Here is a 72,089-nt window from a genome sequence, read left to right on the forward strand (position 1 = left end):
TGTTTAAAATGGCAGACCTCTGCTCCAATTCATTTGTCCTGAAGCTTTGTGTTGAGCGTTGGCGTTTTGTCGATACACTGGTGAGGCTTCTTTCTTTGTGTTGTTCTTTCATCAAGCCACACAGAATGCTATCTGTCCATCTTCAATCAGTCCAAAACACTGGCTCTACTTTCGTGAAGGATTACTGGCAGAGTCTATAAGACCATCAGTACCTGCAAACATCTTTCTGCAGAGGCATTTTCAAGGTTGATGCTGCAAACTGCAAAAGCAACACTCTCACTGCATGTGCATAAATCAAACGGTGCTGGGGAGTAAACAACTAAAAGTAGCGCTGCGATTAATTTAGAAACATTGTCAGGACCTCGACAGCGGTGTAGTGTGACAAAATGTTACATCATTGCTTTTATGCTATTGCATTGAGCACAAATGAGCTGAAGCAATAAGAAAACACTCTCCATAAATGTCCTCGCTCGACGTTGGGATGTTATTTTAGTGAATCAATTTGTTCAAATGGTCAATTTCAATTTGTTAGCTTGATTTGTTAGGCACTTTTGTATTTGTAAACTGTAGCGCAGCTTTTCGAAACAAGCATTGAGTGTTTCAGAGTGAAATTGGATATTCAACGGAGTACAACTTTAGAAATTACTTAAGAATTGACTGGATTGTGAAAAGTGGCTTTTTCTAACTATAACGGCACCATGTAGGAGAATATGCTCTCTTGTAACCATTCCAACGCGATATTTAGCTGAATAATTTAAACAGAAAATAATATAAAATATCTACATTCACTACTGAACTTGGTTGAAAATGAAACTGAAGCTCAGCAAGGTAAACAACTTTTGGCAAACTTTGGGCTTTAAAATGTATTTTATAGATTTATTATCCATTAGAGATACACTGATTTGCACTGAACTGCAAGCGGTCAAATAACAAATAAATTAGAAAATTACATCTTGTGCTTGTCTGTATGCTCAAACCAAAATTTATTCAGACACCTTCAACATTTCTCACATTATCGGAGTTTTTTTCGCTACAGTTTAGAAAATGGTAATAAAATATGGCAAAAACTGGGTCAGAACAAATTCATCTTGATAATCACAAATAAATTACAGTCAAACCAAAACTTAATCAGCCACCTTTAATATGTCTTACACTATCATAGTTTATTTGCTGTAGTTTAGAAAATGGTAATAAAATATGACAAGAATTCAAGAGTTAAACTGTGTCAGAACAAATTCATCTTGACAATGTCAGATAACTTTGATAGTGTCAAATCAAATTTTTGGTCCCAAATTTGTATCAATTTTACTGGTAGTCCACTGTATGAATAATTTTTGGGTATAATGTGTCACAGTTTACTTTATTTTGCTATCCTCACTTACATAAATGAACTATAGTGTCCTGCACCCACTAGTAAAAAAAAAAAATATCAAAAATTATATCTGCTGTCTGAATAATTTTTGGTTTGACTGTATGGATTAAGCCCAATAATTCACTTTACTTTATCACACTCATCTGCTTCCTATTTTTTTTTTTTTTTTTTTTTCATATTTCAGGTATATTTGAATCTGATTGAGAAAATTAGTCAAATTCAAGCATTTCTACATGCTAAATTCTTTCCTATTGATCAGACTATTTCAAGTACACACCATCATTTCCAATTCAATCGAAATTTATTTTGGATTGACTAATGAGTTTGCAATAAGGTTTTTTATACATCAGTTCGATTACTAATGAATTATTTGGTTGCATGAAAACATAGCTGTTGAAGAGCAATAAAAGAGGTCCTGTTATGCCCTTCTACAAAGTCTCGATTTTGTTTTTATTGTGTTCTAGAATAGGTTTTCATGTTTGATTGTTCAAAAAATGCATTAATTTGTACATATTTCACATTATTGCAGCACGTAACTTCCCAGTCAGTCTCATACACCCTGTTTAGCTACTATTTCAGTGAAACCCTGTTATTTTTGTTTTCTTTTTGCACAAAAAAGCTTAATTAAATTAAGGTGGGAACCACTGAGGTCACATGGACTATTTTAACAATGTCCCTACCTTTCTGGGCCTTAAATGTGGTTGTTGCATTACTGTCTATGGAGGGTCAGGAAGCTCTCGGATTTCATCAAAAATATCTTCATTTGTGTTTAGATGATGAACAATGGTCTTACTGGTTTGGAACTAGATGAGGGTGAGTAATTAATGACAGAATTTTTGGGTGTACTATCTCTTTAACAATGGTGTCTCTGTAACAATGTTTGACATAACAGTTTGAGCCTGACTCAGACAGAATTTTTATGGACAATGTTATGAAACAACGATTGTGCAGAACCTTTCTAACAGATTTTACAGAACTTTTCATAGTGGTATATATTTTTTCCCAGTCTATGGTCTCTAGTGCAGCTCAACTAGGGCCTATACTCTTTTTTTTTGGGGGGGGGGGGGGGTATTATTTTCAATGACACTGTGACCACCACTGTAATCCAAATAAGTTTGTTGTAGTTCTTGAAAAGTGTTTTCTGTTTCAATAACTAAAGTTGAAAAAGTAAAAAAGTATAATAGGACCCCTTTAAACAGTCAAAAAAGAAGTATGGTATGCATCCTCTGTGAACAGCCCACATGGGATTGTATTTTGATGAAAGATGTCAAACTTTTGCCAAACTTGGAACAATAAAGCCAGGTGTGTGCATTAAAAAAGTAAATTTGGATTTCATGCTGACTTTAAATTATGTATATCCTTTAGCTTGGCAATCAACGGAAAATTGATTTTCCAACAGTGGAACCAAATCATTAACGAAAAAAAACGTATTCCAATATTTAAAAGATCCCACAGACGCTTCCCTTTCTTGTTTGGGAGGTTTCTGATGAGAGGAGAGATGTATTAAGAAAAGGTCTGAGCCACAAACCAAATCAATGAGAGGAAAGATTTTGGTTGGATCTCATGAAATATTAAAGTGTTTACAAAAGCACTTGTGCAGCAGGAGCTCTCATCTCTGCAGGCCTGCCACCTTTTATCTGGCCAAATGTTATTCGATGGTTTATTGTTTGCGTTCTGAATTCAGCTTTAAATTTTTGCATTGTTATGTGTGCAATACAGAGAGCATTGCTATCATTGCTGATGCTCATCTTCAAACACTTGTAATTTCACTAAGTGCTTTGAAATTGAGTGAGATATGAAATCAGTTCGCTGTGTCAAACGTCATTTGAAGTGGAGAGTCCAAAGGGTTCTTCATAGTGGAATGTGTCTTAGAAAAGCTGGCATTTCCTCTGAATAACCCAAGCTGGCATTCTGAATATGGGTACAACGTGTTTTTGAAGGACCCCCTCTAGGATGAATCACATTCCCCTGATCACTGCTCTCTTCCCAGACAGACACAGTGGGACCATAGACATCTGTCTCTTAACGTCCTTCTGCTTAGCATCTAAAACCGGAGCAAATAAAAATCACTGATACCCACTCAAACATGCACCTGCTCTACTGCACATACAGTGCAGATACACAATTTATTTGCTTTTGATTCTCTTTATTCTGCTTTTATGTGAATGAATAAAAAAAACTTATGGGCTCTTTTGAAAATACCACGAAAAACACAGCAACAACCAATTTAATTGATTTTAAAGCAAGATACCTGTTTCAGGAGCTCAGTAATATTGATACTTTCATCACAATGTGCTATACATCACTTTACAAGGTAATTCACATCATATATTCAACCGAGTGCACAGATGTAGTCCAGAATGCAATCTGAAATCCACTTGACATTTTTATGGAAATACATAAATGACAACATGCCAAGGACGGCAGGTATACATTATTTCTTATTATATAAGGAAAAATGTTCTAATATATATATATATATATATATATATATATTATTCATACCCCTGGCAAATTCTGACTTAAAGTTACTTTTACAAGAGGCATCATTGTGGAAAAAAAAATATTTCTCAGCTTTTATTTACATTTGAACAAAAAGTGGCATGTCCAAAATTATTTATACCTTTTGCAAACTGTCACAGTCAATGGAAAAATCCAAAGTTCTATACCATTCCAAATAGTCCAAGCTGTTCTAAAGCATCCTAATTACCCTGATTCATTGGGAACAGCTGTTTTAATCAACTCAACAGGTGAAAAACAGAAGCTCTCTGCTGTTGGTTTGTGGACAGTCATGGCTAAGACAAAGGCGCTCACTGAGGACCTGCGGCTGCGCATTGTGGCTGCTCACAAGTCAGGAAAGGGCTATAAGACCATATCTAAATGTTTTGAAGTTCCAGTGGCTACAGTGCAAAGTATTATTAATAAATACAAGACGAGTGAGAGATGTAAAAAAGAATCCAAGGATCACCACCAAGGCCATCCTGATGAATCTGGGCTCTGCTGGTGGTCTGCAAGGCAGGTTCCACTGATGCAGACCAAGGAGGACACCACTTCTCCAGATAAGGCACACAAAAGCCTGCTTGGCCTTTGCAAATGCTCATCTGGACACAACTTCTGGTTTTCTGTTTTATGGTCAGATGAAACAAAAATTGTTTGGCCACAATGATGTAGCCTTCATTTGGCGTAAAAAAAGCCTTCAACCCTAAGAACACCATCCCCACTGTCAAATATGGTGGTGGGAACCTAATGTTTTGGGGGGTTTTTTCAGCCGGTGGACCAGGGAACCTAATCACAGTAAACGGCACCATGAAAAAGGAGCAATATATCAAAATTCTCAACAACAACATCAGGCAGTCTGCAGAGAAACTTGGCCTTGGGCACCAGTGGACATTTCAGCACGACAACGACCCAAAACACACAGCAAAAGTGGTAAAGAAATGGTTAGCAGACAAAAACATTAACGTTTTGCAGTGCCCCAACCATAGTCTTGACTTAAATCCAATTGAGAATCTGTGGAGGGAGCTAAAGATCAGGGTGATGGCAGGGAGACCCTCCAACCTGAAAGAGTTGGAGCTCATTGCTAAAGATAAATGGGCAAAAATACCAGTGGAGACATGAAAAAGCTGGTCAGCAATTATAGAAAGCGTTTGATTGCTGTAATAGCCAATAAAGGCTTTTCTATTGATTACTGAAAAGGGTATGAATAATTCTGGACATGCCACTTTTTGTTCAAATGTAAAAATAAAAAAATAAAAATAATAATTTTTTCCACAATGATGCCTATATATATAATTTTTTTTTTCAATATTTACAATATTTGTTCAAAGATAATACTCCTAATTAATATGTAATAGTATATTTTTCCACTTACTAACTGTAAAAGACCTCATGCACACAATTCTTTCATCAAGATCTTCAGAAACACAATATAGAACACACTACTCTCTCTCTCACACACACACACACACACACACACACACAACGTGATGCTCTCGACAACACGAGCATCTGAGTACATCTCTCAAGAGCCGTTCTTATTCACGAAGATTACCCATAATGCACTACAGAACGTACCACAGCGCTACAGCTTCTCTTTGTACACTTTATTTGAAATCCCTCGTACCTACGCTAAAGTCCATTCCTGAAAAGAGCGTGTGATGGATGGAGGACAGAGAAGAGAGGCTTGGATGGAGTGATGCAGAGAGTTTTAATAGAAGCACTGCCACTCAACATCCCAAAGATATCGGCCCCATCTCATTAGCTGCCACTTAGAGGACCATAACAACCCCAAGCTGCTCGTCCTCCTGCTTATTCCTGCAGACCTGCTTCTCATCTTCAATCCTTTCTAATCTACCTGCCTTGTACCCCATCCTTTCACATGCCCTTGTGAAAAAAAATGTGTGCGTAATTGTCCTGAATGTGCAGATATAGAGTACATCAAATATTTTTTTTAAAAACACTATGCACTTAAAGAGAATACACTTTCAAGACTATACATTTCTTAATACACTTTTAAAAAGTGCTTTATAATAATGTCCAAATTAAAGAGGTACACTTATTTTGATGTAAAGCAATTTAATAATTTTAACTAATGTGTTATTTGACATTACATTTAAAGTTAATATATGTGACCATGGACTAAAAAATTAGTCATAAGGATACATTTGTTTGAAATTAAGATATATGCATCATCTGAAAGCTAAATAAATTGAATAAAAAAGCTTTCCATTGATGTATGGTTTAAGATATATATCATTAAACCATACATATATCTTAATATTTGGCCAAGATACAAGTACTTGAAAATCTGGAATACTGAGAAAATCGCCGTTAAATTTGTCCAAATAGAATTCTTAGCAATGCATATTACTAATCAAAAATTACGTTTTGATATATTTACTGCTGGAAATTTACAAAATATCTTCATGGAACATGATCTTCACTTAATATCATAATTATTGTTGGCATAAAAGAAAGATTGATCATTTAGACCATACAGCACATTGTATTTTTGCCTATTGCTACAAATATACCCGTGCAACTTAAGACTGGTTTTGTGGTCCAGGGTCACATATTTTAAATATATTAAATTGCATCTTGCATAAGTCCAAATGTGTGATTACAAATGTATTTTAAAAAGTGCATTTTTTTTTTTTGCCATCAGTACATCTGGCATTACTGTAAACTAATTTCAAGACAACAAAATTATGAAATTACATTGAGAAATGTAGGCCAAAAAGCATTCTTAAGTCCAAATAAATGTATTTAATAAACGTTTTAAATACATTTTCATTTCATTATAATTAACATGCAGTTAAGTGTGTGAAAACATTCCATTCCGTTTGGAACTATATTCTAAAATATATTATTTCTGTAATAAGTACTCTTTTCAAAAGTATGCTAAAGTGTATTTGTTTTTCACAAGGGTGAATATAGCACACTTCAGAAGTAATGCTTTTTTATAAACAGAAATAATTAAAGCTAAATAAATTAAAGACTAAAATAAAACTCAAGTAAATGAGCTTTTCTAAAATAGTCTGACCTGTTTTGTCTGTGTGGGAGAAGTTCAGCCAGTAGATTTTGCCAATTTGAAGATGTCTTTAACACTGCTGAGTTGAGGCGGCTCTGTCAAGATGCAACACTGTCATCTTTTTTTGTCATCTAAACTACAGATACATTGCTGTGTTTCTTCTTATTTTAGATGTGAATTACTTTGTAAATGTTCTGTTGATTCCTAAACTGATTTCTTTGACTATAATTAGTAAAACTGAAATTAAAATACATAAAAACAAAATAAACATGTGTTTATGACATTAAAAAACAACAAAAGCATTGCTGAAGTGAACAAACACTAACCTAACATGAAAAGTACATTTGAAAGTAGTATTAAAATTAAAATAAATGTTAAATGCCAAACTATAATAACCTTCCTTCACTCTAAAGCAGCCAATTTAGTTTCGTACCTCCACTCCACGCCCATCTAAGAGATACCTGGCATGAAGATGCCATTTGCGTGTGTGAGTGTGTGCATGTGTGTGTCTGCGCTGGCTAATTGACAAGATGGACGTTTGTCATAAATAGTGCCTCAGTCCACCGGGTGCCATTATATAGTCATTTCCTGGTTTAATGTGTATGGAGAGTGTTCATTATTTGTGACAGATGGACTCTTCTCTTCCTCTTTGAATTCCTGCTCTCAGAGAGCCGAATTAGAATCTACTAATCGGACAGGACCTTTATAGTCATTTCAATTTCAGCTATTGAGCACACACACAAACACACACACACACACACACACATATAAAAAGCAGGTCAAAATTAGCCACTAGACTCTACTAAGCTAGACTTTTTGTTGTTGTTTTATTATTACTTATTTCCCTGCAGTCCTCTTATATTTTTATACATCATAAACAGACATAATTTTACTTTTCATGACCATCTTTCTGACTGCATCTTAACCAAGCACAATGTAACAAGCTCCCATCGACACTAGATACATAACTGATGTGTGATGTCACACAATCACAGCCAGTCAGAATGTATCTGATACAGATACAAAAATAAGGAGCAGCAATTTGGACCAATGACATTCAAAGGTAGGTGGGGATACCTAGTGCAATACAGCATAAATAGAGACCAACAGGTTAGGAAATAAAAAATAAATAAATCCGTAAGTGACTTTACCATCTTTAGGACACCCATAATCAATTTTGAACTTCAATATATGTGCTTTTTAAAATAACTTGTTCGTATGTGAAGGCATATAGGAGCTTGTGTGTGTTTGCAGAATACTGTATGCTGTTAGTCAATCATTACATATGCTCTTAAGTGAGTACTACTGGCATAGCACACACATGACCTCTTTTGGCACTGTGCAGCATTACAGTGCTTCATTCCATTAGGAGCTCACTGCTTGTGTCAATGCAAAAATGATCTGTGTAGCATATATACAAGGAAAACGAGACATTCGTCATACTTCATTAGGTTCATTGCTATCCTAGAAGACTTGACTCAAAACAATGTGCAGCTAAAATGCATGGACCATGTGGATAAAGATGAGACCTGACAGGATTACGGAAATGCCTCTATAAATAACATACAACTGGTGCAAATTTAAGCTTAGGAATTAAGCGGATTCTTTAAGGCGAGACACTGCAGGTAAATAGGTTAAAAAACAACAACTAATAGTTATCACTTTACTTACCCAGTTAATTGATTACATTGATAATTGCAAATATTTTTTGTATTACAAGTTTTTTGAAATGTTAGGTTTAAATATACAAATGAGGCATTGTTTAATGAAATGTGTGCTAATTTGCATACATTTCTAGTACAAAAAAATCTGGATGAAAACACTGGATGAAGTCAGTTTCAAAATTCTTGTTTAATTTTTTGACATATTAGAGTCAAATATTTTTACAGAGGGGATTTTGGATATCTCATATTGTCACACCATAATTCAGAAAAAATTAGGAAAGACCATTTTAGGGGGAATAAAATGTTTTATAAAATCAAGCAAATTATATATGAACAACTGAAAACTGTTTTTGCCTGCAGTGTCTCCCCTAAATGTACCTGACTGTTTCATTTAAACTGTAAAAAAATACTATACTGAAGTGTGATGTCACACAATCACAGCCAATACTAATATATCTAATGTTTAACTTACAGAAATGAGGAGCAGCAATTTGGACCAATGAGGTTCAAAGATGAGCAGGGATACCAGCATAAATAGAGACCAACAGGTTAGGGAACAAAAAAATAAATAAAAATCCTCTTGTGACTTTACCTTCTTTAGGACAGCCATAATCAATTTGAATTCCAATATATGTGCTCTTTAAAATGACTTGTTTGTATGTGAAAGAGTATAGGAGCTTGTGTGTGTTTGCTGTATACTGTATGCTAAACAATGTGGACAAAGATGAGACCTGACAGGATTACGGAAATGCCTCTTTAAATAACATAAACCTGGGGTTCAAAAGACTGAGGTATTCAAATGCAAATTTAAGTTTAGGAATTAAGCTTATTATTTAATTTACCTGAGTGTAAAAAAATAAATACTGATAATATATATTTGCAATGAAAACAACTCCTAAATAGAAGCATGTGTACTTTTGAACCCTAGTGTGCATATGAAATTTGTGATGGTTTGACTCACTGAGCTCTGGCTTCAACAGAAATATATTTTATCTCTACAGCAGCTGTTGATGACAAGAATGCATGAATTATTCTTTTGTGTCACAATGAGGGCATGCCAGTCTGTGTCATGCCCTCTGTCATTCCGTCATCCAGCCAGCTGGTGAAATCAGAGGAAACTGCCACCGCATCTTTCCTCTTATCTTGCATCCTGTACTTTATGTTCTTTTGCTCCAGATGACATAGTACACAAATGAACTGATAAAAACGCAAGCGCTGACATCCTAAACTACAGAAACCCTTCTCCCATCTCAGACTGTCTACAGCATCACTGCAGCGTCATGCATACTCAAACACACAAGACTCCAGATGTTTCACCACAGCTGCAAACGCAATATGGCAACAGGTACCAAGAGCTTTAAACGAGCCATACTTCATTTAATACATGGTTACTTTGTTATAGCCATTCAAACATAGCTAAAACGATTACACAGTCTAACAACATCAGGCAGCCATATGGTTCTGTACACTTGTAGGTTAAAATGACTAAATAAACCTCTTGAAAACAATGTAACAGAGTCGTTTTTTGTTTGTTTGACTAATTGAAATACAGGAACTAAAGTGCTTTTTGAAAAGTTCTTTCCTATAATTCCCTGTCACTCACTATCTAAGAAAATAAAAATACTCAGAAATAGATCATTTACAGATAATTTACTCACCCCCTTGTCATCCAAGATGTTCATGTCTTTCTTTCTTCGGTCGTAAAGAAATTTAGTTTTTTGAGGAAAACATTTTAGGATTTCTCTCCTTATAGTGGACTTCTATGGTGCCTGTAAGTTTGAACTTCCAAAATGTAGTTTAAATGCAGCTTCAAATGGCTCTAAACAATCCCAGCCAAGGAAGAAGGGTCTTATCTAATGAAACGATTGGTTATTTTCTCAAATAAAATGACAATTTATATACTTTTTAACCTCAGATGCTTGTCTTGTCCAGCTCTGAACTCTGTGTGTTCCGGTTCAAGACAGTTAGGGTAGGTCGAAAAACCCCCATCTCATTTTCTCCTCCAACTTAAAAATCATCCTACATAGCTGCAGAAGTACCGACCCAGTGTTTACAAAGTGAACGTGCAAAGAAGATCAAACACTCTTTACAAAAAAAAAAAAGGCAAAACAGTGATGTAGGATGATTTTGAAGTTGGAGGAGAAAATGAGATTGGGGTTTTTCAACATACCCTAACTATCTTGAACCGGATTGCACAGAGTACACACAGAGCTAGACAAGACGAGAATTTGAGGTTAAACGTATATAAATTATAATTTATTTTAAGCAAGTAACCAATCGTTTTGCTGGATGAAACTCTTTTTCACTTCTAGGTGGTTCCAAAATGCTGTTTTTGCAGTGATGCCATAGAAGAACCATTTTTGGTTCCCAAAGAACCTTTCAGTGAACAGTTCTTAAAATAACCATTTTGAAGAACATTTTAAAAATCTAAAGAACCTTTTCCGCTTTTGAAAGGTTCCATGGATGTTCAACATTCTTCATAGAACCATAGATGCCAATAAATAACCTATATTTTTAGAGTGTTCTTCGGCTGGGATTATTTAGAGCCCTTTGAGGCTGCCATTTAAACTGCATTTTGGATTTTTGGAACTCATGGACAGCATAGAAGTCCACTATATGGAGAGAAATCCTGAGATGTTTTCCTTAAAAAGCATAATTTCTTTATGACTGAAGAAAGAAAGACATGAACATCTTGGATGACAAGGGAGTGAGTAAATTATCTGTAAATTTTTGTTTTGTTAGTGAACTTCTCCTTTAATGGCTCATAAACAGCATGTGCATACAAGAGAGTGACACTGATTACTCCTTTTACAAATCTAGTTAATCATATTATCTTCCTGTCATAATATCTTAATTTACAGATAAACAGTGAGAACAGAAAGAGTTTGTTAATTGCATTTGAATGATTTGGTTTTGTTTCTGCATTATTCTTAAATCCAGCACTGCGTGGAAATCAGAATTATTTTCACTGTTTGCAAACTAGTCCTTTTCTTCCACTGCAGACACATTTTCATTGAAAGGAAGCTGTAATTTAGCACTCCTTTACACACTTTACTAAAAATAAAACAGCCTTAGTGTGGTAGGTAATCATCTCAACATTCAGATATCATATTGCAAAGAGTCTTTTATGAGGCACTTTCGCCAGCTTGAAAGCAAAGTAAAAATCATCGTTCATCATCTAACGATACCTAATAAAACATTCAGCTGATGACCTCATAGCACTATTAAGGATGAGTTTTTTATGCCATCACTACCTGTATGAGATGAATTTATTTGACAGTTTTGGCAGTTTAAGAATCGTTTCACTTTAACTAAAATGGCACGATCGTGTCTAACAATTCACAACCCAGCTTTGATGCACTGGGCCTTGTGTATCTAAATTAAGTCATCTGCATTTTTCAGCACAAGCACAACTGTATAAATTAGAGTTACTGTAGATAGTGCCGTATGAGGGAATGTTAAACAAGAAAATATTATTTTAGTCTTTTTACTTTAAAATTTCACACTTAACTTTTTTAAAGACTGAAATATGCTACATGACTTCTGCTTAGATTTGTTTAGATTTACAGTCCGGACAAGTTGACGTTAATTGCAGAACGTTTTTCAGATTTAAGTTGACTAGTATATGATGGTCACAGACTCTGATTTTTTAGCTTTAGACTTTGAGTTATAGCAAGTTTGAGGATAGCAAACATGTTTGATATTTTGAGCTGACTTTAGAAACCATTGATTTACTGACAGCATGCATCAGTACAAACCTTATTTTGCTGTTAAAAACTATTGTCAGGACTTAATAAAGACATGCAGTGAAAAATTTGCACTAAAAAGGCTAACAATCGTTATTTTTGCAGCTGGTCTTATTTCATATGCATTTAGAGTTTCATTCTCAGGTGCCAAAATTTAGGGAAGTGTTTAAAAAAAAAATGATTGCAAGGTGATTTACTAAGGTTTGCGGTAATGGTTTTCTGGTATTTGCGCCATTATTTAAAGTCCAAAAAACCTTTACCTTCATCGACCATGTTCGTAGTGTTGCCAGATTTGGAGGTTTTTAAATTTGTTTGTACAGGTAAAAATTGGCTTGAATAAAATTTGGGCTGGTTTGGGGTCAGTTTGGCATTTTTTAAACATTTTCAAACAATTGTATAGGCCAAACCCAAGTGTGCATGTACTGCATCCAATCAGTTATCGTGACATTTCTAAACACACATGAGCAGTGCAGAGTCGGGTAAGCTGATGTTGAGAATGACAGCCGCACTTATAGCCAATCACTAGGGATCAGTAGACAGCGCGATAATGGATCTGATTTTGAATGTATAAATGAATTATGATATTTGAATATCTAACCATATTCAAGTGATCACAATGCCTAAGTTAAAACGCGAATTACACCTGTGGAGATGTATGGTAGAAGTACAAAGATTCTAATATCACTGCAACTCCGAAATCAGAGCATAGTTGAATAATAATCAAAATCAAAACTGAATATCTGGGTCTATAGGATCCTGTCTTTTATCTTTTAAATGGTCAAAATTTTTATATCCTTGAAAACTGCTGGACTTGATATGTCTTGACTGTGCAAAGTTCTGTATTATGTTCTACTACAATATGTACGTCAAGAAAGACTTCCTCTAGTTCTATGTGAAGAAGTGCAACACAAAGGTTTCATTGTGCACTTTCTTGCATTTAGATTGGCTTATTCTGTCTTTTGTCGAGGGTTAAGGTTATTGCATACCGACATTTTCATATGTGTTTTTTCGATTTTCTCATATTTTTCATCCTTTCCCATCAAAATGCTTGTTATGGATGTGAAAACGCAGAAAATCTAACCTGACTCGATTTTTTTTATGACGGACGAAAGTTTCGGAGCCAGTGTGTAAACTCAATTGACATAACGTGAGGTCCTATTTATTTTTTAACGTGCAAAAAATTCGGACGAAAATTTCGACACTTAGTGTGCAATGGCCTTTAATTTCTTAATTGCCTTTTTGACAGTGTCTGTTTGCATGTTTTAATCATATTAGGGTCATTTTCTTTAATGCATTTGCCATGATTTGATCCGTTTACCTGGGAAATTTAAATATATTTATATTATTTTGGCATCATTATTTTAGTTTTAAGGAGTTAAAAATGGTCCTTATTAATCTCGATTGCCATCATATCATTTTGACAGTTTAAGTTTTGGGTTTTAGTTATTTTGTTGGAGTGGGCAAGCTTTTGGGCTGGAAACTGTCCATCCAATCTGACAACACTGTATGTTCGATAATTTGCGCTGTTCCTAGTAGATTGCTTTGGTTATTATGGAAATTATCTGACTGCTTCTGTGTTCTTTAATTCATGCATATTACCTGCAGAACTTTCAACTCTCATTGATATTTCTTTAGGATTGCAGCTTCACGCTAATTTGTCCTGTTCGGTATATCTGGCCTATTCCTATGACTTTTAAAAAAGTCACACAGTGTATTCCAGCCTTCACCTGTCTTTTCTTTCTAATTCCTAGTGAAATTTACTAGCAATTTCAGAGTGAAAATTGTTTCTACATCAATGCTTTTTCAGTGCATCCTCTACAATTAAAGTCTCGATATCACTGCCTTTAGATGTATATCCAGCAGTAAGATTGTGTTAGTCAACAGAGCGCTCAAAACCCGCATGTAATTTAAGACATTGTGCCACGCAAATTGTGTTCAGCAGAGATTCCGAGGGCATGTTTTTGTTGTTACTTCATTTGCATAATTCCTTTAGCGAATTAGCATTAAATGCATGCAAATAAAAGTGATATAAGCAGGCACGACTCAGTCCAAGTGCATCCCTCTTCGTTTCCTAAAAAGAGCAAGGAGGAAGAAATATTTGAGCTATTTCGGTGGACTGCAGGGGCGCTCTGTTGGCGTCCAGGTTTGTCAGACAGGGTTTTGTGCAATAAGATCTGAGGGACCGCTGGACTGGAGCATGTATGATGCTGGATGTTTGGAGAACAGGCTCAGATCTAATGGCCCGAGGAAAAGCCAGAGCAGGTGAATGTTAGTGCTTCGGTTAGATCACTCAGAGGAAATGGAGAGCATGAAGCTTCTCCTATAGGCCAAACAGGTGTGGGCGGCTTTTGAGAAGCCTCTCGGTTTCTCTCCCATCCCTGCGCTCTCTCCACGAACACAGGCCCACACAATTTGGGTTTTCTGTCAGCGGTAAAATGATAGAACGTTCAAGGTAGCCTGAAGAGACACATTTTTTTGTCTGTGTAGCTACCGATATATCACGTATAACAAGTATAAGCACCCCAACAGCATGTAGCACCATCCATCACGCCGGAGCGGTGGTTACCGTACACACGGCAGCGCCACCGCAACAACTGCTGATGCTAGGAGCGAGCATCATTAAAGAGAGCACAGAATGATGGGAAAGCATTACAGTGTGCTATATAACAGGATTTGTACTTCGCTGGGCCGAAAACAACACCTTTCTGTTAACCGGGCTGTTGTGGAGCATTCGATGGCCTCCGTTGCACTTCGATTTCTATTTAATCCTTAATCTGCTAAATAGTTAATGCCAAATTGACAACAATTATGAGCAGCTTAACTGGCACCGGCACCTTGGGAAAACCCGACGCCATTGTAGGGAAATAATTAAACACACAATTAGTTTGGCAGCTTAAGACGGGGATAATAATTATTCTAAATACCTTGATGCATTTCTGAAAAGTGCAAGGACAACAAGCAAGCATTTAACGATTCGGCTCCCTTCCTCCTTTGGCTTGTGATCATGTGTCGTGGTAAGTGTCTTTAAGGGAGCGTGTCATCAGAGAGAGTCCCCTAAAGGAGGTCGGATTAGGCCCTTTCTCTCGAGAGAAAGGCTGTCCTTAATTATGCCAGTATGCATCATCAGTCTCTGGCTGTTTTCTGCACAGAAGGACATTGTGCAAGTATGTTTGCGGGGGGCTGGAGTGCACTGATGGATTTATTAACTGCTAAACAGTTGCAAATCTCATCACATAGTCTCCTGAGAGCAGTGTCCATCCGGGAGAACTCTCATCAGGGAGATTTCCCGAGAGGGAAGTGAGCAGTGGAACGCATATGCTCTCTCGCAAACACACACACACCCGTACGCATCCTAGAGACGCCGACCGCAGTGAGTCAGTTTTAAAGCGCTGTTGATGTAATTAATTCTAATGACTTGGAATCTGCCGCTGCTAATTTGGTTCTGATTGTAGAATTACTCTAATCAAGAAGCAGAAATGACAGGTAAGAGCTCACTCTTCAAACTCTCAATGCTTTGCGCTTTTAAAGGCGTAGATGATAGTTAACACAAAAATTACATTATGATTTTTTTGTTATCATTTATTTACTGCAATGTCATTATGACACTGGATTTTATTCTGTTAAACATGAAAGATGATGTTAAATCATTTTCAATCTGTTCTTTTCTATACAAGGTCAGTAGATGATGAATTAAAGATCTATATAGATATTCTCGCTTAGCATATCACAATCGATCACGGAACGTGAAAACCAATGATGTCTGACATCAGTGATGAACCTTGGTGTGAAACGTGTAATGGTGTGATTTTCAGATTTAACACAACTGCAAATAAATACATCAGCATGTACTCCCTGCACTTGTTCCTAACCTTTTCTTCCGCAGAACACATAGCAAGCTATTTTAAAAAAATTGCCAACCAAACAGCTGACAGCAGCCATTGACTTACATAGATTTTTTTTCATATAGTTATTAAAAAAAACTGTCAACTGTTTGGTTATCAACATTCTTTAAATGCATATTCTTTTTTTGTGTTCAGCTACTTAAAGCAATTGATACAGGTTTAGAGCATTCTAATGGTGAGAAATGAAGACCATTTTAATTTTGGGGTAAACTAACCTTCACATTTTCAGCTCTAATAGACTATATCTGTGTTGATGTGCAAAAATTAAGCATGCTAAACTATAATACAGATGCAACTGGCATAATTTGTATATATAAACACTCAATGTAATAATATTACTCTGGCTCATATAAATCTTGCTCACAGGACATTGGCATTGGGTATTGACAGAAATGTTACAATTCAGATTCAGATTTACAAGCTTGCGATTTAAATCGCTTTCCGATTCGATTAGATATTGATTATTTTAGATATATATCAGGTATAGTACCTGCCAAATTTTCTTAAGGGAAAAACATCTCTCAACTAATGCTGTCAAATATACATGATAGCCCATTGTTACTACATTACTATAATATTGAAGGCTAAAATAAACTGATTTGTATACAAACACTTAAAATTACACTCAATGAAGTTTTTATAATAATAAAGTCACAGCTGCATAATTATATTTCTACTCCAATTCGGTTTTTGAAATTTAAACATTTAAATGGTGGCTGTCATTAAAATTTGACGGATTTATTCAAAAATAAATTAAACCTTGAAGAACAGTACAAAATTAGAATAAATATGTTATACGGCACATTTTTTTCAATGTCACGTTGTGTGACATTATTTAAAAGTTATTAAGTGCTAATTGAGCGATTACATGAGACAAAATATGGATTTCAGTAAACTGTACTCTTTCTTTTAGCATACCTTCAGATGTTCATTCACGGTTATTTGTGTTGAAACCAGTATTTAAGTGGAGGAGATGCGTGGATGCTGCTCTTGAACTGAGGTGCATTTATTGTTTGAATACAGTTATAAAATGGCCAAAATGTAAAATCTGAGACTTTGTTTCATATCAAAAGTAACAAAGCATTTCGATTTATCGAATGGGAGGTGTACTACAATGTCCCGTTCATTAACTGAAAATAAGCTAGACTAATCGATTCTTGGGTTTAAGAATCAATATTGTTTCATAAAAATGAGAATCGACTAAAACGGAGAAATCAATATTTTTACCCAACCCTATTGCATGACAAATCCACTCACTTAGCAGGAAATAATTTGCGATTAAATGTGTTAATATACGCAGGCATGTGATTGGCTAAGGACAAAAAAGCAGGAAAATATACTAAGACCCCCCCCCCTCCCCCGAAAATTAACCGAAATGAGCATCCCTAATAGCTAGCAAATACAAGTAAGTTAATGTTAATGCAGCTTAAACATCCTGCCATAGTAGAAAATCACTCAAAATCGATCATCTAATCCAGGGGTCTTCAACTAAAACGGCTCGAGGTCCATACAATTATATATAAAAAACTATTTATGTTTTTTTTTTCGCGAGACCAGGGTATCTGCAGCATATTTAATCTTAAATTCTACACATTTAAATACTTTTTTAAAGACCTGAACAAAATTTAATTAATGAATAAATAATTAAAATGACTGTAAAAAGCATGATTTACAATTGAGATGCAGATTTCCCAAAACAAAAAAGATTTCTTAAATTATAAAATTCACATTCCAGCCTTCAAGAGTCAAAAGTATCAATTCTTATATTAATTTAAACAATTATTGTCAATCAAGTATTATATTAATTAACATATATTTTATTGCCTTAATTGTTTAAATTTGTATAACACATGATCTTGTCGATCCATCAGATAACATTTACAACTCTACGTGTTTGGTGCTTAAAACCATTGACTGATTTGTTTACATTGGTCTTTTTGACAACAATAGACGTTCGAGCTGATAAAAAATGTCAGATCATTCTCTTCCAGCAGGAGGCGCTATCAGAATGATACACAAAGCAGCGCCGCAGCTGACTTTGAAACGCGCAGCGCTCATATTTATTCAATGGATAACCTTATAAAGTTCCATCGCAATTCTTGCCTTTTAGTCCCCACATTTAAGACCACCTGAAATAATTAGTCTTTCTTAACCCCTAATAACACTACAGTCATCAATAAATATGAAGAGCTTTATTTCAAGAACTGACTTTCAAAAACCCTTAGCCTACACAAAATACGTTTCTTTTTATTTTGCAGAAGAGAAATATTAGGGAAGTAAATTAATATCAGCATATGAAGTATATTCGTCTATCATTGTCTCTTAGAGAATGTGCACATTAGATGCTGAAAGCGCTGTTTTTACTTTCACTTTAATATATGCAGTTTTCACGTTGCTTGTGTGATATCCATTGGCTCACCGTCGTGGTTTAAAATATTAATATGTATAAAAAGACAGTATAAAAAGATATATTTACAATATTTTGCGACGTAACCCCAAAATAATGCATTTTCCATCAACGTTTTTCACTCACTGAAAGCTACATCTGTCTGCCGATCTTTTCTCTCCTCACTGCACGGAAGATTGCACCCAAACGCTGACCCTAGTGTGCTTGATATAAATGTATTTATTAGAAATAGCGTTTGGCATTTTTTTTATTATTATTATTATGTCAAAAGCTTTCACGGTCCGCATGGACGCATCTTGCGGTCTGGAATCATACTTCGCCATCCGCCATTTGCGAACGGTCGCAAATACGTGACATAGGTCACATTTTCAGGTCGAAAAATCCGGAATTCCGGATTAATCCGGAAAAATCACATCCCTGTATACGGTTAAACCAAAAATTATTCAGACACCAGATATAATTTTTGATATTTTTTAGTAGTAGGTGTTGTACACTATAGTTCATTTATGTAAGCGAGGATAGCAAAATAAAGCAAACTGTGACGTATTATACCCAAAAATTTTACTACCAGTAAAACCGATAAAAATTTGGGACCATGGCTGACACTTTGACATGACCATATTTGTTACTTACCTTTCTATATGACATTATCAAGATGAATTTATTCTGACACAGTTTAACTCTTGAGTTATTATCATGTTATTACCATTTTCTATAGCAAATGTGATAATTTAAGATGTCTGAAAAATTTTTGTTTTGACTGTAATTCATTTGTGTTTTTTCTCCTGTTGTTCCACAACAAAAATAATATAACAAGAGGATAACAAGAGTGCTCATGTTTGATATGACATGACTGCATGGATGAGGAACACCTGTTCCACTCATTGTTTGTTGTAGAGGTAGCCATCTTACTCCCATAACAGAAACAACAGTAACCTCTGGCACCTTGCTTCCAGGGTGTAATTGAGTATTAATGGAAGCTTGACCCAGCCACTGTGAGAGTTGTTATCACCAGCCCATGGCTGGCAATGCTGGCTGTGTTTTAGAGGATTTGGTTATCTATTATTTATGAGGGATTACTCTCTCTTCTCTCCGCTGTGTAATATCAAGGCCCCCACTGGGTCGATTCGCTGCCTACACAGATCCATTCATGCTGAAGCCCACTCATTTTTTAACCTTGAGGGTGGATGTCCCATTAAGCACACCACATATATCCGAACACACGTCGGACATGTATTTGAGGGTTTGCGGATGTTCCACAGAGCGCTGCTGTCTGAGCTAGTCAGCGACTTGTATTTCCATATCTCGTCATGCTGGATGATATAAACCAACCGTTTTCCGATGCTTGAACGGGCTTGTTTCATATGCATATAAATATTAATAAAAACCTAAAATAAAAACCTTTCCACTAGACCACGTCCTTCTATGCTTCTTTAATCTCCCTCAATTGAAAGCAAAGGCCCCAGAGGCGAGGTGGGCAGAGAAAAATTCACTTTGTCATTCCTCATTCTGTGAATGTCTCCTATGTGGGTAGGACCCCTAATCCATCAAGATCTCTTTTCTTATTAAATTCTTAAGGAGACACTTTCAATGCCCTCCATGTGCTCCCCTGTCCTCTCCCATCTTAAAAATAAATAGCCAAAGAAAAGCAGAAGGGAGTTAAAGTCCCTCATCTCAGAGTAACCGCAAACACTGTGGGAGGAATTCACTAAGGATGAATTGCACCCACTGACAGCATCGTTTACTTGTACGTGCTTTCTGTCACTAACAGACTCATTGAAATCAGGTGAGCGCACAATCATGCTTAAAAATGTATTATAATCAATTATGATGACAATAACAGTACTCGCTGTGCAACAGATTTAGTCTTAGATTACACACGCACACACTTGCAACAGTGCATTCAAAGCAAATTAGGTTAACTGTTTTTTTCCCAATTGCATTTTGTGTGTATTCTGAAACGGAACACACCTTGACTTGTTTGATGATTCTTTTTCTCAGTATGTGTATGGCATTACATAGTTTGTAATTCTATGACTCCGCTTGGTTTAAAAAAGCTCCATATTCAACTATCCAGAGACACTGCAGGCAAAAACAAGTTTATTCGTGCACCTATCAATTTTGAGATTTTGGCCTTTTTGGTTTTTCATAAAGTGTTCTTCAGACTAGTGGAAAGAAAACATCCAAAAGACACTGTTAGGTGATTCTTTTATAGCACTTTATCTATTTGTGTCAATAAATTTCAATTACAATATATATTTTTAAAGGTTGTTTTCTCAAAATGAGTTTTTTCTCCTAGACTGAGCCATAAATCTCCACTTCAGTAGCACTTACACACACCAAACTTTACATTTTTATTCTATACATTCTAAAGGTTTTTACAGAGGAATTTGTTCATATATAATTTGCTTGATTTTATACATTTTATCCCCCACTCCCCAAAAAATTGCAAAAAAATATGTTGTTTTCTGTCTGTTGTAAGTTTTGTCTGAATTATGGAGTGACAAAATGAGATACCCAAAATTCCCTCTGTAAAACCTTCTGACTCCAATATGTCAAAAAAATTTAGCGAATTTTGAAACTGACTTCATCCAGTGTTTAGATTTTTGTACTAGAAATGTAATTTATTAAAAAAATGCCTGATTTGCATATTTAAACCTAACATTTTAGAAAACTTGTAATACAAAAATGTTTGCAATGATCAGTGTCATCAATCAACAGGATAAGCAAGGTGAGAACTATTATTTTTTTTACCCTATTCAACTGCAGTGTCTTGCCTTATCATAAGAGCAGACGTGGCCATTAACAACTTAAATGTTCCTTCCGGTGTCATCACTTGAAGTTATTTTAGATGTAGAAAAACAATCTGTTGTGCTGCTTAATATTGCAAACTGGTATTCATTAACATAATCATTAGCATACTCATTTGTAGTGCAAATAGTCTTATCATTTACTGCACTAAAAGGTTATTATTTTAGTTATTTACCCTTAGAAGCTAATGAACCTGAAATCTCACGTTCACAGAAAATAGCCTTCTTTGTGCTGCAAAACAAGGTAAATACTGTACATGCCAGAGCGCATTTATATTTTAATTAGTGTTTTAGTAATTATTCTTATTGACACAATCCAACTATTGATATTGTAAATATAAGGCTTAATATTAAAATAAATTAAATTATAAATTATTCCTAATTCATTGATTCTCCCTAATTTCTCCTATTCATCTATTAAATTTTCCTTTCTAAAATAGCCAACCGATTATATACACTGAGTTTTGTGGACATTCACACATAGACTACTCATTAGTCAGATGGTGACACAGCATTTCACCACTGGATTTACAAAAAATCATTTATTTTTTTACATAATTATGGTAAAAGATAATCCTATTTAAATCAATGTGATAAAAGAGTTAAATCAAAAGTAAAAGTAATTCAAAAGTAATCTTATTATACAGGTGCATCTCAAATTATAATGTTGTGGAAAAGTTCATTTATTTCAATAATTCAACTCAAATTGTGAAACTCGTGTATTAAATAAATTCAATGTGCACAGACTGAAGTTTATGTCTTTGGTTCTTTTAATTGTGATGATTTGGCTCACATTTAACAAAAACCCACCAATTCACTATCTCAACAAATAAGAATACTTCATAAGACCAATAATAAAACATTTTTAGTGAATAGTTGGCCTTCTGGAAAGTATGTTAATTTACTGTATATGTACTCAATACTTGGTAGGGGCTCCTTTTGCTTAAATTACTTCCTCAATTCGGTGTGGCATTAAGGTGATCAGTCTGTGGAAATGCTGAGGTGGTATGGAAGCCCAGGTTTCTTTGACAATGGCCTTCAGCTCATCTGCATTTTTTGGTCTCTTGTTTCTCATTTTCCTCATTCTCTATGGGGTTCAGGTCTGGTGAGTTTGCTGGCCAGTCAAGCACACCAACACCATGGTCATTTAACCAACTTTTGGTGCTTTTGGCAGTGTGGGCAGGTACCAAATCCTGCTGGAAAATGAAATCAGCATCTTAAAAAAGACGGTCAGCAGAAGGTAGTATGAAGTGCTCTAAAATTTCTTAGTTAACGGGCGCAGTGACTTCAAAAAACACAGTGGACCAACACCAGCAGATGACATTGCACCCCTAATCACCACAGACTATGGAAACTTAACACTGGACTTCAAGCAACTTGGTTTCCAAATGAAATGAAGGACTTTGGACCACTGAGCAGTCCATTTCTTCTTCTCCTTAGCCCAGGTAAGACACCTCTAACGTTGTCTGTGTTTCAGAAGTGGCTTAACAAGAGGAATACGACAACTGTAGCCAAATTCCTTGACACGTCTGTGTGTGGTGGCTCTTGATGCCTTGACCCCAGCCTCAGTCCTTTCCTTGTGAAGTCCAAATTTTTGAATAAATTTAGCTTGACAAGCCTCTCAAGGCTATGGTTGTGCATCTTTTTCTTCCACACTTTTTCCTTCCACTCAACTTTCTGTTAACATGCTTGGATACAGCACTCTGTGAACAGCCAGCTTCTTTGGCAATGAATGTTTGTGGCTTACCCACCTTGTGAAGCGTGTCAATGAATGTCTTCTGGACAACTGTCAGATCAGCAGTCTTCCCCATGATTGCGTAGCCTAGGTGAAAGACCATTTTGAAGGCTCAGGAAACCTTTGCATGTGTTTTGAGTTGATTAGCATGCCACCATATTCTAATTAGTTGAGATTGTAGTTGAGTGAATTGGTGGGTTTTTGGTAAATGTGAGCCAAATCAATACAATTAAAAGAACCAAAGACATGTTTCAAAAATTTTAGTTGAATTGCTGAAATAAATAAACTTTTCCACGACATCTAACTATCACACTGTTTACCCATTTTAAATGTCATGGTGCATTACAATTGTAAGGTAAAAAGTCGTTATTGAGCTAAATCAGTGTCAGGACTAACATTTACACTTCAAGTGCTGAAGGACATTTGCATCTCACACTTTTTCTCATTTCACACAACGGTTTTGAGTGCTTGGTTTTGGAGGATACGGCAATGTAGTACAATCTGGCAGACTTTACTGCAACCGTACATTGTTACTCATATATACAACTAAGTCCATTACATTTACTTCATTTCATAACACTCGTGGCATTCACTATTTCAGCACAGACAGCCTGAGTGCATTTGGATAGTGAATGAGGTGCAGGTTTTTGCACTTAAAATACCACACTCCGAAGCGACACAATTTAATGAATTCATCCCCATGTGTTATGTTCGTTTCAATCCTTAAAGTTGACTTAGGTCAGGTGTTTCACCGCAGTTTCATCACTTCCAGACTGACTAGGTCTAGTTTTCTTTACTTGTTCTGAAAGGCTTGCATTAATCTTCCATTAAGAATCTCTTTGCATGCAAAATTTTCTCTGAACTGTAGGTCAATTAACTTGTAAAATGCAAAGAATTGATAATTAACTGATTACTGTACATTAGCTGAAGAATATACCAAAGTGAAATGGTTGCTTCAAATAACTGCTGCTAATTCATCTAAACCAAATAACTCTCCTGGGTTATTTTTTTTTTTTTTTTATCTCTATGCTCAAAGGTTTCAGCTTCTTAAATATCAAAGGCTGCCCAGTGAGAAAAGTTAAAAGTGGGCATCACTACAACTGCAAGAGGCCAACAGGGAGTGATACTCAAGAGAAAACCGAGTATTCTCATTAAGAGAAGAGAGGAAATGGAGACAGTGGCTTCAACAAAAAGAAAATAATGAGTGGTGGGATGGAGTGACCTCTTGGGATGATCTGATGACAATAGGCTTTCCCAGGCATTCTCTGGTTTATCACAGGTGGGCGACTAAAGCCACATAAGTCTGCTTTAGACAAGCAAACTAAATAAGTTTGCATATTAAAGCTCCACATTGGCCATTAAGCCTGTTATGACTGGAACAGAGAGAGCCCTGAGAGAACTAACGGTCCATTGTCCACACGCTCCCAGTTAAAAGTTATTTATACAGTGTTTGGTTCGCTTTTTGAACACAGAAGGAAATTGACCTGAAAGCTAATTTGATTTTCAGGAGCATAATGTCTAAGACATTGGTATAAGAAGAGCTCGAAATGTGACTGACTTGGCAGTGAGGCTAAAGAGAGAACCGCATGCAGAGATAAAAGGACATAAAAGTGAAATTATGACTTTGCTTGTGGTATAATGACATAATTTAAAGTTATAATGGTCTGTAACAGAAATAGTGATGGACTGGGCTATAGTGGGTCACATGAAGAGACTCCAGCCTCATGGAGTTTCATTATCGTTAGTCAGTCATCCATGATGAAGTCTGGCAATCCGAATCTGCTAAATCAGGGCTTCTTAACCTTTTTTGGTCCAAAGCCCATTTTTGGCTCCACACCGAACTGCTGTCACAGAATTAAGCTACTGTAAGATCTCACAGTTGGTAAATTACATCCTTTAGAATAATGTCAATAATTATTATTGACTAAATATTAAATGAATGAACGAACAGACCCTTACAGCAGAAAGCATGCATCTCATTTCTGCTTTTGTAGCTAACTTAGATCGATATTTTGTCTTGATTGCAAACAAAATTTCTGAAATCGCCTCACAACAATAAGAGCAAACAGTACGAGATGTTTAAGCAGGCTTGTTATGGTCACCTATACATTACTAGTCTCATAACTTTTTTTTATGCAGTATAGTAAAATCTGTATTTACAATATAATATAATAATATAACTTTTATATAAAAAAGCATTTGTAACAATATACATTACCGTTCCAAATTTGAGGTAAGCTGGGTTATTTATTATATATTTTTTTAATTAATACTTTTATTCTGTGAAGATGTGTTAAATTGCTAAAAACTGATAGTAAAGATGTGTTAGAAAATATTTATATTTTGAATAAAAATAATATTAAAGGTACTATCATTTATTTTGTACTTTCTGGTGAGTTTCAGTGACAAACTTGATGAAAATAAAATATTCACAAGCAGAAAGCATTTCTAGCTGGCAAAATACAAATAAAATATAATAAAAAAATAAAATAAACATCTATGATATCTGTGAGGTAGTAGAGACATTTAAGATATTATTTTCAGCAAAGATGAAAATAAAATATTCACAAGCAGAACGCATTTCTAGCTGGCAAAAAAAAAATTACAAAAATTATAAACTAAACTAAACTAAACATCTATGCTATCTGTCAGGTAGCAAAGACATTTAAGATAATAAAATAGAATAAAATAAAATAAATATGATATCTGATAGGTAGTAGTGACATTTATGATATTACAATAAAATAAAATAATAAAATAAAATAAAAATATGATATATGTCAGCTGGTGACATTTATGAATAAAATAAAATCAAACAAATAAACAAACAAACAATAAATAAAATAAAATAAAATAAAATAAAATAAAATAAAATAAAATAAAATAAAATAAAATAAAATAAAATAAAATAAAATAAAATTAAATTAAATTAAATTAAACTAAATTAAATAAAATGAATAATAAAATAAAATGATAAACATCTATGATATCTGTCAGGTATTAGAGACATTTATGATATTAAAATAAAATTAAATTAAAATTAAACCGAATAAAAACAGACAACTATTATGTCTGACAGGTAGTAGTGTAGGATTTCAGCGCAAATCAGACAATTCAGGAGATTCGATTAGAAGTGAAAACACTTCTACAGCCTCAAACTCCACAAATTCCAGCAACTCCAGCATGTTGTAAAATTTGTCATGTGACACCCTGGCTCCAGCCAGCCTGAAGCAAACCTAACTAACTAGGAACTTGCAACATTAACACAAAAGGACCCTTGTTGATAATCCCAAATTTGGGGCAAGTAACCAAGATTAATGGTCAAAGAGATGCACATCTTGGACATCACATGAGGGAAATCACTAGTAGAGACTGTGCTTGGTGGGCTCCCCCACGCACAGGACACGGACTAAATTCTTTCTACACCCTTTTGACCTTTTCCTCCCTCACAGAACACATCCTTACATCCACAGTATGGCACAGGAAACTGCCTGTTCACATAAACACCTAAAATGATGCAACTCATAATTTCTATGCATAACTTCCTATACTCTTTGTAACCCATACATTTGCCTATTATGTTTTAATCACTTATTGTGTATGTCCCTTTTGATAACTATTGAATAGTTTAATGGTTTATATTGGTGTTTGGTATGCATGAACTCGAAATTGCATTCTTGAAATGTTTCTATAATTCAATTCTTTGTAAAAATGTATTTTAGTCTTGTTATCGAAATCATGTCCAAATTTAACTTTGCCAAGAGCGGGAAAATTGGGACCATGGGACGGATCAGATGACATTGTGATTTATGGTTTGGGAGGAGGAACCAGCAGTACCCCGACTAAGGACAATGTTTTAATTGGTCAAGACACCATTTGGGATGTGTCCAAAAGCTGAGTTTAAATACTCAGGACACCATCAAATCTCTCTCTTACTCTTACGCCATACCCTTGCTCTCTTACTCTACGGCTTCGTGCCGCCGCGTTTCGACGCTGCCTGGCCTGCATGCCAGCCGCTCCTCTAAAGCAGTGGTTCTCAATCCTGGTCCTGGGGGACCCCTGCTCTGCACATTTTGCATGTCTCCCTTATTTAACACACCTGATTGAGATCAGCTCATTAGGAGAGAGATCCATGAACTGAACTAACAAGCTGAAGATCTCAATCAGGTGTGTTAAATAAGAGAGACATGCAAAATGTGCAGAGCAGGGGTCCCCCAGGACCAGGATTGAGAACCACTGCTCTAAAGGGAACATGAGGAGATCATTACACTCCTGTCTCTTACTTTAATTCTTTTATTTCTTTCCGTTGAGAGTTTCGTGTTCTTGTTAAGTTTTGTGCAAGCCGCGACCGACCCAAACGTCTTCGCTGACCTGAACTTTAACAGCGCATAACTCGCATCCTCAGCCAAGCCAACGCCCAAGACTTCACAAAGGACCACAGAACCAACCAATCAGCAACCTCGGGAAGGCCCCCTTTCTGGAGCGACGCAACAAAGGAATTCCCTCGGCACAGAAAAAGGTAACGCAAGTAACCTCCAGGTTCTAACTGAACTGGTGCATTTGATATAAAGTTTAATAACCTCTTTGAGAGACTCAATACGAGGGTTAATTAAGTGATTGATGGTTGTTCAGGTCTAAGCAATTACACATATTGCTATAAACTTGGGACTTCATATTTTCATTCCTTTAAACTCATTCTTTCCTCACTTTCTCTTTCTGCAACCTGTGTGAATGCGTGTGTTTATGTTAGATTAGTTTGTATGTGTTAGGTTTATCCAATAAAATAATATTTTTATTAGAAAATATAAGTATCTTGTGTTTTGTGCTTACAAGTTAATGTCTTAAACTGCTGTTTTTTCTACTGTGCTAATACATAGTGTTTTCACTATATTCTGGATAGTAATATCCATTGCAGAGTTTCTGTTACACGGCTCGTTTAATGAATCGTGGGTCGACTCTGAACAGCCGTAAAACGGAGATTCTGTTTAAATTCCCTATTGAATCATATTCGATTCCCTTTGAGCTAAATTAAACGTACTTAATCCCTACAGTAGTGACATTTATGATATTAAAATACAATAAAATAAAATAAAATAAAATAATAAACACATAATATCTGTCAGGTAGTAGTGGCATTTATGAATAAAAAAAAAATAATAATAATAAAATAAAATAAAAATCTCAATCTACAGTATGATATCTATCAGGTAGTAGTGACATTTATGATATTAAAATGTAATAAAATAAATCATAAATAATAAAAAAACAGACATGCATGATATCTGACAGGTAAGAGAGACATTTATGATATTTAAATACAATTAAAAGTTAAAAAATAAAGTTTCTACAGCTTCATCATCTTTGTCCTGAAGACTCAAGGTAGACTCTTATGCCTCTTCCAAAATTGGCAGACACCAGTAATAGTTCATTAGGTAGTTTAATAGCTCTAGGTGACCTGCCAGGGCTGCCCCAAACAGTCTCCATCTAGTCTCATCTCTGTCTGTCTGTCCCAATCTCTCCTCTTCTCCAGACCATTCGTTCAGCAGCTCATGTCCTTATCGCTATAGGATATAGAAGAACGTTGTGCCGAATTACCGTCAACTTTTATCTCAGGCTACAGAGCCGCAGGGTCTGGGAGCCCAGATCTGATAGCCTGCGCTCATCTAATGACCTCTGGGCCTGCACTCAACCTTTTAACGTCTAGCTCTTCTGCTGGATTTATTGTGCTCATAAAGCAGGAATCATTATTATCAGGCATTGTCCCGAGGACAGCATGACTCGCTCTGGTTTACTTGTCTGAGAAACTTTTGCAAGATGTAATTAGAACCGACTATCTTACGAGTAACGTCTATGTCACGTTAAAGAGCAGGAAGAAAAGCTCGTCACTCATTGTTTGGTAAAAGAAAGACGATTTGCCCTTAGCGGTGGCCTTCAAATTCGCGTACACCCCGTCCTGGTCTAGAAGAAGAGCAGCCCGTCCACAGGAGGTTTGCTCCACCCATTCTAATGCAGCACTATCAAATAGGAAATGGCTTGCTAATGGTTCCCGCTAGCTGCTAATTCAATAAATGCACTGGCTGCCTCTTGTTTAGCCTTTTGGGAGAAGCGTACAAAAAATGCCCAAAGAAAGATGAAAAAATAACATGAATGGATCATCTAGATGTAGAGATGCACTGTCCCTCCAGCATTTCTGCAGTGGGGTTCAAAAACATTGGTCCTGAGAGCAGATAAGTAATGTTTATCACTGCCACGTGTCTCTTGAGCTTATAAGACAAGAAATCTCTTTTCCCGTCTATCTCTTTGTCATGTAACCACGGCAACTAAAGCAACTCAATTTGTAGAGCGTGCGCATGATATTATCTGTATACTGTATTTTCTTGATAAATGCAGAAAAGCATGCGACTGTGAAAGATGCTTCTCGGCAAATGGAGGGCTTCGAGCTTTTTCTGAGTTCGCGTTTTTGTGTGTGCATCTGTTTGTAAGTGTGCATGACTAAGTGCAGCTGTCAGTTTCTCAATATTTCATAAGCTCTTCTGCTATGTGACAGGGTATGTGCAGAAAAAAGCTAAATGCATATATCAGAGTGTCATCTTCAAGTTCATGAGCAACTGATCATGCTGGCAAAAGTTCTGCATTGATATGCTTCAAATAAATAAATGCTGGTTATACGAACACATTACGACTAGTATCAGGGGACGTTGTGGCTCATTTGGTGCCAGAGGCGAGATAAGACATGACCCAAGGACAAAAAACAAAAACAATTTTTATATATTAAAATGTATTCTACAATAAAAATAAGTATATATAATAAAAAATAATGCCTTGCCTTGCATATAGTTAGAAAACCTTTTTAATGTAAATTAATGCTGTTCTTTTTTAACCTTTTATTGATCAAAGAATCCTGAAAAAAACTATCCCAGGTTCCAAAAAAATATTAAGCAGCACAACTGTTTTCAGTATTGATAATAAATCAGCATATTAGAATGATCTCTGAAGGATCATGTGACACTGAAGACTGGAGTAATGATGCACTTTAATTACCCATATAAGTTACATTTTTAATGTATATTAATATAGCAAAACTTTGTTTTACATGGTAATAATATTTCACAATATAATATATTTTTTTTCTGTATTTTAATCAAATGAATACAGCCTTGATGAGCATAAGAATCTTGATGAATTCAAGGCTGTATTTACTTGCTCTTAAAATACTCTGTCATTTTTGGCCATACAGATAAAAGTAATACATCTTTCAAATCTGTAAAGACTCTACATTTATTTGTGTGCAATCAGAATAACAACGAAACTGCACTTTTGTAAAATACTGAAAGCAAACAGCATTCACTTTGTGCCATCTCAGTCTCTGTGAACTTGAGCGTGAAACTTTGTGTATACTTGCCTTACAGACATAAAAAAAAATGTATCTATAGTGGGTGAAATGTCTACTTTTAATTGAACTAATTCAAATGAAAAAATAAATATCTGTATTAAACATGCAGGCATATCCACTATTGCGGAGATGATGAGTCAGTGTCGCCGACTTCATCTCTTCAGCCGAAAACAAAGAAAGCACTAGTTTATCAATAGATTATTAAAATGTTAATGCAGTCTCCTTGCTGTTTTTGACAAGTTCATAATTATTGTAACTCCCAGTGCACTGTGGCAAGCTTTTTTTGTACGCTTGAGCATTTATTAGGCTATGTAGGTCACTAAAGGCTCAATATAATGATTTATATGTATTACCAATAAACTTGCCACTAATAGTCGACTAATGCTAATAGTCTAATAGTCAACTAATATCGACTAATAGTCGATAGCTGCTCAGACATCAGCTTGTCTAACAGACATTTCTTCCTGGATAAAGGACCCTCATCTTCAACTTGTGGTTCCAACAAACCCATCGTTTTATCACAATTTCACCATCCAGTTAGGCACATTAACATAACTCTTTCAAAAACAGCGAGAAACCTTGGAGTTGTAATTGATGATCAACTGACTTTCTCAGACCACAATGCTAACTGCCCGGGTCCTGCAGATTTGCTTTATTCAATATCAGGAAGATTAGGCCCTTTCTTTACGAATATGCTTTACAACTCTGTTTAAGCTCTTGTTCTGTCCAGGCTGGACTATTGCAATGCTTATTTGGCAGGTCTTCCAGCCAGTTCTATCAAACCTTTACAACGAATCAAGAATGCGGCTGCAAGATTGATTTTTAAAAAGCCAAAAAGAACGCATGTCACGTACATCTCTCTTCATCAGTTTGCAATGGCTACCAATAGCTGCTCGCATAAAATTCAAGGCATTAATGCCCAAAAAACCACCACTGGCTCTGCACCCCTTTACCTAAATTATTTTCTGTACTCCGTTAGGCTAAATGAGACTTGTCATAGCACTTGCATGTTATTGCTCTTTTGTAGATTTTGATTGTATCCAATATCCTCTTTTGTAAGCCGCTTTGGATAAAAGCGTCTGCTAAATGTCTAAATGTGAATGTAATGCTTAAAATGAATGACTACTGGTCGACCAGAAAAATCTTTAGTCGAGGATAGCCCTAATTTATATATACTTCTTTTCCTTTAAGTTTGAATTTGCATTTAAATGCTTGTCTCAACGATAAACGTTGACCTAAAGCTTCTGGATATGCTTTTGCAACACATTAAGAGAAACATTGTGTCCTTTTCTCCGTATAGATCTGTACTTTTTGTCCGCCCAGTGCTCTATCAAGATACGGGCGGATTAAAATCAATACCGATCATCAATCATGAAAAGACATTCAATCTATTGGGAAACGTTTTATGCAAGGAGGAAGGATACTGGTGGGGGAAACAACAGCAGAGCTCAGAGAGATATTAATTATATAAAATGGAAAATAACCCGTGGCATACAGGCACATTTGGAAACGGACATTAACCCCTCAGGGCCCACTTATCTCGACGAGATCTGAATGCAACACGGACCTTTTGAAAATGCTAGAGGACATGGGAATCATGCAGCTGGGGATAAAACCATGAAGAGCAGCGGGCTAACCTAATTGCTCTCAATATAAAAGGTATATTGATGGCGCTTAAATGAGACTATGGCCTCCACACCATATAAATCAGCTCCACCACTAAGATCCAATCTATTCCTGTGCGCATTCATCATTTCAAATGACTCCAAACATGCGGCACATGCGGCACTCTGCAAAGCCTATATTGCATGCCACGTCAGGTGTGTAAGTGTGTAGCTTTAGTTTTGCTGGAAATATAAATTTCTTCACGCCCCAAGAGGCAGATTTTCCTTAGTTTCCAATGAATTTTGTATCTGATCTGATGAATGATCCACACTCTAGGAATCGAAATATCTTTGGTTGATCTAGCAGAGCTCAGATCACATTATAAGACGGCAGGTAATCTCTGCTAGCATGCTGTCATTGCGGAGAGCAGTGAGGCAGACACTGGATGAGTGTGAACATTAGTAATGCTCAGCCTTACCAACATCACTACTTTGCATGTGGTTATGTTAAGTGCATTAGCAGAATCACCTCAACTAATGTGTCTCAGTAGATACAAACATACATGAAATCACTGCTAACTCATTTATGCACACATTTAACACACACATACACTTTCTGCAGTTTGTGGTTCAATTCTGGACAACTGTTCGCAGCTGGCCTTCTTTACAAATGTCAGATAATGTCATTATCATCATCATCATCTCTGTATGTTATACAGAGAAAATTAATCTAGAAATGTGCTGTGAATAAAAACCTAACCCTGGAGAAAACAGATGTTTTCTTCTGCCATCCTGCCAAGTTTTACATTACTGTAACTGTAGTATTATGAAAACAATAAATATAAAAAATACATTTACTATAATTACATTGCCCGGTGTCATATTTGCTGAATGAAATCCAATACTTGTTTCTTACCAACTGAGGTGCTGATTGCCAAAATAGTGTCTGTTTTGCTCTAGCATGTCACACTTTCTTAGTAAATATTTTGTATCATGTTTGCTTTCTACAATCATCTGTAAGGTCAAGACTTGCATTATCAGCTGAAAAAGACACAATTCCTTCATCTGAGCCATGCAGGCTCTAACTATTTGTTCACAATTTACATTTTCACATGTATGAAGAAGAAATTGCAAACAAGACCCAGTTTTTTTTAATGTATGTAAAGTTTTTGACACTCTGTATTTAAAAATATTTCTTCCAGATTTTAAGTTATAATTTTTAAGATATAATTTGAATACTCACATTATTTTCACATGTATGAATGAATCTATCTAGACATTATTTTTATGCCTATCCTGATTTCAAGCTTAGAATTGTGGCGAGTGGCAGAAGAAAATGCAAACGCAATCCAGTTTTTTTTTTTTTTTTTATGTACAGTATGTAAAGTTTTTGACACTGTATTTGAACTTTTTTTTTCAACTCCTTTGCAGATTTTAAGCTTAAAGTTACACTTTAAATCTTTTTTTTTTTTTTTTTTTTTTGGGTGGGGGGGGGGCATTAAAACCAATAACACTATGTGAAAAGTCTGCAATAATATTTTTGAAATCAGCTTCATCAAATTAAGTAATATTAAGCCTTTTCTTAGGTAAACCACAGCAAGTTTTTTTTTTTTTTTTTCAAAATGTGGGCCTATGTAATATATTTATCCTAGATTAAAGTAATTTACTTAGGGTCAATTTAAAAAAAGAGATTTACCTGAAAGCTGAATAAAAAAGCTTTCTCTTGATGTTCAGTTTTACAGGACAATATTTGGTAGAGATTTAACTATTTTAAAATCTGGAATCTGAGGGTGCAAAAAATAAAAATACTGAGAAAATCGCCTTTAAAGTTGTCCAAAATGAAGTTCTTAGCAATGCATATTACTAATCAAAAATTAAGTTTTGATATATTTACGGTAGAACATTTACAAAATATCTTCATGGAACATGATCTTTACTTAATATCCTAATGATTTTTAGCATAAAAGAAAAAAATGATCATTTTGACCTATTGCTACAAACATACCCGTGCTTCTTCAGACTGGTTTTGTGGTCCAGAGTCACATATAATATGTATGCAGTTTAGAAAATTGCTTTAATTTTGAGTTTTACTGCTTTGTGGGCAACCACAAATAGTAAAACAAAATTAAACCATCTATAAAATCATTTAAATCACATTATATCCATAACTCAGAAAAATCTGGCTTATATTATTTTGCTTAAACATATTACATTAATATATGCACTGTTGGTTGTTTCAAAGGCAAACCGTGCCTCTGTAGTTTTCTCGACCCAGCTGTTTTAGCAGACATTCAGACAGAGACCCACTGTCCCCTACTGAAGCCACCTGGCTGAATGGCGGTTCTGGAACAGGAGGGAGCAGGTGAGAGGGAGAGGCAGACCGGGGGACACAGCAGGTAGACCGTCCTGCCAAAGCATTGTCTCTGGAGCCGTGTGCTGGGTGCACCTGCTGTCTCACAGAGAGCTGCTGCTAATCCTCAGGGGCCTGATTTGGCAACCTTGTACACTGGCTGTTTCGCAGATATTTACTGAGAGATACAGCAGCCTGTGATAAATACGTCTCTGATTCTAAATAATGAGATAATACAATCCCAGGCCCAGACTGAGCATTTCGATACCAAACTTCTGTCATCATTAAACATTAGGGAGAGAGAGAAAGGTCTGGATGGAAAGAATAGGACAGACAGCTCACTAATGACTCGGAGTTCAAACTCCAGGTCGCATGTGCTGGCAGCAGAGCTGTGATATTTTTGGATAAGTCAGAGGGCTTTTTTGTCCTGGTCTGGTTGGTTCTGGCAAGATTAGGAACAGAAAAAAAAATGCTCACTGTCAGCCACTGCAAAATGCCCTATTTAGCAGAGCACAAATAATCTTTAGCATTAACCCATAACCCACAATCTGTGTCTGAATAGATAAAGTTCTGTTATTTTCCTTTATCTTTTTCTTTGTATTATTTTAGCTTTATTTTTTCATACCAATTTGCATTTTAAAGGAATAATTTGCTTAAATATGTTTCTTTTTTCTATGAAAAAAATACAGTGCTAGTCAAGCAAGAATAATGAATGAGGACTGAAGAAACATAAAAGTGTAAAGAGTGTGTGGGGGGGGGGGGGATAATCATAATAATCTATTTTTTTTCTTTCCCTTTTTTTTTGCCAGTTGAACTTCAGAACCAGAGCTGTCGAGTTTTGTGAACTGGATCAACTGATTCATTCACAATAAACTTATAAACATAAAGAGCACTTAATGGCGCTCATAGCAAATAATGACTCTGCAAAATAAGATTGTGTGTTAAATGTAGTTAGCTTCAATTAGCTTAGTTAGATTCAATTATATATATTTTTTCATATGTAGTTAAATGAATCACCGTATGAAGAGGTCTTTGTAAATCACTCACAGGGAAATAAAGGAGAAGGAAAGTGTATGAGAGAAATATGTCAACATTATAAGGTGGGAGCAGATGTAAGGAAAGAGAGCAGTAAATTCAAGGCTTGGTATATGAATGTAATAATCCATACAGAGAACTCTATAAGGTAGACCAAAAGTAAGACACACAAATGATTTGTGCATCTGCAAGGTACAGCCACAAACTCCATGTCTTCATAAACAGAGGGCTATTAAATGTGTAACTGAGGCTAGAGGGAGATTGGGTAATCAATCATATGAACCACTAGTGGGTAGACCACTGTGTATGTGTGTGTCTGTCTGTGTGTGTGTGGGCTTCTCACACACACAGAAACACACCTATATCAGGAAGACATGGTCTCATATAGACCACCACATCCCCATCAACAACCTATCAGTGATTCTATCACATACATTTTGGATGTGAAAAGGAAAATACAAAACTAAATGCAGTACTTTTACTTAAAGGTTAAACTATGGTAAATATATAAAAAGTAACAAGTTATTTAACTACAAATTTTCAGTTAGGCATTTCACTTAAGGAAAGGAAAGGAAGGAAAGGAGGTGAAGTGAGGCCATTGCTGCGGTGCCCGGGGAGCAGTTGGGGGATCGGTGCCTTGCTCAAGGGACTCACCTCAGTCGTGGTATTGAGGGTGGAGAGAGTGCTGTACATTCACTCCCCCCACCTACAATCCCTGCCGGACCTGAGACTCAAACCTGCAACCTTTGGGTCACAAGTCCGACTCTCTAACCATTAGGCCACGACTGCCCCCAAGCTTACAGCACCTGGTATTCCCAGGCGGTCTCCCATCCAAGTACTAACCAGGCCCGACGCTGCTTAGCTTCCGAGATCAGACGAGATCGGGCGCTCTCAGCGCGGTATGGCCATAAGCATTAATTGTAATGAATAACAAAAAACCTAGACTGAAAAAAACAATAAGTAAATTTACTTAATTTTTATTTGGCAAGTTTTTGCACGCACATTATTAAGTAAAATTTAAGTATGGAATTAAGTAAAATCTACTTAACTAAGTTAAGTAAAATTAGCAAAGAAAAAGAGTTTGATGAGTAATTTCTACTTAAATATTTTAAGTTTACTCTGCAGTCCTCAAGTACAAAAAAATGCCATTAAAGCATGTGTATCGCTTACAAACATGTACGTAAGCAAGTAGACAGCTAGTTATTGATTTAAGAATATACGTTGACTCAATGTAGTTACTAACCAAATTAACACAGAGACCTCAATACCTGGCACATGATACACAATGACGGTAACAATCAGTGAATAGTTTTTGCGTATGAATGGGGCATTTGGGTAGAAAATCTGTCGGGTATGTTTAGGTGTAGTGCAGATGGTACGTTATTTTTAAACGTCACAGAGCATTAGAGTTATAGCGGCACTCAATGAAAATTTCAAGTCAGAACTGCGCTGACACATAAAAAACCAACGTCACATAAAACACACCATATGTACATTCATCTGCTCCGGGAAAAACAAAAAAACAAAAAGCATTCTTTTAGTGCCAATCCATGGACATTTCACACCGAATACGTCACAAAACATACATGCTGGTATGTATTTTGCGTCTTGCGAAAAAGTTACAACAGGTATGTTTTTGTCATGAGATTAGGTTGAAACCAAGCAGCAACCTCTCGCTCTTTCTATTGAAACCAACACGGAAGTGGCTTAAACTGCAATTCATCGACTGGCCGCTAGAGACTGGCTGCAAAAGGGAGTCAATCCCATAGACGCCCCATGTTAAAATGCCCATTTTTACAGCAGAAAAATGTTTACAGCCTGGTACAAAAAGATGTTTTGGTCTATATAGCTAATTTCGCCCTTCATGTCAACTGTGAGGGGGGTGAATTTTTTTATAACTCATCCGTTTAAGTTATATTAAGCCTTAAAGTCGTGTCCTGTCGTGTTCCTGTCGTGCTAGGTAGGCGTGGTTTCAGCAACCAGCTCCACCCACATCCCGCCTCTTTGCCCATTTTCGATTGTCTGGGAGTGATGTGCGATGACGCGATTCCAAGATGGCGACGGCCGACTCCCGCCCACTATGAGCTTCAAAATCGCTCTTCAGAAACCTACGGGTGACGTCAAAGACACAACGTCCATATTTTTTACAGTCTATGGTTGAAACATACATACATACATGTACAACAAACATTACATAAACTGTATAAAATGTTTATTACATATGTATCAGTGGCGTTCAGTCCATATAAGCTGCGAAATGCTCCGCATACACAGGCTAAGAGAATGACCTCACGGGTTAATTAATTATCATGTGTATCATTTGAGATGTAACTTAAAGCTTAATAAAGAGTTGGAAATAGTACATCAAATTATTTACAATGGAAATTTTCTGTAAATCTACGTCAATTATGGAAGCTTCCAGGCGAGCGGATTCTCCACAGCTTTCTCGCCTCCGCTCTATTGCTATGACTCTTCAAAATTTGATGTGCGTTCACTGTGTTTTGCTGACATGCATGTGATTTCATGCGCGAGGTAAGCTGTCCGCGAAGCGCTCTCCCAAGTGGAAAAAAGCTGTTAGCCTAACTAACTTGACTAAATTAAATGAAAAAAAAAAAAACATTGACACTGTATATTTTTTATGCTTTCTCAAGCAAAGCTAATTTTTAAAGTCCACTGAAAACATATCATAGTGTTGAAGATATACTGTCAACATGCCTAAGTGGTATTAAAATAAAGTAATAAAATCTGATTTCTTCTCTGATTTTACTGTTGTTTGCAATGTTACTTGGCAATATTTTAAAGATATTATTATTTTTGGTATTTTGCATGCTTGTATCACCCGAATGGAAGTTTTAACTCCTATTCACTGGGAATAATAAATATATAAATATATAAATATATGTGGTGGTGGGCATAGATTAATTTTTTTAATCTAGATTAATCTAGATTAAATCTTGAAATTAATCTAGATTAATCTAGATTAAAATGGCTAATTTGAATTCTGCTGAAGGCATTCAGAATATGTGTGCTACCCAAATAATGACTAAAAGTAAGTCTTTGAGAACGGGTTTCTCAAGCCAGGTGGCGCATTAGACCAGGCGCTCATCTCCTGTTTCCAAAATGCATTACAAACTGCTTGACAATTGCATTTACAACACAATTAACTATACAAACTTGTGTAACCAAGTTCTTCTGCGCAAAAGGCTGTACGACGTGCGCGTTCCCGTAAAATACACAGGCGCGCGGGTATGGATAGCCTTTCTGCGTGCATAGTCTTCCAATAAAGTGCGTTGCTTTTAGAAGCGTCAATTCAGTTGTTGCATATAGTTTAATGTCTTTATTTCGGGATTATCAAAGTAAATTATAACTCAAACTTGAGATTTTACTGGGGCACAGCAGATTTTCACTGGGGCACGTGCCCCAGTAAAAAGGGTCTAGCAACGCACGCACCTGCCCTGAAGCGGCTTCATAACTGCATCATGTTTGCACGTCTCATTTGATGTGGTCATTTCACAGAAGTTGAAGACTCGTTCTCGCCTCCTACAGTGCAATTCAACTAGATATACGTCATCCGCGCTAAAATATCAAGGTGAAAGTCATCATAGCTTGCGTAGTTTAGATCCAGCTCCCAACCCAACTTTGAGAATAGATTAACGGCGATATTTTTATCTCGCGATATGAGTCTCACGTTAACGCCGATAACGGCCCACCACTAATATATATATAATAATTCAGTCGAAGCAGAGACATATAGAATGAGGGAATCCCCCACCTCCCCACCCTCTAACTATTCTGTATTATAACGTAATACGTGTAAACATTGTTTGGCGTTTTTTACTTGGAAAAGCAGCTATAAGTTTTTCTAGCATGAAAATAACTATGGATAAACCTGAAACGATAGAAGAAGGATTGGAGATGAATTTAATTTACAAATACGTTACGAAATGTGCATACTTTTAAATTGACACCTGATACAGTGTTTCCCCCGTTGAGTTTGTCCCAAAAGATGATTGTCCCAAAAGATAAAGTTTGTTTTAAAGAGGTTACTTATGCTCATCAAAGCTGCAATACAGAAAAAACTGTACTATTGTGAAATATTATTGCAATTTAAATTTGCAATTCTGAGTCACAGTTCTAAGAAATAAAGTCTAAATTGCTAGATACAAACTCACAATTCTGACTTTTTTTCTCGCAATTCTGAGAAATAAAGTTGCAATTCTAAGGAATAAAGTCCAAATTGCTGGACATAAACTTACAATTCAGATTTTTTTCTCTCGCAGTTCTGAGTAATAAAGTTGCAATTCTGAGAAATTAGGTCCAAACTGCTAGATACAAACTCACAATTCTGACTTTATTTCTTAGAATTGCAACTTTGTTTCTCAGAATTGAGAGAAAAAAAGTCCAAATTGCTGGACATAGACTCACAATATCACTTATGCTCATCAAAGCTGCAATACAGAAAAAAAAACTGTAGTATTGTGAAATATTATTGCAATTTACAAAAATGGTTTTCTATTATAATACACTTTAAAATAAAATGTATTCCTGTAATTCCAACCTGAATTTTCATCACCAATTACTCCAGTCTTGTGTCACATGATCCTTCAGAAATCTTTCTAGTATGCTGATTTATTATCAATGTTTGAAACATATCAAACATCAAAAAAGTTTTCTGCTCAATCATATAAACTTATATTGGCTGGCTACAGTAACAGTATGCATTACTTGTTGCTAAAGTAAGGTATACGTTAACAAATTTAAGAGATAAAAGAAGTGGGAATAAAAAAAGGGAAATAGTTACATGAAATCAGGCATTCATATTCCTGGATTCGACATGGTTTATGAGAACATGTTGCTGAGTCAGACCTCAGGACAAATTACCATATGGAAATGTTCAGAATATGAGATTAGGGGCGGAGAGTGATCCTGAGGGAATTGAAATGAGTGTATCACTCTATCTGCCAGAGAAAACATGTGCATCCACACTTTCTTAAATCTGTCACTTGTAAAGACTTATGATCACTGAAGACTACAGCAAATCTACACATGATGACTCAAGAGGAACACTGCTTGGGTAATTTACATGTACTGAGAGAAGAGGAGAGAAAAAAAAGTTTTTCTCCCATTTCTCCCAAGGTATCCAAATGTAAAAATCAGCCTAAAGCTTGACCCTGTGTTAATCATTAATTTATTTAGTCTAATTCACTGGCTCATCTAGCAAAGCCCAGGGCTGTGAATATTAATTTGTGGTAATTTAGCAGGTCAAGACTTACATTTCTCATGCACCCCCAACATTGTTCATAACAGTAACCAAATGCATTAGCATGAAAAGCAAAGATAATAGCAGCTCCCTGTCTACTTGTGTTTCTGAGGGGTACTGCTCTCTAGACAATGCAAACCATCTTGTCTAAAGCTACCAGCGCTGTGTCCTTTTGTATATTTCATGCAGCTCAGTCGAAGCTTAAGAGCACTTAAATTCTCTGCGGGTTTGTCCACACCATTTTATCTTTCTACTGACACCACGCTTTTGAGAAATGATATAAATAGAAATGCATCAACATATTTTAAAAGCCAGAGTCAGTGGGAATTTATCCATCACTGCATTGGACATTTTCTGCCCAAGTTATTTATACTGGCTATTGGTTTTATTAATCGGGTGTTTAAATTGAATTGTTGCTTTTTATTAAGCAATACTTTAAAAGAAGTATTACTTGACTGCCTACAGTTATTTAAATAAGAAAAAAAAATGTTTAAAGGGTTAGTTCACACAAAACAAAAAACAAAACAGGTTTCAAACAATAGAAAAAAGAAATAACTAACCCTAATTAATGTAGCACAATGTGATGCAATTTTAAAATACATAATAGCCAACACAATTTAAAAAAGGAAACTTTTCATAATACATTACACACATCAATAATATCTCACAATGAATTTGCTTTAAAGTTGGTCGCTTTAAAGATGGTTTCTATTTCAACTTGATGTCATTTTCATCTTCAGTTCTCTTTCACTTTTAATTCTTTCCTTCTCATTGCTTTCCATCTATCTAATGGGCCAGAGATATCGGGCAGGCATTAATTATGCCACGAAGGGCAGAGGAGTGATGACAGAATGGCTCATCAAAACCAGAGCAAGTAACAGCCTGCTGATGGGGAGCAAAAACAGATCATAAATTAGCAAACAAGAAAACCACACACACATATTTGCTTAAAAGGTTTTGCCACACAACACACAAGTTGCTGTATGTTTTCTGTCACATCAGTTCAATATCTGAGTTATGCAAGCCCGTTTTAGGCACTGGATAAAAAATAAAAAAGTTCTGACTTTTTATCTCACATTCTTTTTCCTGCTATTGTGAGTTTACATCTCACAATTCTCTCACAGATCTTTTTTTCACAGAATTGCATGGTATAAACTTGCAATTGCAAGTTATAAAGTCAGAATGGCAAGATATCAGCTCACAATTCTGACTAAATCTTGCATTTCTGAGTAATAAAGTTACAATTCTGAGACATGAAGTAGCAATTCTGAGAGATAAAGTCTGAATTGCAAAATAAAAACTAAATTCTGACTTTTTTCTCTTAGTTCTAAAAAAAACAGTCACAATCTAAGAAATAAAGTCAGAATTGCATGATATAAACTTGCAATTCTGAGAAACATAGTTGGAGTTCTAAGAAACAGTCTAAATTGCAAGATAAAAACTCACAATTTTGTACTTTTTTCTTGCAATTCAGAGAAATAAAGTCTAAATTGCTAGATACAAACTCACAATTCTGACTTTTTTTCTTCCAATTCTGAGAAATAAAGTTGCAATTCTGAGAAATAAAGTTGCAATTCTAAGAAATAAAGTCCAAATTGTGAGATATTAACTCAATTCTGACTTTTTCAGAGCAATTCTGAAAAACAAAGTTGCAATTCTGAGAAATTAGGTCCAAATTACTAGATACAAACTCACAATTCTGACTTTTTTTCTCTCATTTATGAGAAACAAATTTGCAATTCTAAGAAATAAAGTCCAAATTGCTGGACATAAACTCACAATCCTGACTTTTTTTCTCATTTCTGAGAAACAAAGTTGCAATGCTAAGAAATAATGTCTAAAATGCTAGATAAAAACTCACAATCCTGACTTTTTACTCGCAATTCTAAGAAACAAAGTTGCAATTCTAAGAAATAAAGTCCAAATTGTTGGACATAAACTCATAATTCATGCTTGTTTTCTCGCAATTCTGAGAAATTAAGTCCAAATTGCTAGATACAAACTCACAATTCTGACTTTTTTTTCACAATTCTGAGAAATAAAGTCTAAAATGCTAGATACAAACTCACAAATCTGACTTTTTTCTCACAATTCTGAGAAACAAAGTTGCAATTCTAAGAAATAAAGTCCAAATTATTGGACATAAACTCATAATTCTGAGAAATAAAGTTGCAATTCTGAAAAATAAGTCTAAATAGCAAGATATAAATGCACAATTCAGATTTTTTTTCTCAGAATTGAGAGCTTATATCTCACAGTTCTGACTTCATAACATGGAATTGCGATCTATTAAGTCAGAATTGTGAGTTACAAACTCGCAATTCTAAGAACGTAGTCTTTTTTCTCCTTCAAAATTGGACTTTATAACTGGCGATTGTGAGTTTATATCTAAAAAAAAGTCAGAACTGTAAGATATAAACTTGCATTTGGGAGAAAAAAGTCAGATTGGTAAGTTTATATCTCACAATTGTGAGTTAATGTCTCACAATTCAGAGAAAAAAGTCAGAATTGCAAGATGTAAACTCACATTTGCGAGAAAAAAAAAGTCAATCAGCTTTTTTTTATTTTTATTTTTTTATTCATCGGTGGAAATGGGCTTCTATACTGAATAAATTAGGAAGACAAACGTATCAGAAAAAAAAAAATCTTAAATAAATAAATAAGAAACCCAATTATAACCACAAATTTTTATAAGCCGTTGGAAACCCCTGAAGCAGAGACCTGAATGTTCAGCCAGGGGCAAACTTGCACTTAATAAGAGCAGTAGTTTTGTTGACCAAGATGCTTTGCTCTCAATTACTCATTTCTCAGAGCTGCAGCAGGAGCCAATGAGGCCGAGGGAAGCTATTAGGCTCGACATGTATGAGCAGCATGACAACATTTCCTGCAAACCTCTGCACTTCTTTATTCAATAATTTGCATTTTGCTGTTAGTTTTTATTTGTTTTGTTTATTTATTTCATACAGTAAGGTGTACCTGTAGCTGTCGCCAAAATAGGTTAAAAGGCTCGCCTTGGGAAAATGTGCTTTCTTGTTCCAGACAGAAAATGACTTCAAGGAATGGACTCTTGACTAATTGAGCACAGGGACGCTTCTTCAGATGAGGCCTTTGAAGAGAGATGAAATGGAATGAAGTACAAGTTCTCTCTCGGAATGAAATTCCAGATGAAAAACATGAAATATAATGAATGCAAATCTAATGAGGATGATGTCTGGAGAAACAGGCTTTCGACTAGACTGACTATATTCTCACTATACATATGTCATGTACTGTAAACGTTCACAACCGCTTTAATGGCTTGTGACTAATCATGTTACATGTTACATTGCTTGTCTATTTGCATTAGAACAAGTCTAATATGACTCGTTTACGCCATTACTATCTGTCTCAGGTGACCTGATCACAAGTTGACATTGCAAAAAATAATAATAAAAAAAGTAAAATAAATCAAGTACCTTTCCCACAGCTCAATGTCAAAAAAATAAATAAATAAATAAAATTATGGCATCTGTCTCAGGATTTATTTATTTTTTTTAATAAAATAAAATAAAATAAAATAAATAAATCCTTCCAAAATAATAAAAAAATAAATCAAAACTAAATAAAAGCACCTTTCCCACAGCTCAATGTCAACAAAAAAAAAAAACACTATTGTATGACATCTGTCTCAGATGACCTAAGCACAAATTAACAGTGCAAAATAAAACTAAATAATAAAAAAGCACCTTTCCCACAGCCTTCCAAAATAATAAAAATAAATAAAATAAATTCTACAAAAATTAAATAAAGCACCTTGTCCACAGCTCAATATATATATACATACATACATACATACATACACACACACACACACATACATATATATATATATATATATATATATATATATATATATATAAAGTAGAATATGATACCTGGTTATATCATTAACATCAGTCTCAGATGACTTGATCAAATAATGATAAAAGCCTTCTCAAAAAAAATTATGTGTTAACTTAATTCAGAGGTAGTCAGAAATGCATGTGATCAAAATGCATTTTCAGTGTAAATGTTAATGCATTCTAATATGACCAGGACAACAGATCACTTTAAATCAATCATCGAGCTAAAACAATGGTTTTAAACTTGGCCGGTAACATGCAGCAGATGCTCGACTACAATGAGCACTGAACTAAAAATGTTATATTTGCGTAGAGAGCATAAATGCTAAAAGCAATTCTGCTACACAGAATAGCTGCCATTTTCCACTTACTAATTAACATTGTTATACATAAAACATTAGAATACATCCTACAAATTCACACTTGTGACTTGAAAGGGAGCTGATTCTTTTTGCCAAATCCTGATATCTGGACATTGAGGACAGATAACAGGAAGATGTGATACTGGATTATTTTGATAAGGGTGACGAAGGATGAAAAGAATCAGGTGTCTCATCACATGTTCCCAGCAGGGGTCTGTTTGTCACACGTTGTCATGCGTCTGGACTCGGGCCAGCGACAAAAGGCCAAGACACTGATGATTCGAGTAGAGCCGTATCCCTCATCACACAACTCAAAAAAGTCTCTAGTTAGAAAGTTATATTATGCAGTTTTAATTAGACCCTCTCAGCAAGCACCTTTCTGCCTGCGGGCTGTGAAGAAAAGTTTGGCTTTGAAAAATCCACGCAGACGGAGTTCAAATCTCGCAGAGTCTCAAAGTAAAACGAGACCTTTCTATATATGGCTTGTCAGAAAAGAGAAAAAAAAAAACCTCGGTGACATGCCAAGTTGGCATTGTTCCTGGCATTTCTCCTGCCCTTAGTCGAGCCAAGAAATGGCATTAGTTATGGTAAACCCCTAAGGTCTCAAAGCGATGGTTTTCATTAGAAGGAACGTGGCTTATCATCAGGAGTCTGACATTACACCGCTACCAGATTCATCGGGGGTATGACACATGGCAGAATGAATCCCATCTCACTCGGACTCTGAGGGGAACAGTTGGGGTAACGTCAGACAGCCGCCGCCATTATGTTTGTTCCTGAATATTCTGGAGGCCCTCATTTTCAAACGGAAAGAAAGTCCCTGTGAGAGACTTCAGGCGTACTGATAATGAGTTCAGGGACCCGTCCTCCACCATCCTGGACACCTGTAAGGTTTGACTTCTCACCCTCCTCTGTCAGATGACAGTGTGATATATCACTGCATAAAAGGCGATGGGTACAAGAAGCCAATTCGTCACTTTAGATGGAAATGTCACAATACAAAGTCAGGAATGGCAAGATTAAAAGTTATCTCTCTCACACTCGCACTCGCACACACACACACACTATTTGTTGTTGTTTTTCAATTTAGTTAGTTTGAATGCAACACAATAAAAAAAAAAAAAGTGAAATGTTTCAACCTCCATATATGGCATTTCCTTTAAGGGAGGCAGTGTCTTCTCAAAATATTGGACGAGAAAATTGGATGAGAAAAAAATAGTAGAAAAACAAAACATTAAAAATTGTATAAATTACTTGTTTCTCTAAAGAAACATTGTCCAACAGTGACACCAGCAGGGTAAAGTTACAGCGAGAGTCCGAGTTTTAACAGACCCCCTCAAGCACAGTGAGTTTAGTGGGGGTAATTGAGAATGAATGGGGGAAAGGCAATATCTTCATCGCAATATTATTAATAAGATTGGATATGACTGGTTATGTTCGACTGTGATTGGTTCATGTGATAAATCCCGCCTTTTGTGTTCATGTGCGTTCCACATTCACAAATCAGTCTAAATGTACAACATAATGGTGTTATTGGGAAGACTAATTTAAAAAAGCAAGTAAACAATCCACACACTTAATCACTTTATGTCAAAATAAGACTTAAAGGAGTAGTTCACTTCTAGAACAAAAATGTACAGATAATGTGCTCACCTCCTTGTCATCCAAGATGGCCATGTCTTTCTTTCTTCAGTCGTAAAGAAATTATGTTTTTTGAGGAAAACATTTCAGGATTTCTCTCCATATATAATGGACTTCTAGGGTGCCCCCAAGATTGAATTTTCAAAAATGCAGTTTAAATGCAGATTCAAAGGGCATTAAACGATCCAGCCGAGAAACAAGGGTCTTTTCTAATGAAACAATCGGTTATTTTATTACATTAAAAAAAAAGAAAATTATATACTTTTTAACCTCAAATGCTCATCTTGTCTAGCTCTGTGTGAACTCTGTTGTATTCCGGTTCATGACAATTAGGGTAGGTTTGAAAAACTCCCATCTCATTTTCTCCTCCAACTTCAAAATCACCCTACATCACTGTTTTACTTTTTGTAGGGCGTTTGTAAGGGCGTTTGACCTTCTTCACATTTTCACTTGTAACTACTGGGTCGGTACTTCTGCAGTAATGTAGGACGATTTTGAATATTGAGGAGAAAATGAGATGGGAGTTTTTCGACATACCCTAACTCATGAACCGCAAACCAAAGTTCACGAAGAGCTAGACAAGACAAGCATTTGAGGTTTAAAAGTATATAAATTGTCTTTTTTTATTTAGAAAATAACTAATCGTTTTGCTAGATAAAACCTTTTTTCCTCGGCTGGGATCGTTTAGAGCCCTTTGAAGCTGCATTTAAACTGAATCTTTGAAGTTCAAATTTATGGGCACCATAGAAGTCCACTATATGGAGAGAAATCCTGAAATGTTTTCCTCAAAAAACTATTTCTTCGACTTAAGAAAGACATGAACATCTTGGATGACAGGAAGAGTACATCATCTGTACATTTTTGTTTTTGTTCTTAAAATGGCATGAAAACATTATCTGTAAGAGTATTTAATGAGTAATTAGTTGTAATTAGGTGAAATTAAAAGTAAATCTCTGTGTCTGTGACCAATATAGTAAGTTCACAAATAAAATATGTTTAAATTGTTACCGCCTTGCATTATTTTGGAATAAATGTATAATGCTTAAAAACAATAACTTGATGAGATTCATACAGCTTTAATAAATAAAATATAGAAAATATAGATTAAAAACAGATTAAGTTAATGTAAAAATATAAAATAGTTTTTTTTGTTTTTTGTTTTTTTTTCTGACAGCGTAATGTTTATTTAACCAAGAACATGTGACTGGTTTATAAATTTACATTTGATTAAAAAAAAATCATTTCAGAACACCACCGCACATCACTTATATTTTACTTATTTCATTTTGTACTCCTGATAATAAAAAATAATTAATTAATTAATTTAATGACCATTTTTGTGACTCATTGAAGTGATTTGTTCACTAATGTACATGTGCTTTATTGTACCTCTTCTCTACTTTGCTATAATTTAAAATGTAATTTATTCCTGTGAAGCCAAGCTGAATTTTCAGCATCATTACTCCAATGTCACATGATCCTTCAGAAATCATTCTAATATGCTGATTTGCTGCTTAAGAAACATTATTATTATTGTCAAATGTTTAAAACAGTTAATATTTTTTTAATGAAAACCACAAATCTTTTGCATCATAAGGTCAGATAATCACCTAATTACACCTAATTTTTCTGTTTAAAGGGTAAGTTATAAATTATTTGTGCAAAAAACTACCTACACACAAAGATTTCTTCCCATTCAGCTGTGCATCGGCATTACAGCACCAGATTCAATGTACACATTGATTTCAAACCAGAAGAAAAGCACAATTTGCTTAGATTTTTTAAATGAGCTATTTTTAGGTTACAGTGTATCTTTGTGCATGCAAATGCATTCATTGTCTATTGTAACAATGTAATTATTGTCTTCAAAATATTACTTTAACATAAAACATAATTTAAAAAGCCACAGTGCAGAATATTCATCAGCAGTGCCGCTGCTGTAGAAAACACTGGGTCAGAGTTTATAAGCATTCCACAACCTTTCTAATTTTCTGCATCAATTATCTCCCCCCCTCCCAACCCCACTGAGAATGTGTAAAATAATAAGCCAATGAACCAATCCACCTGCTGTGTAAACTCTAACACACTAATGCTCCATTCCACAAACGTTTAACAAAACCGCTTTGGATGGCTCCGACCGGCGCTGACCCCGCCAACCCCCAACCATTTATTCTCCGAAGCTCTCCCCACCCTGAATCGAATACCAATGATATGGTCACCTTGAAAGTCCAATAAAGAAAGCACCAGTGAAAACATTAAGTGCACCGACCACACACCCTTGGGGTGTCTCTACTCCCTCTGTCACTCTAATCCTTTATCGTTTGTAATTGAGGTAACAATTACATTGTGACCCTCTGTAGAAAATAAATCTTTCGCTCTGGCTGTGCTCTATCCATCTTCATTAGCATGGCACTGATGTGGTGTTTATTATCTGCTGAGTAGGATCCGGGTCTCCTGAGGCATGGCACCAATTCACAACACTACAGCGCTCTGCTGAAGATACCTGAAGAGTCATTCGGGGATACGCGCGCATCAAAACCCAAAGGAGAACAGCGGATACGTCAACAAACCGGTCATTAAAGGAAACGCGAGATATTGATTCGCCAACCCACGTACGCTGACGCATTACATAATCTACAGGGGATCAAAATGTGAAAGACTTACAAAGAAGTCATTAAAGCATTTTGCAGTTATAAAATAAATCAGTGGTAGTTGCAGCAAAACGCATTTGTAAAAAAGAGCAGTTTCACACTCATTAAAGTTATTAAATCATTTCTCCCACCAGATGTTTCATTTATCACACAGAGGCTCATTCAGCAAGCTCCGATCCTGCTGAATGCTAAGCTCTGCGGAATAACACACAAACAGATACACATTCGCTGGTGTTTAAGCCTGACCCAGGAGGGAGGGAGGCCATCGTAGCCCTTCGGAAGGTCTGTCTGGCTCAGTGAGGCAGTCAGTCAGGCCGAGCCCCTGCTGGCGACTGGCCCCTTCATTATCTGCTTTTAATTGCTTATTTAATGGGCTCTCCTCAAGCACCGTAGCCCTGCTGTGAGAGTAAGACTGCAGCCTGGATTCAGCCTTCCTAGCCGACACTCCGCATCAGCGCGATCGCAGCAGGGCATCCAAACCCACAACCAGCATCCTCCTCTTCGGCGTCATTACTGGTACTTGCCTTAATCGGTTACAGTTCTGGCTGGAGGGTGAATTCTGTATTTGTAGGATCGCACTGAAAGATGCTCATTTGACCCTTGTTTACTATAATTATAGCATCTGCGTTTGTCTCAAACGTGTCTTTTCGTGGTACTGCAAGCAGCAATTTACCCATTTCAAAATGAGCACCTATGCAATTGCCCTCCAATCGCATCAAACAATGAGAGTTGACCTTAAATTCACACAGAATTCACAGATTATCACTGCAGTGAAATGTAGCAGGTAAATCATGATATGAGTAAGTGATATTCTGAGTTCAATACATGCTCATAAATGTTATAGAGCATTTACAATGGAAGTAAATGGGGCTAATGTTTAGTCATGTCATGACATGAATTAAATATTCCAGGTACAATACAGCTTAAGCTTAATAAACTGCATTTGTGCATTTTGTTGACCATCCTATAAAAATATAATTTTGGCTCACCCTCATTTTTCAAGAGAGAGAGGTAAGCACCAACAATGAAAAAAATGGGCCCAAATTTTCTTTATAAAGAAGTATAAGCGGGAATGGAAAGTTTGTAATTTTATAAAAGTCTCAATACGAATTAAAGTAATATTCTTGGTTTAATACATGCAAAGCTCAATATGACAGCATTGGTGGCATTTTGTTGATTACCACAAACAAAGTTGTTCTGCTGAGGCACTTTCAGTGGAAGAAAATGGGAGAATTTAAGGATTTAAAAGTAGAGTTTATAAGTAAAGCTTATAAGTCATTATGTTTTAAGATAATATTCAGAGATTAGTATATCTGAATCTTACTCTCTTAATTTTGCTGATTACCACCAAAAAAAAAAAGTAATGGTGATGCATTTACAATGGAACTAGAAAAAGCATTTCAAAGCAGAAATGCAAATTAATTTTGCTGATTACCTTGCAAAATATTCTGAGATCATTTAATGTTAATGTTAACCTCAGTTGAAAGCATTGGTGAAATTTGTTGAATACCAAAAAAATAATTTTGGCTCATTACGAAAATAAATAAATAAATGAAAGGGTGATGCATTTATAATGGAAGTAAACAGGGCCAAATTTGATAAAGATTTAAAAGCAGAAATGTTAAGGTGATGCGTGTATTGTTAAGCTCAGTCGACAGCATTTTATTGATTACCACAAAAAATATTCTGAATCATTTTGTGCAAATCTCAATCGAAAGCATTAGTACAATTTAGCTGATTACCACAAAAAATCATTTTAGCTCATTACAACAAAATAAAAAAGGGGATGCATTTATAATAAAAGTAAATGGAAGTGGGGACCATTAAGATTATTATTATTATTATTTTTTTTTTTTTTTTTTTGCAGTGAGCCAAAATGATTTTTTTGTGGTAATCAGCTAAATTTCACTAATGCTTTTAATTGAGATTAACACAAAATGATTTCAGTTTTTACTTTTTTTTGGTAATCAATAAAATCCCGTCCACTCAGTGTACTTTAATTCATACTGTTACTTTACATTTCTGCTTTTAAATTTTAATAAAAAATGGTCCCCACTTCCATTTACTTTTATTATAAATGCATCCCCTTTTTTATTTTGGTCCAATGAGCTAAAATGATTTTTGAGGGAGGATTTTTATAACGATTTAAAGGCAGAAATGCAAAGTAACAATGTGATTTAAAGTATACCGTTAAGCTTAGTTGACAGTATTTTATTGATTACCACAAATAAATATTTTGAGATAATTTTGTGTTAATCTAAATTGAAATCATTAATGCAATTTTGCTGACTACCACAAAAAATAATTTTTGCTCATTACAAAAAAAAAAAGTTAAGGTGATGCATTAATAATTCAAGTAAATGGGGCCTTTTTTAAAAAAAACTTAAAAGCAGAAATGTAAAGTAACAATAGGACGAAGTATATTGCTGAGCTCAGTTGACAGCATTTTAGTCATTACCAAAATATATATATATAAATATCTGAAATCATTCCGTGTTAATCTTAATTGAAAGCATTAGTGCAATTTAGCCGATTACCACAAAAAAAAAAAAAAAAAATTGCCTCATTACAAAAAAAAAGTTAAACTGGTGCATTTATAATGGAAGTAACTGGGGCCGATTTTTTATAAAGATTTAAAAGCAGAAATGTAAAGTAACAATATAAATAAAAGTACATTGTTAAGCTTAGTTGAGAGCATTTTACTGATTACCAAAAAAAAAAATTCTGAGAATTTTGTGTTAATCTCAATCAAAAGCATTGATGCAACTTTTCTGATTACCACAATAAATAATTTTGGCCCATCAAAAAAAAAAAGTTAAGGTGATGCATTAATAATTGAAGTAAATGGGGCCAATATTTATATATATATATATATATATAAATTTTAAAGCAGAAATGTAAAGTAACAATATGACAAAGTATAAGCTCAGTTGACAGCATTCTATTGATTACCCAAAAAAACTAAAAAAAAAAAAAAAAAAAAATCTGAAATCATTCTGTGTTAATCTCAATTTAAAGCATTAGTGCAATTTTGCTGATTACCACAAAAAATAAATTTGGCTCATTACAAAAAAGTTAAGGTGATGCATTATAATGGAAGCAAATGGGGCCATTTTTTTAAATAAAGATTTAAAAGCAGAAATATAAAGTAACAACATGAATTAATGCAAATTGCTAAGCATTTTAGCGATTACCAGCAAAAAAAAAAAAAAAAAAAAAAACAGAAATCATTCCGTGTTAATCTCAATTGAAAGCATTATTAGTGTAATTTTGCTGATTACCACATTTTAAAAAAGATTTAAAAGCAGAAAAGTAACAATATGAATTAAAGTATATAGTTAAAGCAAAATGATTTAAACGTAGAAATGTTGAGCTTATTTTATAAAAGCACTTAATTCTTCTGTTAAACTTATATAATTACAGCTGTATTATTTGAGATTTAAAGCTTTAAGCCATTTTAGAGTCATTTATATTGTTTTGAGTGTTGGCAAGAAAACAACATTAAAAAACAGCTTATAATTTTACACAGAAAATGTTAGCAATGGATTTTTCATTTAAGCATGCATATTATTTATGTTGTGGCTATACTATTGAAACTGTGAATATTTTAATATGTGCAGACTGGCCCCATCCAAAAAAAAAAAAACTACGGTCAAAGTCAAAATTTTTTGTATTATTCAACATTATGACACAAATACTGTCAGTTACACCCAATAAACCTAATATATCCCATTAAGCGTTGAATAAAAACACATTAATGCAAGACTGAATGCTGTACTTGATTGCCTGCTCTGCTCTGATTGCTGCACAATGCACTGGTGAACACCACAAATGCCAAGCTGCTCATCACATGGTTCAAACGGCAGCATGCCAGAGGTGACCTTTTCATCCTATCCCTGTCATGCTCAATCATGTCATGCTCCTAACCCACGGCGATGCCACACAGACAGCACTTCTTCAATGCTATTGAGTGCGGTACACAGCTCAGAGACCGAAAGCACAGAGCAATATGAACACCTGCAAACATCGAGCATGTGTAAAAAAACACGGTTGCATATGTAGAGCATTTATGAGAGGATATGTAATGCTTGGCTGGTGTCGCAAAATGTGCAAGGAACATATTGAACGGTGACGCCACCAAGTGGAACGCATCACCACTCTCTGCTCATTACTGCTTTCCACAAGACATTAGCTCAGCAGTCAGGCACGCTTTAATTATAGAGGCCGGTTCGAATACCACATCCTGAGTTTAAAACGTCAAAACACAGGTGTAAACATTCCCTGAGAGGTGCTTAGCCATGCAGATAAGAATAAAGCCCATACGAGTGTAAGACATTAAACAATTCCAGTCCCGTGTCGTGCTGTTTGTGAAATCAGAGCGAAACAAACTTATCTTGCAGTCTATGAACAAAAACACACAATCAATAATGGCCAATTCCTAAATTCAGAGTAACCGAAATAGTTTTTCCCCCTCTAGTGGCATGTAATCTAATCGAGCCGATCGATACGCATCCTCCCCCTAATCATTAAAAGACAAGCAGTCCAGTCAGCTCAGATTTTCAGTATGATTGCAGAAATTCTACAATTGCACTTCCTCCACTGACAAGTCATTTGTAAAAAGAAAGCGAACATTACAAATTAAGTAATTAAGTCTGACTGGAGCAAAAACAAATAGCAAAGCTTTTATCTTGCTTCCAGTAAATGCAAAGTCATTAGTGATTTGGGCTAACAAGCAATTGACAGTGGATTAAATAATTTTAATGAGGTGCAAGGCTTTCCTCTAGCCAAATACGAGAATAATTAAATAAAACGCTAGCTTGCGTGTCTGAGGCTTCCAATTTCAGTGCAGAAAAATCTGAAAAAATAAATAAATAAAAATACAAATAAATAAATAAACAAGCTGAACCATTTAATTAATGCTTATCTCTTACTACGAGTAAATTCAGGGAAGAAAAGTTGTACAATTTACTTTAAGGAACATTTTAACTCATCATACTACAGACTTTAAAGTCTCATTTACTAATTAATAGAAATGAAGCAACACTAAGACTCTGAGCTTGAGGGAGGATAATTCTATATTGTCTGCTTACTGAAGGATAATGCACTCAGGGCTGCATTAGCATCTACTTCAAAATGCTTTGTGCAGCCTGCAAAAAAAAAAAAAAAAAAAAAGACCACTTATGTTTAAACCAATAAAAGAGCACCTGGCAACTATGATGAGCTTTTGTGATCAGGCTCTTTGCCAATTTTGTGCGTCATATACCTGCTCATTTATGGCTTGGTGAAGTAAAGATAATCAGCTCTGAAAACGTTTGCTGACTCAGAATAACACGTTGACAAAATATTGTGATTATGCAGTTCATAAACGCAGATGCAAAACATGGCAAAAAACAACAAAATAAGCAATAAAGATTAAAAATGAATGCAATAAAGGTTTTAAAGGGGACACATCTTAAAAATCTTTTTCCGATTTAAAGTGCTATAATTGGGTTCCCGCTCCATCTACCAGCCCAGAAAATGTGAAAAAAAGGACAGACCAATAACTTTATTTTGGTAAGCTTTTCTCTACAAGCATGTGAAAAAAACAAGCCGCTCAGATCTTGCTCCCCTCGTGATGTAGGAAGGGGATCTTATTATAATATTACCGCTGCTTAATCTGTACGTTTCCACCCACGGCGCTGACATTTTGTTTTCGCAACAACGGTGTACTAGTTCCAACGCCATGGCAAAAGTTCTAGGAAAGCATGCTAACTGTTCTGTCTTTGGCTAAACAGACGAGTTCCAGCCTCCAAAGAGACATTTATTTACTGTATATTTCACTGCTGCCACATAGATCTAATATAAACATGCAATTTTTTCCCAGCTGTTTACCTTCACAGACATCCCCAACTGTTTTTGTAACCCATGTGTGTTTTTAACATAAATGTGTGTGTATTTGACAGTTTAAGCCCAATAAGACATGAAAGAGAACTTTAGTACTCACATGCCGCGTAACAGCCACTTTCTGTGTGTGTGCTTTTGATGTGTGCGCTCAGAAAAGTGTATATCAGAAGTACTAATATGGTTTAAAACACGATTTCAGTTTAAAAGACATGATAAAATCCAAATAGATATTTTTTAGCAGAGTATCTGAGGTACAAGCTGTAAAGGCACAGCTCTATTCTGGAAAAGGGGGCTAGGAGCGGCAGCTCATTTGCATTTAAAGAGGCATGCACAAAAAAAGTTTGTTTCTGCTTAAACTCAAAATAGGCATTTTTAAAATGATATAATAAATGATGTGTGGGGTATTTTGAGCTGAAACTTCACAGACACATTCTGAGGACACCTGAGACTTACAGTGCCTTGTGAAAGTATTCATACCCCTTTTTTTATTTCATGTTTTGCTATGTTACTGCCCCTTATGTTAAACTGCTTTAAATTACTTTTTCCCACATCAATCTACACTCCATACACAAGTCATTTTGAAATGAGGAAGTTATCTGCTATTCTTCTCCTCACCTCTTCACCTCTCAAGCTCTGTCAGTTTGGATGGAGGCTGATACACATTTTCAGGTTTCTCTAGAAATATTTGATTGGCTTTAAGCCCAGGCTGTGGCTGGCCCACTCAAGGACTTTCAGAGTTGTCTATAAGCCACTCTTGCTGTGTTTTAGGGTCACTGTCCTGCTGGAAGGTGAACCTTCTGCCCAGTCTGAGGTTCTGAATACTCTGGACTGGGTTCTCATTAAGGCTATCTCAATATTTTAGTGCATTGAGCTTTCCTTCTACTCTGATGAGTCCTTCAGTCCCTGCCACTGAAAAACAGCCCCACAGCATAAGGCTGCTACCAGCACACTTTACCTTTAAGATGGTACTCTGCAGGTAATGAGCAGTGTCTGGTTTCCTTCAAACATGATGCTTGGAATTGAGGTTCATCAGACCAGAGAATTTTGTCTTCAGGGTCCTTTAGGTGCTTTTCCACAAAATCCAAGTGTGTTTTCATGCCTTTTCACTGAGGAGAGAATTGAGTCTTGCCACACCGCTATAAAGCACAGATAGGTGGAGTGTTGCAGTGATGTTTATTCCTTCTGTAAGTTTCTCCTATCTGCATATATGACAATGGAGCTCAACTCAGCTTCTTGGTCATCATTATAGGCAACGCCCTTCTCCATCGATTGCTCAGTCTGGCCAGGAGGCCAGCTCTAGAAAGAGTCCTGGTTGTTTCAAACTTCTTTCATTAAGGGTAATGGAAATTCCCAGATGTGTGGCTTGATGCAGTGTTTCTGAGCTCTGCAGGCAGTTTTTTGACATCAGGACTTGGTTTTTGCTCTGATATGCATTTTCAGCTGTTAGACCTTTAATTAAGATGTGTGTGCCTTTTCAAATCCTACCCATTTAATTTAATTTGCCACAGGTTAACTTCTTTCTAAGTGTAGTAGCATCTGAATGCTCCAGAGCTAAATGTCAACTGTCCCAAATAAGGGTATGAATACTTACGCAATAGGATCATTTAAGTTTTTTATTTTTAATAAATTTGCAAAGATGTTAAAACCAGTTTTTTTTTCTTTGCTGTTATGGTGTATGGAGTGTACACTGATGTGGAGAAAAAGTAATTTAAAACAGTTTAACAAGACAGCAACATAACAAAATGTGAAATAAATGAATGGGTATGAATACTTTCGCAAGGCAAAAAAGACTGTATATTATATATTGTAAAAAGGGGCATAACAGGTCTCCTTTAAATAAGTACTGCTAAATATTTAAGATAAACTTGAACAATTATAAAAAATATTATTGTTCATGTTGTTGCTCAAGAACACTACATCAGCAAGAAACTTTCTCCATAAAACTCACAGTATCAATTAAGTTTGCATGAAAAGAACAGAACTCAGTCCATAAAACAAAGTTGCCTCAAGTCACAAGCTAATTCAAAAAAATGCATTTGATAACTCATGTAATAAATAATTTATCAAGCACTTATTTATAGAACCACCCATATAAATGTGAAATAGTCCCCTATGGACAGCAGAAATACGGCACTGCAGTGAACCCCTGATTTGACATATTACAGAAGAGACACATACTTAAAGATCTTAAAGAAGAAGAGTTACTGTACAGCTGAAATATGACTCCGTAGTTATTGTATTTCACAGTTTTAGCTATGTGCACAGATTTGAAGCAAAAGTGCAATAGATTTCTGGACTGTCACTGAGAACCAACAGCTGGCATGCTGTGTCAAATAAAACACAATCTGTGTGCTGGAAGTGCTTCTTCCTATAGTGTCGATTGGATTACACATTTCCTGACCTCTGCTCCTGCAGTCTGTTGCTAGCGCTCTAGTTTCTTATGTGAAGTTGAGCTGTGATCAAATAAGGACATCTGAAACCTCCTGTCATGCTGATTTCTTCCAGTATATCGGTATAAAATAATGGCCCTGCAGGTACACTGTTTGGATTTGTAATTGTGTGTGTGTGTGGATTGTAAATGTAGATAGATGTAAAAGATGCAGCAGGTGTTCTCTGCTGGGTGTGCATGAAGACAGATGAGCTACTCACATCTTCTATATTGATGATGATGAACCCCCATAATTCCACACACCTGCACCTTTGGAGACATGGTGAGAGGAAGCAGAACTAGGCATTGCAGTGAAGCTGGAAAACTTTTTTTTTTTTCTCTCTGGTGCTTTCAGGAGTGCAGGAATGAGACATGCTCTCTATGCTTATGCTTACACTGCCTCAGAATACTGTGCTAGTCCTGTTTGGAGTAACCAAACGTAACAGATCAGATACAAAAGATATCTTTATGGTCAGACAATACTGAAAGCACTGGCTGACCATTTTTTTTGTGTTCAACGTGCATCAGGTGGTCAGTGAACTAGGTCTACTGAAGTGCTTTGAACTACACTGTGTTATTCTATTTGTTGATGTAATTTCAACTGAAACAGGAAGAGAGGGCAGGACATATCAAGCATCATAGTGTTTTGTTTATATTAGCTTGGGCCAGAGCCGTTGAGTAAAGCCTCATTTGACAGCGTATGACAGCCACAATGTCATCCATATCACAATAACAGCATTAGTGTAGAATTCAAAAGCAGACCGTGTACACGCTGCGTTGGTTCACATGACACAGTGCAAAACCACAGTCTTTTCCGTACCATTCACCGTACAGAAAATCAGGCATGGTGCCAGATTTTTTTTTTCTGTACCGGGGCTAAGGGGGGTAGACCAATATTTGGGGGTGCTAAAAAAAAAAAAAAATACATTCATGACATTTTTTTATTTATTTATTTTTTTTATTTAACCTTTGTTTAACCAGATAAAATCAGTTGAGAACAAGTTCTCATTTACAACTGCAACCTGGCCAAGACAGGGCTAAACAGTGCGACGAAAACAACAACATAAAATTACACATAAAAATAAATAAGCATACAATCAATAAACCAATCCATATACAGAAAGAAACAAAATATAATACAATAAACAATATATTAAAAAGTAGGGAAATAAATAGGCCATAGTAATAAAATAAATTACAGATTTACGCTAAATCAACATTGAAAATATGAAAATGCAAACAATAAAGTGCAACTAAGAATACTAAAATACACAATAAATAAAAATAAGAGGCTATAAACAGGTACAGTGATCAGTAAACAATTTTGACAGCTGATGCTTAAAATCAGTTAAAGAAATTGGAACCTCTAGTTTAAAAGATTTTTGCAATTCATTCCAGTCATAGGCAGCAGAGAATTGGAAGGAACGGCGACCAAAAGAGGTATAAGCTTTAGGGATCAACGTTACTTAATGTTTTTTTTTGTATACACCACATTTAACAGAGGCATAGTTTTAAATAGTATTTGGCAATATAACAGGCATCTTCATCAAAATAGACACAAGCACATTACCAAAAATGTGTTGAGATGAAATAGTAAGGAGATTTGAATCATTTATTAATAAACTAATGTTTTCAGAGTCAGTGTCGCAAAGATAATCCTGACACGCCATTTCCTCATTGGAGAAGAAATGCCTTTAGAGAGAAATGCATCTTTACGAATTATATAGTAATAAAAGAGTTTTTCGATTTAAATGATTTTGTTTTAAGGTAGCAATTCAAAGCATTCTATAGATATATTTATCTTGTCTGTAAGGCAAGTAGGCTATTCGCTGAGTTTGGGTTCATCGTTGTGAAGCGCTCCCGTTTCGAGATGGCAGAAAGTGCATCCTCTTTGTTTTCTTTATTTTACAAAAGCACAACGTTTTGTTGATATTTTGAGTGCACACAAATTAAAGTAGACCCTTTACATTTACGAATAATGTATTAATCTTACCTTTATGAGCAAAAAAGCATGCATGTGATCTTGCTGGCGCCTCCATGTCATGTAAAGCACGCTTTAGCTTCTACTCTCCACACAAAGAACTGGATATGCGTCTAACAGCGCACATTTATATAGGTTAAATGTTTAAACTAACATTGTGATATGTTTGAATTGCTTAATATCTATAGATTTTATTTCAGGCAAGTCGTTATGATTTGAGAAGGCTAAATAGATCAAACTTAGCTATGATTAACTCATTGTCTGCTGCTGGCCACTTGGTCATTACGCCTACTTTAAAAACCAAAATATATATTTAACAAACAAAAATTGCTCAATACGTTTTTCTAAACAAACTTAAAAAAAAATGAAACAAGATATGATTACTATGCCATTACATACAAAACTGAACTATATTAATAGCTGTTTTGGGAGAAGGGGGGGAAATTACGGGCTCGGGTCGGAGTCCGTCCGGACTCATACCAAGAATTCTGATAAGCTGTTGGACAAGGGCCGGGCTAGGGCCTATATTTGAGGCTTGTGCAGGGCTCTACACAAGACAACGGCAAAAACCAAAAACCTTTTACATGCAAAGGTAAAAGACTTCAGAACTGGACAGCACCATGCACTCAGCATTAACAACACAATTCATATGCGTAATAAGAACTATTAAACATTAAACGAACACCATCACAATGTTAGTGATTATATAATGGATTCAATGTAGCCTAATGCAGGAAACTGCGCTCACATGACGCGGAGGTTACTGCGTGACAGATGTGTGCACAGGACAGCACTCTTCCATCTCAACCGCATTGGGGGCTAAACCGGGGCTATAGTCCCTCCTAGCCACTGTGTAGCGCCGTCACTTCAGAAAATACTAACTCCGTGAACAAAAGACAGATTTCAGCTTTGTCGTCTATTTTTAGTGTAGGGGGTGAGACGCTTCAGATTCTAGAGAGAATTTGATTTGACAGAAGCTGAAGTGCAGGATGATGTCATCAAAATCATTGCTCCATTTTGGCAGAAGTGACTATAACTTTTGAAAGCTTATATCTTGTAAATGCCAATTTTGTCATTGTTTTTGAATACACTAGCTTATAGATAACCTTAAGTCTAACATATTCATACCAAAAAAGTAAAAAAAAACTTTAATTTTGATTTCACATGGACTTTAAAGTCAAGATTAGTCCTCATGAAACCTGTCTCACACATCTGAAACACCTTCTCTGCTCTAATTAAGCTGTATTTCACCTCAGTCAATCAGCCTGTGTGTAATACACTGTTCCTGCTCCCTATTTCAAAAATAAATTGCCACCTTGACAGATGACCTTATTTATGGATGTACTTGCATGTGGGTTTACTTATTTGCTCTATCCTCGCCAATCCCCGACGACCTCTTTCAGGACACTATTGGTGAGTCCTACTGAACATATCAGAAAGTTACAGCAGGTACTCGAGAGCATAACTGCGTGAGCGTACTTAATTGTATGAGATCAGAGCCGTACGCCCTGAGAAATGGAGGGTGACATGGAGTGAATTCAAAAAATGGCTGCTGACAGCCTGTGTCCAATATGGACACAGAATGACAATGTCATATAGTCACTCATTACGCAGGGTTTCCAAGGTCAAAATCGTGTCTCCAGCAGCAACAAGGCTTACTCAGAGAGCATATGTCCTTATGCTGAGACACAGTGAGTCAAGAATCAGCCTGCTCTATTTTAGTAAAGGAGCTGAAACACAGAGGCAGTGTGTTTGTGTATGCAGAGATACAGTTTGACACGGTTAACGATTTTATTGGCCAATTAAGTAGTTCTCTTTCTCTGGCCTTCTCTTTTTTTTAAAGAAATTTAGCATTACATGACTTAGTGAATGGATGCCGTCAGAATGAAAATAGAACAGTTTAAAATGCCTTAAATACTGATTTATTTACAAACATGAAGCTTTTCAATTCAAGACATTGGGTTACTTGAGGATTTTTTTTTTGTTTGTTTATTTATTTATTATTTTTTTTTAAATATCAGCTGTTTGGACTCTCATTCTGATGGCACCCATTCACTGCAGAGAATCCATTAATGAGCAAGTGATGTAATGCTAAATTTCTCCAAATCTATATTTCAAAGAAGAAACAAACTCAACACATCTTGGATGGCCTGGGGGTAAGTACAAAATTATTGGATCAACTATTTCTTTAATTCCACTATTTACTAATAAATTATTTAAATCAAATGTTGTATCAGTTTTTATTATTTAATGGACAAGAGCTAACAGTAACTAAAAATGAACAGTTGTATTTGTATTAAATAACATTAACAAAGACAAATAAATAGTGTTATTGCAGTAACTGGCATTAACTAATGGGACTTATTGTAAAACGTTACCTATTTTATATTCCCTTTAGGTTGTGCCCACTGTAAAAGTGGGTCTGGCTATAGCATGATATGCCATAACTCTTTAAATGTGTGAATTGAGGGCTGCTGTCATCCAATCCTATTAGATTAATGCCTCCTCATAATCAGATGCTAATTTAATCCCATCATCCATGTAAAGTGATTCATGTTAAAGGTGCCCCATTAATGTGTCTTCTGTAATATTCAGCTTCAGATGGTTGGAAAGAAGTTAATTATGAAGAAAAATGAGTTTCACTATTAGTGATACGGATAAGATAGAGGTCGAGAAATTTGATCAATGTTAGACCGAAAAGAGAGTAAATACATAACTAACACTACATTTTAAACATATTTTAAAACATTTCAAAATAAAAGTAACCAGTCTACAACAACACAAGTACATGAATAATCATTAAGGGGTTGTAAAAGGTTTGAAATGTACTTTAATACACTAATCACACAAGCAGGTGTACAAATGCATCTGCAATAGCTATTTCCTACCACAGCCTCATGGGTAGTTTTCAAATGCCTTGAGTTTCGTTACACCTTTAAAAATGTGCAAAAACATGCAAACCCACTACCGTCTTGGGACCAAGAAACTGGAAACTGTTAGCTGCTTTACACTCCTCTGTCAACAAATCTCAAACTAAAATAGAAAAATTTAACATTCAGTCAGGCACTTGTTAACTTATGCCACTTTTTCACTAAAAGTGTTTCTTCTTACCGTCTAGTTGAGCAGCACAAGGTTGCTTGTCACTTTTTTGTGTCACTGTAGATTTGTGCCGTATTGTGCCATTTTATTTACTGACTCAGCCAACCATGTAAACGTTTATCTACTGGCAATGAAAATCTCAGAAGAGATGGCTGGGATGGAGTCTTAAGGGTGATGGCTTTGACTTTAGTTTTATCAGGATGTTCCAGGACACCACAGAATCCTCACCTAACAAATTTGGGCTTCCATCCAGCTGGCGTGAAATGTCTTCATCTGCCACACCAACAGAGCATGGGTCAGTCTATGTGCTTTAAACTACAAAAAAAAAAAAAAAAAACACTAGCCAAAGTCTGCCTTCCTTTACAGCAGAGCACATTTCTCTCAGATATCAATGCTAGAATATAGTAAGAAATGCTCTAAAACGCATGCATAGTTTTGTCTATCTTAAGCATAAAGAGTGCACAATATTGTATTTCTATAATAATATTCATATCTCTAAGAGGATATGATGACTGAAAATATATAAGCTGGAGAAAAAAAGGAGTTGGAGTTTCAATGGTTTTGCGTTTAAGCAGCATGACACTTTTGCATTTCTCTGGAGAAAATTTTACATTGCTTTTTTTTGCACAATTTTGTAAGAAAGTGCAAAACTGGTGATAGAAATAATGGTGTACAAGAAAAAATATATATTTCAGTGCTTTTTTTTTTTAAGAAAACAAAGTTACAAAGGGGAATGCAAAAATGTTGTGGGTTGATACAAAAACTTTAAAACAAAAAAAATACTTTTTTTTTTCATACCCCTTAGGAGCCCGAAATATTCCAGCAGTTTTAAATTAAGTTCTTTTCTTAAATGTTAATATACAGTTGAGGTCAAAGCTCATACACCTTGCAGAATCTGCAAAATGTTTATTATTTTACCAAAATAATCATACAAAATGCATGTTATTTTTTATTTAGTACTGACCAGAATATTTCAAATTAAAGACGTTTACATATAGTCCACAAGAAAAAACTATAGTTGAATTTATAAAAATTACCCCATTCAAAAGTTTACATACACTTGATTCTTAATACTGTGTTGTTACCTGAATGATTCACAGCTGTGTGTAAATATCATTTTTTTTTTCATTTAGTACTGCCCTTCAGAGGCTACAGAAGATAGTTACATGTTTTACAGAAAACAAAATAAGTTACATTTACCCTGATCTTCAAAAACCCCCAGCTCTTAATGCATTTTTCCCTTCTGGACCATCAGTGAGCATTTGAACCTTCTGTAATAGTTGGGATGAGTCCCTCTGTTGTCCTCAGTGTGAAAAAATGGATCTCAAAATCATACAGTCATTGTTGGAAAGGGTTTAAATACACAAATATGCTGAAAAACCAAAGAATTTGAAGAATTTTTCTGAACACAGCTGTGGATCATTCAGGTAACAACACTGTATTAAGCATCAAGTGTATGCAAACCTTTGAACAGTGTCATTTTTATAAACTAAATTAAATTAAAACTATTTTTTGTGGACTATATGTAAATGTATTTTGTGTAAAATATCTTATTCAGGTCAGTACTTAACCAATAACATGCATTTTGCAGATTCTGCAAGGTGTATGTAAACTTTTGACTTTACCTGTATGTTTAAAGTCATATTTGGAAAACATTAACATATTTGAATACTTTTTGAATTTAATTTGGCTTCTAACCAACTTAAATTCTATTTTCGCTCATTAAAACAGAGAAAAAGAACACTGATCATGGATGCATGACTTTCATGCATAAATAGATAAACAATTCCAAAAACACAACTGAGGTGAGAATCCAAGGTGATAACATTCCACCTGTGTATTCCAGTTCAATTTCCGAACACTTCTTTTAAGAGAGAAAATTCTGTGTCAGTCTATGCAGTACAAAAGCAGGATAAGATCCTACCACAGAACCATGGCACGGCAGAATCTAAGAGTTCCCGAGAGATAGAAATAGCATGATCCATTTTATCTGAAACAGGAAAGAAGCTTTTTCCAGCTTCGCGGCACAATACCGTTAGATTACTATTACTTTCACAGCGCTAACAGTGCCTTAGGGCTGCTTTACTCAGATCCGACGGTTGAAGATGCTATTAATGCCTCACACGAGACATATACCTCCAGAAACACATATATCCATAGTAAGCTATGTCATTACTGAAGGGACATAACAACAGCAGGACATCCCACCAGATAATCTGCAGGCAAAGACGTACAAAGGACAGAGCTGCGGTTTCTTGGCCCGTCACGCAGGCAGGAAGACAGGTGCTCAGATCAGCCCGCTGACCTTTACATATCCCACCTATCCAGCGGGAGACGGCGGCACGCCGCAAAGCACCACCGATCTTCACACATTCGGGTCCTAATAACCAGCCCCCACCTCTGTACGACCCAGCGGAGATCCAGACGGAGTCACCGGCCCTTTGTCCTCCAGTTGAGGTGTGGGAGTAGAAGGGATGTTTAAAGGAAAAGAGGTGAAGAAGTGAAGGCACGGGTGGATGAGCAGGATTAGAGGAAGGCCGAGCGGAGCAAAGGAACGAGGATCAAAGATGGACACTTCACAGAAGAGCCGTGGTATGAGGGCGAACCGAGATCAGATAGAAGGTCGCCTGTCGGGAACACGCCGTTTCCATATCCATGTGTCATTGTCCGAAGCTTGATCTGCGTCTTTAAGAACAGTTGGGCAGTTGGAGGTTGTTGGGAGGTTACAGTATCCCTTTGGGGTCTCCTTGCAGGTGGCTTTTAATTTCGGTGGCTATTTGCATATATTCAATCAGTATGAGTAATTGGAGAAGGAGCAGACAGAGCAGAGATGCGACCGATTTCACCGCCGTTTAAAGAAGACGAGCCTACAGCTGTTGAGATCAGCTGATGACACAGATAATCTTGACACTGACTGATGTGTCTAATCACCAAAAGTATCAGCACAATCAATTGCCCTTCCCCACAGCATTTCAAAAAAGTGCTTTTCTCGCAGCCCAGGAGAGACGTGAGTGTTCTGGCGGCACACAAACAGAGCGAGATAATAAACGACCTTGACAATGTCAGGTGTGCCAGCGATAAAGGCCACCTACAGTACGGACCCTCCTGTTCTTCATTTGTGCCAAAGACTGCTCAGTCACTCGACTGCCAACAAGAGCCGCCGTCTACGCTGGTGGTCTTTGGTCAGGTTCAGATGCAAAGGAGGAGGCATGAATTAAGTTAGGGTTATAAGTAAGAGTTAGGGTTAAGAGTTATGCATGGCACTCTGTTCTGGCGAATTCATTTTAACAACCTCATCTCGAGCTGGGCTTCTTAGGTGGTATACTAGTGAAACATGAATCACACCAGAGTGAAATGACAGATAATAGTAGGAACTGTTCCGCGGACTACCCGGATTTGAAGGGCACAAAGTAAAATGAGGCGCAGGAATAAAAGAGCTTAGCGAAACCGTAATTATCAACATCCTGGCAAATGGAGTGCTCAGTGTTGCCATGGCATAATTGGCAGTTAGATTTTGCAGTGGCAAAGCACAAAAACATCAGCAATAATTTCTTAATGGAGGCTTATTAACATGGAGATATCTGGCAGGCACTTTGGTTGGCCAGGGTCCCTTAAAGATCCTTAAACCTCTTCAAAGACTTCAGTGTTGTAAAATAACACTCCTGATACGTTCCTGCTGCAGGCTTGCTGATATGACAGAGTGGAAAAACATCAGGATGGCTGCTTGTTTGCCAAGTCACTATCCGGTTCTTGAATTCTGATCTGAGACGTGCTTGGGCTTTCGCTTGAGCGGTCCGATAATAATCACTCAAACATTTGTAAACTATTGTACCGCTTGGCTCGTTTGAAGGCTCCGGTGGGATGACACGGCAAACAAATGATCTTTGCTCAGAAACAAAACCAAATGACTAAATCATCCTCCTTTGCGGAAAATAATAAGGGTTTCTGTACACTTTGCTGCGGTCCTCTTCTGTGATGGCTGGAAGACCCTCAATGCTGACAGCTGCCAATCAAAAGCACCACAGCAGAAGTGGACAGATGTGCTCTGCTAGCTTCTGTAAAATTGTACTTGAGGACATCATCTTGACATCTCATCCATTTTATCTCTGCCTGATCTGACTGTCGACGCTCGGGGTAAAAAGAGCATTGAGCACATGATCATAAACTCACACCAAAATAAAGTTATGTTATGCACTTGTCATGGAGTTTGTCAGAACATGTAAAGGGTCAAAAATGGAAGTTTTGACATTTATTCACACTCATGTGGTTCGAAACTTTTTTTAACCCTCTGGGCCTCTTTGGTCATTTTTGACAAAAAAATTGTTTTGAAATTTTAAAAATCGTAGCTTCAGCGGAATGTGATGACACTTGGTGACTTTTGTTGCATCAGCTATGTGAGCACACACAAAACATCACTGACATATTTCGGATGTTAAAGGGTCACACAAAAGAGTCACACTTGGCTCCTTCGCAGTCAAAAATGGCCGACATAGTCAAATAAAATTTTATAAATATTGCATAGTATCATAAAAACTCCTCAAAATTATAAATAATAATCACAAAATATTATTGAATAAAAATGTATTTCATTGATTTTCCTGAAGAAAAAAGTTCCTAAGTGTGACTCCTAAACAAAGAGGCCCAGAGGGTTAACTACTTTCTTCAGAAGTAGTTCTGAAAAATCTACTAAATGAACAATTACAACGAAGAGGAGTTGTGCTTTTCAAACTCCAAAAGAGAAAAAAAGAAGACTTTGGAATGATATTCTCTAATAATCAATCAATCAATAAACAAACTTTATTTAATTGAAACTTTATTTAAATGATAATATCTAACATTTGTAGTGGGTAGAAAAAATGCACTGTCAAATGAATACAAAGGAAACATTTTCCTGATAACACTAATTATTAGCTTTGGGTTTAGCACAGTGATAATTTAAAATCACATTAATTTATTAAAAATGAAAATATTTTTCCATTCTACCATTTTTGTCTGGAACCTTTTTTTTTTGTGGTGCTTGTTTTGTAATTAAGAGGTTTGACAGCCTGAGCCCTCATTCGCTTTAATTATATTGTAACACTTAAGAAATGTAGGGTTTGGCATAACATGAGAGTGAGTAAATGAATAGCATTTACAATTATCCCTTTTTAAGCTACACTCTTAAAAATAAATGTGCTTTAAAAGGTTCTTCAAGCAATGCCATAGAAGAACCATTTTTTGGTTCCACAAAGAACCATTCAGTCTAAGGTTCTATAACCTTTCTTTCCTTTTTCTAATCTGAAGAACCTTATTTGTCAATAAGAATTTATTGTGAAACAGAAAGGTTCTTCAGATGTTAAAGGTTCTTTATGGAACCATTTAGACAAGAAGGTTCTTCTATGGCATCGCGAAGCACCTTTCTTTTTAAGCGTAATAACAAAAACATTCTCTAAAAATATGATGGGAAAAGCCTTAGAACAGCTATATGCTGCTTGGCCAAATGAAACGTATAGAAACCGTATATTTTCCACCCAAGTGTTGATGGCACAAGCTGTTATCGACTTAGTAATCTAACAGGATGCTGCTGTCACATCTATATGAACAACTATTCAGTCTTGCAGTGGTTAGCAGATCCGGCTGAACCTTTAGTCTCTGAGGATGACAGATTTGGCTAACTGCTGTGCTACAACTCCAAGACCTACACAACCTCTCCTTCATGTTATCACAGCAACCGCAAAGCACCTGGAAAGGGGTCGTGGGTCACTTCCCAGCAATCCTTACTGTTGCCTCATACCCTAAGAGTGTTCTGATTGGAGGCTGAGGGTGGGCCGACCCAGACACATTGAAACACGGGCAAAGACATAAGGGGAGAAAAACAGAATGAAAATCATCATCATTCATCTCAAGATGCCATTGTCAGCCACATACACAACCTTGCGGTTTGGATTTCCCTTTGAAGTATCCTCTTCCATCAGCCAGGAGTGAGAATGCAGCTATCATTTCAGACAGCACTTACTGGAAAAGGTGAATATGAGACTGCAAAGCTGTCAGCCCTCGCTGAATTTAGACAGCATATTTGGGGAATGGCAAGATATTTTATTAATGATTTTTTTCTTTTTATCAGAATATACAATGAGCCTTTCTTGGAAGTCTGTATACTATATAAAAGTTTACATACATCTTGTAGAATCTGCAAAATGTTTATTTTTTAACCAAAGTAAGAGGGATCATACAAACTGCATGTTATTTTTTGTTTACTACTGACCTGAATAAGATATTTCACATAAAAGACGTTTACATATAGTGTACAAAAGAAAATAGTTGAATTTATAAAAATGACCCTGTTCAAAAGTTTACATACACTTGATTCTTAATACTGTGTTGTCACCTGAATGATCCACAGCTTTTTGTAGAGATGGTTTCAGCATTTCTGTCTATTTGAACCCATTCCAACAATGACTATGATTTTAAGATCCATCTTTTCACACTGAGGACAACTGAGGGAATCACATGCAACAATTACAGAAGGTCTTCTTGAATTTCTTGAATTTTATAGATCAGGGTAAATTTAACTTATTTTGTCTTCTGAGGAACATGTAAGTATTTTCTATAGCTTCTGGAGGGCAGTACTAAATGAAAAAATATCATTTAGGAAAAATAAGAAAAATGTACACATCCTCATTCCATTCAAAAGTTTACACCTCTGGCCCTTAATGCATATTTTTTCCTCCTGAAGCATCAGTGAGCGTTTGAACCTTCTGTAATAGTTGCATATGAGTCCCTCAGTTGTCCTCAGTGTGGAAAGATGGATAAATTTCATACTACTGTATGCTTGCATGATAGTGACAGGCTCAAAGGTGATGTTTTTTTCATTCTGTAAAAATAATTTTTGAACATAAGACATTTAAGACAAGTTATTTCATGTATCTTTTTTTTTAACATCATATTTACCAATTCATGTGTAAAATAAATCTTTCTTTAACCAGATGGTTTTACAAGCTACTTAATCTTCAATGTTAATGTTACTTAATCTTAAAATTAAGCTACATTAAAAAATAATAATAATAATAATAATAATAATGTCGAGAAAAAATCTTAAACCAGTCAAATTATCTGAAAAAAAGATAAATGTAATTTGTCATATCAATCAACCCCATCATGCATTGTGCTTTTTATATAGTGATAGCACAATAAACACTGTAATCAAGTACATTGTCTCAACTAATTGTAATGCATTATAATAGACAGATTTTTATCTGGATCAAATGGATAATTTAGCCATTGGTGGTTTTGTCACCCACATGATTGGAATGGACAACTTTCATGATTCTTTTATGCTGCTTTTACATCTTTTTGAAGCTTGAAAGCTTCAGCCCCCATTCATTATAATGGTACTGTAAAAAGCGAATAGTATGTTAATAAAACATTTTGTCCAATATTCACCAAAAAAAAGAAAATCACACAGGTTTGGAATGACATGAGGGTGAGTATTTTTGTGTGAACTATTCATTTAAAGCAACGTGCAAAATATCAGCTTTAAACAAGCTCTGCCATATGTTTTTTTTTTTCACTGTTGCTGCAGCTGTGTATGAAAGCATTATATAAATAGATGTGAAAAATCTCTAATTTTGTGGACATTGCTGAAGTTCTCAGAACTGCTTGCATGGCATTAGCAGGCTGCTGGGTGGGCGGACGTCAGGCGGAGGGTCTTCTGACTGAAGGCTCTGACGTTGAGTGTTCCTGACAGCTCTGAAACAGGTCAGATGAGACGAGCCCCAGCGCTTTGATTGCTAACTGACACATTAATATGTATTGTGTCTGCAGATGCAATTATATTCAGGGCAGTGTGTATTATTATAAATATCAACACCTGGCTCATATAATTTGAGGGTCCCTGGCCGGCACTCAACCTTGGATTTCAATCTAACTTTCCGAGAACAGGTTTCTGTAATTACCATTTCCATCTGAGATTGAGACAAGGAAGAAGAGAGGGAAAAAAAGAGAAATCCCAGTGTGCATGGAAAACTTACAAACTACAAATGCAAGAGTACTGTTATTAGCATCCAGATATGTAGCTCTCTTTAAAACTTTTACATTATTCTTTGTTTCCCACCCTCGCTAATAAAAGCATTAGAGCTGTGGTGTGAATTTGAAAGAAAGAACGAAAGAGAAAAGAAACTCAAATGAATCAATGATTCTTTTGAACAACTTACTTTCTAATGCATTTATGTAATGTATCTTCATCATTAGATATGAGAGACAGAAGAAATTATAGAATAATGCATCTGATTATTTGCTTCGTTCACACGGCTGTAAAGCTACATGTTCAATACAATATCTTAAAAAAAACTGTGATATAGTATTTTGTCATGCAACATTGCTTGTTGTCAACAAAAGCATCTTGAACTGGAAAAGCTAGACTATTTTTTAAGCAACTGAGTTACTGTCACGCTACTAAGAAATATTTATGCAAGCAGCATCCTTACATTCAGGACAACATGGAACAAAGAGAAAGTCTCTATGGGAGCCGTGACTGACGCACAAGTTCTGTATACCAGACAATGACTACTTTTATTTTATGTATTATTATTTTTATGAATAGCCTTCAGACAGGATATTTCTTTATGGTATTTCACAATGAACGAACCTGAAGGCTGCTTGACGACATTCTTTCTACTTCAGTGGAAAGCAACACAAACAGTAGATATAAGATGCATCTTTTCAGCTAAGCTTTGATCAGCGCAAACATCTCAAGTGGAGTCAACCAGAATGGACCTCATGTACTTCCTTAATAAATGCTTCTGGTTTTAACGTGAAGGTACGTATTATTCTGGAGAAAAAGAAGCTTGCATCAAAATGTAGTAACTCTCTTTGTTATCTTTTATCAAAATGTAATAACTTGCTCTTTCTCTGAAATTACTTGTTTTCCGCTTATGTTGCTTCCTGTAGGTCACACAGGCTATAATGACTAAAAAAAGGTGTTTATTTAACCATTTTTAACAAACATTTAACTCCTACTTTTCACGATTCAATCAAATTTCAAGTGATCCAAATAAAGTCCCATCCTACACTTTCATTTGGTGAGTATTTTGTTATCCTGCATAAAGTTACAAAAGCAAAATGGAATACAAACAGAAAAGTTGGTTTCAAAAGTAATGTATTACAATATGTCATTACTCCCTAAAAAAGTAACTAATTACGTTAGTTGCTTTTTAAAGTAAGGCATTACGCTACTTTTGCGTAACTTTTTGGGCAGGGCTTGCTTGTTTGTTATTAAAATAAAAAGTTCTGTGTTTGGCAAATGTAAAAGCCCTTTTACACCAGAATCCTCAGGCTAATGGAAAAGTAAAATCACGTCTGTCCAGTAAAATGCAGA

General features: G+C 35.8%; 1 non-coding gene across 1 annotated transcript; it reads right to left on the reverse strand.

Annotated features, from left to right (window-relative positions):
• Positions 1-36,342: 36,342 nt before the first annotated feature.
• LOC141289080 (5S ribosomal RNA) lies at positions 36,343-36,461 on the reverse strand. Its single transcript, XR_012339823.1, has one exon. It is a non-coding gene; the product is annotated as a 5S ribosomal RNA (ribosomal RNA).
• Positions 36,462-72,089: the final 35,628 nt, after the last annotated feature.

This window comes from Garra rufa, chromosome 16, assembly GCF_049309525.1.
Source record: "Garra rufa chromosome 16, GarRuf1.0, whole genome shotgun sequence".
Lineage (NCBI taxonomy): Eukaryota > Metazoa > Chordata > Actinopteri > Cypriniformes > Cyprinidae > Garra > Garra rufa.